Source organism: Rutidosis leptorrhynchoides, chromosome 11 (genome assembly GCF_046630445.1).
Source record: "Rutidosis leptorrhynchoides isolate AG116_Rl617_1_P2 chromosome 11, CSIRO_AGI_Rlap_v1, whole genome shotgun sequence".
NCBI classification, from domain to species: Eukaryota; Viridiplantae; Streptophyta; class Magnoliopsida; order Asterales; family Asteraceae; genus Rutidosis; species Rutidosis leptorrhynchoides.
This window is the reverse complement of record NC_092343.1, coordinates 155,413,731-155,485,819: the sequence shown is the minus strand read 5'-3', so window position 1 is coordinate 155,485,819 and position 72,089 is coordinate 155,413,731. Positions and strand designations below refer to the sequence as shown.

Below are 72,089 nucleotides of genomic sequence, written 5' to 3'. Positions count from 1 at the left end.
AGAAAGAGCTTTGTTATGACGAAGCTTGAGTAGTGTGATAATTTGGCTCCCCCTATATTGATCAATTCTCTTGCTCCCCCTCTATTATTGCGTTCTCTTGCTCCTCCTTGATTGGACTTTGGTTTGTTTCTTTGAATGTTATTGTCTTGATAAGATCTTCAAAGAGTTGGTGCGGAAGCTTGTTTGATTGGTGGCTCAATTGTTGTTGTTCATTAGTTTTAAAGATCTTGATTTGGTGTCAACCATTGGTTGTTGAGGAAAACTTTGTCATCTCGTGACCAATGTGAAGCTGCATGATTCAAATTATGATCATGGTAAACCAAAATCTCATTTCTTACCAATAATTGACTTTACCAAAACATTATATACAAAGAACTAGAATTCTGCATCAACCAACTTTCCAATTTTATGTATTAATTGACATGTCCCACAACATACAAAACATGGAAAATGAAAATGACATATAATTATAAAATAAATATAATTTAGATATAAATAAATGAAGTGCAATGCAACTAAAATTATTAATGAATTATGGTTACGGATCCAAGAAAAGAAGCTCTACTTTTATGGAAGCTCGTGGGAACCGCATAACATCCTTAGCGAAGTTGTACTTTTCATTAGCATCAGCAGTTGCATGGGGTCGGATTGATATGTTTTCAAGAGTGGGAGAATGATAAAGTAAAAGCTTTATAAAGAGCAACAACGGTCATGATCTTTCTACATAAAAGATATTTATAGTTTTTGACCGGTTCAATGTCTGGTCCAAATAGTTAGACGTTTCCAAATAAGTTAAAGCTGGGTTGACATCCAAATGCACGTTCCGAAGACCCTGAAAATACATTAAAAGGGAGACCGTGCATTGAAAGTACCTACCTTAAATAGAAGCACACCCAACAGAGAAACAGAGGAAAAAGATAGTTTACCTGACTAGTCACATTGATTCGTTCTAAGTAAGGTGAGTTCCGAAGAATGCATAAAACACCTTGAAGTTGAAACAAGTCACCAAATTTGAAGTATTGTAAATTGAGAAACTTTAAACTATTAGCAGGGTGTGGAAGCCATTTGGGCATATTTTCTGTAATACAAAACTGTGAGAGTGAAAGTAAGATTTTAAGCTATCAAAGAAAGATATGGAAGACGATATAAAAGAATATATGAGAACTAACTATACACTGGAGAGGAATAGTAAGGTTCTCTTGCTCAAACACTATATGATGAAGATTAAAAACTAAATATAAAAAATTGAGATTCGAATAATACTTGGAGAAAATATCCGTCGACAAGTAAATCCCCAAGACATGGCATATTACTTAACAAGCTAGCCAAATTAACTCTTTCAACTCCTTGAATAGGGTTTTTGAAAACTATAGCAACCACACTAAGACATTTAGTATGCAATAACGGAAGCAAAGTTGCATCAGGGCAATTTAAGACCAATAACCGAAACAACTTTGTAGACTTAATCTTGAAATTGTCAACATTGACGGATTTGCTTCTCGGCTAAACACCCTCAAAACGCGTCATACCAGAAGAGGTATCCACACCCTTATAAGGAGTGCTTTGTTTTCCTCTCCCACCGATGTGGGACGAGTCTGTTACAACTCTCCCCCCCTTCGGGACACTGCGTCCCCGCAGTGCACATCGATGCGGGCCCCAGCTCTGATACCATAAGTAACATCACCATCAGCCCGTAGTATGATATTGTCCGCTTTGGACACAAGCCGATCACCGACGGGCTACCCGCGCACGAGTACAACCCCGGATCGCACTTCTACCTCACGGATTTGCTTCTCGGGTAAACACCCTCAAAACGCGTCATACTAGAAGAGGTATCCACACCCTTATAAGGAGTGCTTTGTTTTCCTCTCCCACCGATGTGGGACGAGTCTGTTACAACTCTCCCCCCTTCGGGACACTGCGTCCCCGCAGTGCACATCGATGCGGGCCCATGCAACCAGTTTCAACATCTTAAACTGTGGTAAGTTGATGATCGTTCCATGCAAGTTAGCCCCAAATTCAATATTCCTAAGCAATAGTTTTTCAAGATAGAGAAATCCTTGAAAATCGATTGGTGGTTTAATGATACAATTTTCAAGTTCTAGCATTATCAATTCTTGACAACAGAAAAAATAACATGGGAGTTGATAACGTCAGTTTTTATTAATAAGGACGAGTTTTCTAACACCATCTCTTGACAAGGATAAAATCCATTGATCTACTTCTTGGAAGCTATCAAGAACCATGTTTGGTATGTGAAGATGTAACTTTAACAGAGGACCCTTGAGAAAGTTAAAGATTTGGTTTGTGATCCTAATTAATCCATTATGATGCAAAGCTCCATTTTTGGCAAACTTTTCTGAGAAATGTTTATCAAGAACCACCGAACTCAATGTGATCCATTTGTACCCCCATTTTTTTTTATAAAGCGTGTGTCCTCACAGCATCTTGAACGGGGAGCTTCTCTAAAATCAAGTCAATCAAATTCTCTGGCAAGCAACTGATTCTATCCACTTCAATGGTAGAAGTTACAAAACTCCTCTCAGTATTGTTATCTGTCATTACATTCAAGAAAACAGAGACTGGTTTATTCAAAAATAAAAACAACTTCATCATGATAGATAAAACAAGTTGACATAGCTAATACTCTTGAATTTTGTTATTGTATATTGTAAATGAACTTGTCAATAGCATGACACCTGACAAAAATAAATATTTTTTCTGCAATTTTTGATGGTTGAAAGCATTTTTCTTAACTTTCTTAATAGTATGGCCCTGACTATATAGTTCGGAGTAACATTTTCTATCAATCATCAGAATTGAACATTCTCCTTGCAACATACAATGGAATGATAGTCAAAATATAAGCAATGAAATATTAAAGAGAAAGGTAGAGATATCAACACACATCTCAAAGATAGAAAACGAGGAGGCGACTGCATAAATAAAAAAAGTAGTCATCAAAACTTATAAAGGTGAGTATTAGAGCAAGAAGGTTCAAAAGGTTGCTAAGGGTAAGAATGAGGGTAATGGAATCTTAAATGGATGTAATAATGTCCATCCTAAATTAATATTACCATCCAAAAGCAAGCTGCAGGCCAGGATACTTGAAACCAAGTACAGAATGGGGAATTAATGTTGACCAATAACAGGATCCTTTTACTTATACCTACAGACTTATAACTAGTGCCAACAATTAATTTTTATTGTTAATCAGTTCTTCAATTAGAAAAACTGGTTCTACCTCTACCTTTTATCAATTTTCAACTAATTACAGCTTCGCTTTCACTGTGTCACATCTTTTAATCCTAGACCAATTCAATTGATGCAACTATTATTATAGACAAAATGACTTGTAAACAATGTATAATTATGCGCAAACCTTAAGCAATCGATTCAAACCTGCTGCTTTATGTTTAGGGCTTCTAATAAATTGATAGTAATAATTTCAGTTACTTGAATATTTTTCGAATAAATCTCTAACTGAGGTGTAGCAACAATAAATAATCAAATTACTGAACCAGGATCTACGAATTCAACTGGAATACAGAATGTTTGAATTACAGATTACAGATTTAAATTAAAGAAGGTAAAAAGTCGAATAGAAATAACAACAGGAATCAATTTTTGTCAAACATTTTGTTTATATGAAAGAATCGAACCAAATTAAAAATTAACTTACCGATATTCGGAAATAAAGATGAATCCATCGGAGTACCGATTCAAGTTTAGCGACCAAATTGGAGTGCCTAGTTTTTCAGAGTTTAAGGTTTTTTGGGTTTAGGTCGATGAAGTTTTTAATAAGTTAAAGTAAACATCCCTCAACTTTTGTTATATGTGTATGCTTCAGAACCAAAAGTTTTATTTGCAGAATGGGTCCCTTGTTCAGTTAAAATTAATAAAATATTCTTTATTTAAATTAAAATTTTAGTTATTTTCTTTGATTGAAATCGATGAAGATTTCCACATGCAAGATGGTCAAAATGAGATAGAGTTCATAAGAAAGCTAGAAAAATCTACTGCACGCCTGAATGAACTAGTCTTGCTGGATATGACCAATTGTGTAAACGTACGAGAATTTCCACACTTGCGTCCCTTGTATATGTTGAAATATGTGCTTGCCGAAACCTTGAAGTTGTTGGAAGTTTATGATGCTTGAATTCACACTCCCATTTGTTTAACGATTCTTTCCCTAATGACTTGTCAGTAGAGTAATCTAGTTTCAACAGAGAGATTGATTCTAGAAGGAAACAATATAACAAGCTTACCAAAATGTATTCAAATTCTACCTACATTTATATATCTCAACGCTAACCACTTTTCAAAGATCCAGTCAATTCGAGGATCTCCAGCTATGCTTTTGGAAATAAACGAATGCCCGAATTTATGGGAGGTGGAGGGGTTTTTCAAGTGGAATTCAATAGAAAATGTGGAGAAGAAAATAATAGAAAAAATGGGGTTGGGATCATTAATAGAGCTGGGTAGTCTTGATTATTCTAAACCAATGGTGGTATGTTCGACTTTGTTCTGTTTTGTGCTATGCTTTTTAACTAGTTTAGTTTCGTTGGCTTATATATCATTAATAAATGTTACTGAGAATCAAAATGAAAATGAATGATAGAGGATGGTGTATATGCAGGTATTGTATGAATATGGTATATTCGGCACATGGGTTACAGGGAACCTAATCCCTTGTTGCAGCAGCTACATGCAATGTATCATAAAAAGGGACCACAAATATCATTTAGAGTTCCAGAGAATGATTCAACACCAATAACTAGCTTCAACTTGTGTCTAGTATATTCGGGCATATAAGATTTGAAGATTCAAGTATATAACAAGACTAAGGATTTGTTATTGAATTACACATGTGAAAAAACGGATGAAAATGGTATGACAAAAAAGAAAGGGTGGGTAAGCCTTTGAAGGTGTGGCAACCTATTAGAACATGGAGATGAAGTTTTTGTACGTATCATTTTAGTAGATGATTCTAGAGTGTTGTTCAATGATATAGAAGAATGTGGTATAAACATTATATACAAAGAAGAATATGATGGCGATGATACAGAAAGAAAGGAGGGCAACAATAAACTAATGATGAGTGAAAGTGATGGAATTGCATGGAGCGATAGAATGGTTACAGAAATATCGTATTGTGTTCTTAACGGGATGACTTGTAATTTGGAAATTAATAATTTTATGGGATACTGTTTATTTTCTCGACTTTCAACATGTGTAGAACAAAGGGAGGGAGAACGTGTATTTTGGGTCGGTGATAGTGAGGTATAGATGAACTATGTGATTGAATTGGCTAGGAGTCATCAATGAAGCTAGGTACACATAATTATTGTAAACTAAAGGTACGATCTTCTTTTTAATTATTACAATTTTGTAAACTAAAGTTACAAATGGTTTAATTATCAATACATGGAGTCCGTTATTACCGGATCTAATTGACTAATTGGTTTAACGTCTCTCTGTTTAAAGGTTGTGTTTTTTGGTAATAATGTGCCTAAAGAAAGAGCGATTGTAGCTATGGAAGTTGCTGTTGGGTGTGACGCTTTCCTTGTTCGTGTTCACCGGTTATGACAATGTCCGCTTTCTGGCTTGTCAAGTACAAATGTTCATTTGATATTTTATTGTGGTTTGTTTTTGATTAATTGAGAAATCGACATGAATTTTACAGAGCATCTTATGATGAGGCTGGTGCTGCTACAGCAATTATAAATATAGGCAAAACTGGAGCTGATGATGATATGGCAGATTTGAAAATTAACGCAAGACTAGGAGAGGTCTGTTGTACCCGAAAACCATTTGAATGCGAGTTCAACAATTACCTGAATCCTGGATCACTTGGTGTTCCTATTTTTTAAGACTTCAAACAAGACTAACTGTTTGTTGTGGGGTTAGAGCCTAAAATTAATCGATTCGCGTGATGTTGACTTCGCCAACTTCTTTTAATGGGTTACCGCAAATATTGAGATCCTACTGTTGGCATGATGTTATGGTACAAGCTTTTTGTTCACATGTTCATGTTTTTGCTCTTTTTTGTTGATACTGGTATATGTGTGTCGTCAAGTCATTTGGCATTCAAAAATAAATTTGTGTTTGTATAAGCATTATATAGAAATGTAATATGTATATTGTGGACAAGAGGATTTAGTGGATGTCAGAATTGGGGATCAGATTTTACCTCCACAAGAGTCCTTTAGATATTTAGGCTCGATGCTTCGCAAATCAGGAAGGATAGATGAGGACGTGACGCATCGTATACTAATAGGATGGTTGAAGTGGAGGGCAGCGAAAGGGGTGTTGTGCGACAAGAAGGTACCCCCTAAATTGAAAGGGAAATTTTTCAAGGTCGCAATCAGACCGGCCATGTTGTACGGCTCAGAGTGTTGGCCAATGACGAAAGCCCAAGAGAGGAGGATGGAGGTGGCAGAAATGAGGATGCTTAGGTGGACGTGTGGCAAGACCATGCTAGATATGATACCAAATGAAGTTTTTAGGGAGAACTTGGAAGTTGGGAACATAACCAACAAGTTGAGGGAAGGACGACTTAGATGGTTCGGGCATGTTATGAGGCGCCCACTTCTAGCCCCGGTTAGGAGAGTCAAGACTCTCGTTGTTGGGGGCATAAGGAGAAGGGGTAGACCCAAACGTAGGTTGGAGGATAGATTGAAGCTTGACATGAAGGAGCTCTTATTGACCGAGGACATGACTTCTGATAGGAATTTGTGGAGGAGTAGAATTAGAATAGATGACTAGGTTCTACATGGTGTTTATTTATCTTATATATTTATATTATATTTCTTGCCTACTTGCTTGTGTGCACTTCATATATATCTTTATTATGTATTTTTTTTTTCGTGGGACTTTACGTATTGGCTGGACATGTTTTATGGATATATAATATATCTATACTTATTGTAGCATATTCACATGCTTTATTGGACTATATGGTTACATGTTTGTATTACATTATATAGCAATTAATTTATACGTACTTACATATCACATGTTTTTATGCTAACATAGCATACTTATTTGTCTATGCCTACATAGTATACCATCTATTTTATACTGCATATTATACCTACATGCTTCTTACCAACATGTTTACGTATACTTATTGTACTTACATGACTTGTTATACTTGCATATTTGACACTCACATATTTTACTTATATGTTATATTACTCAATATTGTTATATGCTTTATTTACCTATATATATCGTATTGGAGTATACATTATTCATGGTAAAGCTTCTATTTTGTCAACTTTACTTGTATATTTTTACTTCACATATCGGATTTCATGGTTCTTTCTAGTTGGAGGTCCCTAGGAAGCAGCCTCTCTGCTCTACAGAATAGGGAGGGACGACTTTCTCTACCTGGGGACCGATAGGTATCCTGGGTAGAAGAATGACTTCCTTTTTACTTTAGGGTAGAGGAAAGGACTGCCTACATCTAACCTCCCCCATACTCTACTTTAGTGGAATTGGGTATTGTTGTTGTTGTTGTTGTTGTTGTTGTTGTTGTTGTTGTTGTAATATGTATATTGTATTCAACCAAATCAGTGTATGAAATATTTCCTTCATGGATGTTTGTTACTAAAGTATCATGCAGTGTTTGTTTGATATCATTCTCTTGATCTTAAATTCACCAGCCATTTATTTTGAGGACTTGTCTCCATAATAAGAACATATTAAGTATGTGTTTCAAACATTCTTGCAAGTAGTTTGATTAGTTCGAATCAACCAGTAGTTACGCACAGCTCTCAAAATATAAAAAAAGAAAAAGCTATTAAAGAACTATATCATGCAAGGAGTGTTTGAGCTCATTTTGTATCAAATCAAACTGACTAGCAAGCTGTTCAAACGCTTAAAGCATAAACCAATCAGGTTTAACATTATATAGTATATACAGAGAACATAACATAAGCGATGGTCAACGATAACTAGTATGCATATAAAATGCAATGTAATATAAACTTAACAGATTGTGGTTAAGGATCCAAGTAGAAAAGCTCTGCTTTTGCGGAAGCTCGTGGGAACTGCATAACATCCTTAGTGAAGTTGTACTTTTCAAGAGCATCAACGGTTACACTGGGTCGAATTGATACTTTTTCAAGAATGGGCGAATGATGAAGTAAAAGCTTTATAAAGACCAACACAGGACTTGATCTTTCTACATGCATAATATTTATAGTTTTCAATCGGTTCAAATTCTGGTCCAAACAGTCAGAAGCTTCCAAATAAGTCGATGCTGGATTCACATCCAGTTGCTCGTTTTGAAGACTCTATGAAATACAATAAAAGTGAGATTGTATATTAAAACACCTATCTTAAATTACTATATAAGCACACACAACACAAAAATACAAGAGAAAACGTTTGGCACTCTTTACCTGATTATCGAAATCAAGTCGTTCTAAGTTAGGCGAGTTACGAAGCATACATGAAACACCTTGAAGTTGATTTAAATCACCAAATTTAAAGTTGTGTAAGCTGAGATACTCTAAACAATTAGCCGGGTGTGGAAGCCACTTGGGAATGTTTTCTGCAATACAAAACTGTGAGGGTGAAAGTGAGATTTTAAGTTACCAAAGAAGATATGGAAGACGATATGAAAAAACATATGAGAACTAACTATACGCCGGAGTGGAATGGTAAAGTTCACTTGCTCAAAGGCAATATGATGAAGAACAAAAATTAAATAATAGAATTAAAAATTCAAATCATACCTGTAGAAAATACCCGTCGATAATTAAATCCCCAAGACATGGCATATTACTTAACAAGCTAGCCAAATTAACTCTTTCAACTCCTTGAATGGGTTTACCTATAGCTATACAAAGCGCACCAAGACATTTACTATGCACTAACTGATGCAAAGTTGCATCAGGGCAATTTAAGACCACTAACCAAAACAACTTTGTAGACTTGATCTTGAAATTGTAAACATTGGTGCATGCAACCAGTTTCAACATCTTAAGTTGTGGTAAGTTCATGATAGCTCCATGAAAGTTAGTCCCAAATTCAATATTCCTAAGACATAGATTTTTGAGATAGAGAAATCCTTGAAAATCGAGTGGTGGCTTAATGATACAGTTTTCAAGTTCTAGCATTCTCAATTCTAGACAACAACAAAAATAACATGGAAGTTGATAACGTTGGTTTAAAACAGTAAGGACGAGTTCCCTAATAACACCGGCTTTTGACAAGGATAAAATCCACTGATCGACTTCTTGGAAGCTATCAAGAGCCATGTTTGGTATGTGGAGATGTAACTTTAAGATAGGACCCTTGATAAAGTTAAAGATTTGGTTTGAGATGGTAAAAAACCCATAATGACCAAAAGCTTCATTTTTGGCAAACTTTTCTGAGAAATGTTTATCAAGAACCACCGAGCTCATTTTGGTCCATTTGTACCTCCAACTTTTTGATAAAACGTGTGTCCTCACAGCATCTTCAACCGGGAGCTTCTCGAAAATCAAGTCAATCAAATTCTCTGGCAAGCAACTGATTTTATCCACTTCAGTATTGTTATAACGTGTGTCCTCAATATTGTTACCTGTCATTACATTCAAGAAAACGCAGAATGAGTTATTCAAAAGGAAAACAAGTTGACATATAGCTAATACTCTTAATTTATGTGTTATTGTAAATGAACTTTTCAATAACACGACACCTGACAAAAACAATATTTTTTCTGCTATAATTATTATTGATGGTTAAAAGCATTTTTCTTAACTTTCTTATTAGTATGGCCCATTTTGCATCAATCATCAAAATTGAACATTCTCCTTGCAACATACAATGGAATGTTAGTCAAAATATAAGCAATCAAAATTATGGAAGGAAAATGTAGAGATATCAACACACATCTCAAAGATAGAAAACGTGGCAACTGCAGAAATAAACAGAGGGCATCAAGACTTATAAAGTTGAGTATTTGAGCAAGAAGGTTTCTAAGGTTGTTAAGGGTAAGAAATAAACAAAGTGCACATCTTAAATGGTTGTAATAATGTCCATCGTAAAGCAACATTACTATCGAAAAGCAAGCTGCGGGCCAAACAAACTTAAAACTAAGTAGAGAGTGAAAATGGGGAATTAATAACAACAACATCTACTTATACCTACAGAGTTATAACTTATAACTAGCGCCAACGATTAATTTTTACTGTCTTATCAGTTCTTCAATAAAAAATTAAGAAAAAAAAAACTGGTTCTATCTCTATCTTTTATCATTTTTCAACGCATTACATTTTCGCTTTCACTATTTCACATCTTTTATTCCTGGACCAGTTTAATTGATGCAAATATCATTATATACAAACCTGCTGCTTTACTTTAAGGCTTGTAACAATTTCGGTTACTTGAATATTTTTTGAATAAATCTCTAGCTAAGGTATAGCAAAAATAATTAATCGAATTGTTAAACCAGGATTTACGAATTCAACTGGAATAAAGAATGTGTGAATTACATAATAAAATTAAAGAAGATAAAAAGTCGATTAAAAAATTACAACATGAATCAATTCATTTCAAACATAAGTACGTTTATATGAAAGAATCATACCAAATTATGAGGTAGAAATTAACTCACAGGTATTCGGAATTACAAATGAATCCATCGGAGTACCAATTATAGTTTAGCGCCCAAATTGCAGTGCCTTCGAGTTTAAGTTCTTCAGAGTTTTTAGGGTTTAGGTCGCTGTAGTTTCTGATAAGTTAAAGTAAACACCCCTCAACTTCTCAACTTTTTTTTTCTTCTTTTGTATGCTTCAAAACCAAAAGTTTTTATTGCAGAATAGGTCCCTTGTTCAATTTCAATTAGATTTTTTTTTTAACGGCGGTCCCTTGTTCAATTTCAATTAGATTAATAAAATATTCTTTATTTAAATTTGAGTTTTAGGTATTCCTTCTATTGAAATCGATGAAAGATGCTCAAAAAGTTAAAATGTAATAAAGTTCAGGAAGCTTGATAAATCTATTGCATGCCTGAATGAACTAGTATGGCTGGATATGACCATTTGTGTAAACGTAGGAGAATTTTCACACTTACATGTGTCCCTAGTATATCTTAGAGGGTGTTTGGGGTTACATTTTGTTAGTGATTTTTTGATTATCACGATTACAAAACGCAAATAATTTATTTTCAGTGTTTGGCAGTTAACATTTGAAAATTGATTAATTGCGATTTAATGGGTTAAAAACGCGATATTGAAATAGTGACATGGGAGGTACTGCACCAAAAACATGATTCTTATCTCGAGTAAAAATTACCGAATAGTCCTCTAAATATTTATGAAGCTTCCGTGGTATTTCACTAAAATTTACCTACTCCACCTCCATCTCACTCAGAGGCGGATCTAAAGTGTTAAGGAGGGGGGCGGCCGCCCCCGATGGATTTCGAAATTTTAGTGCAAATTTTTTCAGTTTTTCGATTTTGCCCCGGTGAAATTTTTTTTTTTGCCCCAAACCCTTCATATTTTGCTCCAAAACCTCCATATTTTGCCCCAAAACCTTCGTATTTTGCCCAAAAACCTTCAAATTTTGCTCAAAAAACTCTATATTTTTGCCAAAAAAAATTCCCTACGTTTTAAAAAAAAATTCGCCTCCGGTGAAAATTTTTCCTGAATCCACCACTGATCTCACTATTTAATTTATTTTCCATTTTACGTTTTTTTATATCTTAATGTGGATAACACGTATATCTCTTATACTTAATAAGAAATCTTTTATGATGATATCTTTTTTCAAAAAAACCCACTTGTCAAAATACTAGCCTTTAGATGGGAATATTATCTTTTAATCCAAGCCATTAAAAATGCTTATGACATCATTTAGGGAAACCAACAGCAGTTATAGTTTTTAATTCCCTTCATGCCCATTGTTTAAATAATTATTTACTTAGTTTACTTAAATTTAGTAAAAAAGCTGGATAAACTGATACTAAGAGAGGTATGTTGTACCCGAATCACCTACAGAGCTCAAACACTATCTAGACTAAGAGAGGTCTGTTCGCTATTATTGCAGATATTACCACGGCTGCTCAACACTGGATCGCTCAGTATTCCTGTATTTTAAGACGTCAAAAAACAAGACTATACGTGCTAATTGGTTATTGTGCAGTTGGAACCTAAAATTTATCAATCTGTACTGCCTGACTTCATCAACTTCTTTTAATGGGTTACTGCTGTTGGAGTGTGGAGACATTTAAACAAAACTGGAAAAAGTGTCACTAAAAACTGAGAAAAACAGAGAAAAACAGAGCAAATTGATTTTGCAGATTTCGGTAAGCGTGAAACAGAGAAAAACAGATCAAAAACAGAGCAAATTGATTGTGCGCGGTGATGGTGCGCGGCGCGCTCCCTGCGCGCACTAGAGAAGTTTTGATCAGAAGGCTTGCTCGAAGTTTGGGAGTGTGCATGGCGCGCACGTTTAAGTGTGCACGGCGCGCACGATGTCTGGCAGCAAGTGGGCAACTTGCACACATGGGATTCGATCTTGATTGATTCTCCTTTCACTTTAGGTGCTTAGTGGGTTGCTTTACACCACTAATTGTGGCTGTGATCATGTCATTAGTGAGTATAAAGCATGGCTAGTTGGTTTATCTTTCATGATTACTAGCACACTTGAAGATCAAGTTGTAGTTTGGTTGGTTTCTTGTTTGCTCTATATATAGAGCTCATTCATAGTCATTGTAACACACCACTCTCAAGTATTCAGTAATATAACAATCTCTAGTTGGTCCGTGGACTAAAGCAATCACAACGATTGCATATAACCACGTTATATCTTGTGTCGTTCTTACATTTTCGCATTTATTATCTTTCGTTCATTAAGTGGGTTGAGTGATCTTGATAGTATCACTACTCGGCTAGTAATCTTGTAGAATTACTAGCGTTGTTTGGGTCCTAATATCCTAACAACTGGTATCAGAGCACAAGGTTTCGTTAAGGGAACGATGGCGGAAGATGGGAAGTTTAGAATCGACCGATTCGATGGAAGAGAGACTTTGGCTTTTGGAAGATGCAAATTGAAGATTACTTGTATCAAAAGAAGCTACACCAACCCTTGTTAGAGACCAAGCCCTAAAGCATGGACGATGCCGATTGGACGCTTTTGGATCGTCAAGCTTTGGGTGCTATTCGTCTTTCACTTGCTAAGAACGTTGCATACAATGTTGTGAATGAGAAGACGACGTTTGCTTGCTTGAAAGCACTCTCTAACATGTATGAGAAACCTACAGCTGCAAATAAGGTATTTCTCATGCGTCAATTGTTTAATACTAAGATGAAGGAAGGTACGAGTGCAACGGATCATATCAATGAATTTAATAATATCGTTTCAAGACTTGAATCGGTAGAGATTAAGTTTGATGATGAACTAAAAGCACTTATCTTGCTTTCATCATTACCGGAAAGTTGGTCGAGTACGGTTACCGCGGTTAGTAGCTCTACGGGAACTACTAAGCTAGCGTTTGAAGCTATAAGGGATTTGATTCTTGGTGAAGATACTCGTAGAAGAAACTCGGGAGAATCGACATCCGGTACTTTGTTAAGTACCGACAACCGTGGTAGAAAATTTGAACGCGGTGAGAAGAAGGGTAGGAAGAAGTCTAAGAAGAGGCATCCATCAAAAGATAGAAGTGAAGTTACTTGTTGGGGTTGCAATCAAAAAGGGCACTTTCAAAGGAATTGCAAAAATGGTTCCACGAAAGGTGTAAACTTGGCCGAAGGGGAAAGTGATGATGCACTTTTGTGTAGTGTTGAAAATTCTATGGAGTCTTGGATCTTGGATTCGGGAGCTTCGTTTCATGCTACTCATATCAAAAGCATGATGAAGAATTTTCTTTCATATCAAGGCAAGGTGAGATTGGCGGACAACAAGCAACTCAACATAGAGGGCATTGGAGATGTTGTTTTGAAGACTACTCTTGGTTCTAATTGGACTTTGAAGAACGTAAGGTACATTCCTAAATTGAAAAGGAAACTTATTTCGGTTGGTCAATTAGATGATGAAGGTAACACGATTACTTTTGAAAACCGCCAATGGAAGGTGGTTAAGGGTAGTAGTATTGTGGCTCGTGGACATAAAAGGGGAACACTTTATATGGTTGAAGCGTTTGATGAAGACACGGTGGTTGCTACGGTTAATGTTGAGTTCGAATCAACTCTATGGCACCGAAGACTCGGGCATATGAGTGAGAAGGGTATGAAGATGCTTGTTTCGAGTGGGAGAATTCCGGATTTGAAGAAGGTAGAACTTGGGTTTTGCGAACCATGTGTTTATGGGAAGCAAAAGAAGGTGACTTTTGGGAAATCAGGGAATGCACCTAAGTTGGAGAAATTGGAGCTCGTTCATACGGATGTGTTTGGTCCAACTAATGTAGAATCACATGGAGGTTCTCGTTATTATGTCACCTTCATTGACGACTCCACTCGAAAGGTATGGGTTTATTTTCTTAAAGCTAAATCCGATGTATTTAATACTTTTGTGAAGTGGAAAGCTATGGTAGAAAATGAGACTAACTTGAAGGTTAAGTGCTTAAAGTCGGATAATGGAGGAGAATATGGTAGTCTTGAGTTTAAAGACCATTGTGCAAAGCTCGGTATTAGAATGTTGAAAACGGTACCGGAGACACCGCAACACAATGGGGTCACCGAACGTATGAATCGTACGTTAAATGAAAGGGCTAAGAGTATGAGACTACATGCCAGTTTGCCTAAAATGTTTTGGGCGTATGCGGTTAACACGGCAGCTTATTTGATAAATAGGGGACCCTCAACACCGTTGGGTTTCCGAATTCCCGAGGAAGAATGGCAAGGCAAGAAGGTGAGTTATGGTCACCTTAGGATCTTTGGGTGTAATGCATATGTGAAGACCAAAGATGCGGATAAAGACAAGCTTGAAGCTAAGTCAAAGAAGTGTATTTTCATAGGCTACGGGTTGGATGAAATGGGTTATCGTTGTTGGGACAATGAAGCTAGAAAAGTAATTCGTTCGCGAGATGTTACTTTTTATGAAGATTCGGTCTATGGCAAACCGGAAACGGGGAGTCCTAAACCGAGTCAAGTTACTTTTGACGATGTTTCTATTGATGATCTTGCAGGTTCTAGTGGGAGTTTGGGAAACAATGAATTGCCGAATGACGGTGAGGTGTCGGGAAATGCTAATGATGGGGATGATTCGGAAAGCGGTGATGATTCCGAACATAGTGCGAATTCTAGTGATGAGGAGGTTACAAATGAAACCGGTCCAACCATTTCGGTTAATCCTACACTAAGACGCTCGACTAGAGTGCCCAAACCTAATCCTAGGTATTCTCCATCAGCAAACTATTTGCTCTATACTGAGAATGGTAAACCCGAAAGTTACTTTGAGGCAAGAAAAACAAAAGAATCCATACAATGGGAACTTGCCATGAAAGAAGAGATGGGATCACTTGAGAAGAACAAGACTTGGTCACTAGTGAAGTTACCTCATGATAAAAGGGCATTGCAAAGCAAATGGGTATATAGAATCAAGAATGAGATGGATGGCAAGAAAAGGTACAAGGCTCGTTTGGTAGTCAAAGGCTTTCAACAAAAGGAAGGGGTTGAGTACAAAGAGATATTTTCACCGGTAGTTAAAATGACTACTATCCGTTTGGTACTTTCTATGGTTGCATCCGAAGGCTTACATCTTGAGCAACTAGATGTAAAAACTGCATTCTTACATGGTGATCTTGTTGAAGAGATCTACATGAGGCAACCCGAGGGCTTTGAGGTAAAGGGTAAAGAGAAGTGGGTTTGTAAGCTAAAGAAAAGTTTGTATGGGTTGAAGCAAGCACCTCGGCAATGGTACTTGAAGTTTGACGAGTTTATGAAGAAGATTGGTTTCTTAAGATGTGAAGCGGATCACTGTTGCTACTTGAAGAAATTCAAGTCTTCTTACATAATCTTATTGTTGTATGTTGATGACATGTTACTTGCAGGTTCAAACATGTCCGAAATTAACAAGTTGAAGGGATTACTTTCCCGAGAATTCGAGATGTAAGATCTTGGCGGTGCTAAGCAAATACTTGGCATGAGTATTGTGCGTGATCGTGTGAAGGGTACTCTATACTTGTCTCAATCCAAATATATTGAGAAAGTAATAGAGAGGTTCAACATGGAAGATTCAAAGGCTCGTTCTATGCCTTTGGGAAGCACCTTAAAGTTATCGAAAAGTCAATCACCAAAGACGGAAATAGACAAGAAGGATATGGAAAAGGTTCCATATGCATCAGCCGTGGGTAGTATTATGTATGCCATGGTTTGTACAAGACCCGATATTGCTCAAGCAGTGGGAGTTGTAAGTCGTTATATGTCTAATCCAGGAAAAGAGCATTGGGAAGCGGTCAAATGGTTGCTTCGTTATTTGAAAGGTACTTCTAATATGGGATTGTGTTTCTCTAAAAACAATCTCATACTTAGAGGTTATGCGGATGCTAATTTGGGTGGATGTGATGATTCGGGGAAAAGCACTACGGGTTATGTTTTCACAATGGGGAAGACGGCGATTAGTTGGTTATCTCGATTGCAAAAGAGTGTTGCTTTGTCAACCACCGAAGCCGAATACATGGCTATTGCGGAAGCTTCTAAAGAGCTAGTGTGGTTGAAGAACTTCTTAGGCGAGTTGGGTAAAAGACAAGACTATTGCATCTTGTATTGTGATAATCAAAGTACGGTTCATCTTGGGAAGAATCCGGTGTTTCATAGTCGAACGAAACACATCAAGATAAGGTATCATTTTATTCGACAACATATAAATGATGGCACTTTATTCTTGGAGAAAATCCTTGGTACAAAGAATCCTGCCGATATGTTTACTAAGGTGGTTACGACGGAAAAATTGAGGTTTTGCATTACCTCAATTGGTCTTCTCATGAATTGATGAGAGAAGACCCCAGCTAGAGATGTGAATGGTGTTACAAGTGGAAGACCTTTTATCGAAAGTCTACTCATCCGAAGAATGTGTTGAGCGTGCGTGTCCCAAATGATATTTGGCGGTAATCGAAGGTGGTTTAATGTTCTTGGTAAATTCATTGATATGAATGGAGCTTGTTCAAAGTCTCCAAGTGGGAGATTGTTGGAGTGTGGAGACATTTAAACAAAACTGGAAAAAGTGTCACTAAAAACTGTTTCAACGCTTGCACGGATTTTGCAGATTTCGGTAAGCGTGAAACAGAGAAAAACAGATCAAAAATAGAGCAAATTGATTGTGCGCGGTGATGGTGCGCGGCGCGCTCCCTGTTCGCACTAGAGAAGTTTTGATCAGAAGGCTTGCTCGAAGTTTGGGAGTGTGCACGGCGCGCACGATGTCTGGCAGCAAGTGGGCAACTTGCACACATGGGATCCGATCTTGATTGATTCTCCTTTCACTTTAGGTGCTTAGTGGATTGCTTTACACCACTAATTGTGGCTGTGATCATGTCATTAGTGGGTGTAAAGCATGGCTAGTTGGTTTATCATTCATGATTTCTAGCACACTTGAAGATCAAGTTGTAGTTTGGTTGGTTTCTTGTTTGCTCTATATATAGAGCTCATTCATAGTCATTGTAACACACCACTCTCAAGTATTCAGTAATATAACAATCTTTAGTTGGTCCGTGGACTAAAGCAATCACAACGATTGCATATAACCACGTTATATCTTGTGTCGTTCTTACATTTTCGCATTTATTATCTTTCGTTCATTAAGTGGGTTGAGTGATCTTGATAGTATCACTACTCGGCTAGTAATCTTGTAGAATTACTAGCATTGTTTGGGTCCTAATATCCTAACAACTGCATGACGTTATGGTACTTAATTCACATTCTCTTGTGTTTGACCTTTAGTCATTTTGTGATCCGAAACCGATCGTTTTGGTTCTTGTTTGTTGAAACTGATATATGAACGTGGTGAAGTTATTTTCCATTAACGGTAAATATGCAGAGATAGATTTGTGTTTGTCTCAGCACTATCTGGAAATGTAATATGTATATTCTATTCAAACAAATCAATGTATGAAATAGTAGTTTCATAGATACTATTCACTAAAGTATCATATCATGCAATGTTTGTTTCATATCATTCTCGTGATCTTAAATTCGCCATCCATTTATTTTTGAGGACCTGTCTCCATAAGTATTTGCAAGTAGGTTAATTAGTTACATACAGCTTTCAAAATATAAAAAGAGAAAGAGCTATTGATGAGCTATCATGCAAGGAGCTTTTGATCTCATTTTGTATCAAATCAAACTGAGTACCAAGATGTTCGAACGCTTAGAGCATAAACCAATCATGTTACTGGTTTCATCAAACATTATTTACAGATCAGTAGAGTTGTGCATAGGTCCCACAGCATACATAGCATGGAAGATAGCTAACGGTAACTAGTATGCATATAAATTGCAATGTAATTTAAAGTCATTAATAGATAGATTGTAGTTACGGATCCAAGTAGTGAAGCTCTGCTTTCGAGGAAGCTCGTGGAAGCCGCATAACATCCTTAGCGAAGTTGTACTTTTCCTGAGCATCAGCAGTTACACGGGGTTGAATTGATATCTTTTCAAGAGTGGGAGAATGTTCAAGTAAAAGCTTTATAAAGAGTAACAAGGGACTTGAACTTTCTACATGGATTATTTCTATAGTTTTCAATCGGTTCATTGTCTGGTCCAAACAGTCAGACGCTTCCAAATAAGTTAATGCTGGTTTCACATCCAAATCCAAATGCACGTTCCAAAGACCCTAGAAATACATTAAAAGTGAGACTAGCAGTGCATTAAAAAAAACTACCTTAAGTTACTATATAAGCACACACAACACAGAAAACACAAGAGAAAACATTTTACACTCTTTACCTGATTATTCACATTGAGTTGTCCCAAGTTAGGTGAGTTCCGAAGCAAACATAAAACACCTTGAAGTGGATACAAATCACCAAATTTGAAGTTACGTAAGCTGAGAGTCTTTAAACTATTAGCCGGGTGGGGAAGCCACTTAGGAATATTTTCAGCAATAGAAAACTGTGAAGGTGAAAGTGAGATTTTAAGTTACCAAAGATGATATGAAAGAAATGTTCTGTTGATCAAACGCAGATACGATAAAGAACAAAGATCAAATATTAGAATTTAAAATTCAAATCATACCTCGAGAAAATACCCGTTGATAAGAAACAACACAAGACATGGCATATTACTTAACAAGGTGGCCAAATTAATTCTTTCAACTCCTTGAATGGGTAGTATGAACCCTATACCAACCGCACTAAGACATTTACTATGTAATAACTGAAGCAAAGTTGCATCAGGACAATATAGGACCGTTAACTTATATAAACTTGTAGACTTGATCTTGAAATTGTAAACATTGGTGCATGCAGACAGTTTCAACACCTTAAGTTGTGGTAAGTTGAGGATAGTTCCATGCAAGTTAGCCCCAAATTGAATATTTCTAAGCACAAGATCTTTGAGATAGAGAAATCCTTGAAAATCGAGTGGTGGCTTAATAATACAGTTTTCAAGTTCTAGCTTTCTCAATTCTAAACAACGAAATAAATAACATGGAAGTTGATAACGTTGGTTTAAATTAGTAAGGATGAGTTCCCTAATAACACCGTCTCTTGACAAGGATAAAATCCACTGATCGACTTCTTGGAAACTATCAAGAGAAATGTTTGGTATGTGGAGATGTAACTTTAAGAGAGGACCCTTGAGAAAGTTAAAGATTTGGTTTGAGATCGTAATAAACCCATTATGACCAAAAGCTTCATTTTTGGCAAACTTTTCAGAGAAATGTTTATCAAGAACCAGCGAACTCAGTGTGGTCCATTTGTACCTCCAACTTTTTGATAAAACGTGTGTCCTTACATCATCTTGAACGGGGAGCTTCTCTAAAATCGAGTCTATCAAGTTCTCTGGAAAGTAACTGATTCTATCCAGTTCAGTACAAGTTACAAACCTCCTCTTAGTATTAAAATTATTACCTGTCATTTAATTTAAGAAAACCAAGACTAGGTTATTTAATAGAAAACAAAATACATGAAACTAGGAAAACTTATATATAGGGTTGTATAGTGATGCAACAGACATTGGAATGATGCCGAATGACATACTAAGTGGTAGAACTTAGTAGCTACCATTACAAGTGTACTTAACCATCTGATGGTCACAATAAAAGCATGAAATATTGAAAGGGAAAATAGAGATAGCAACACACATCTCAAAGATAGAAACCAAGGCGACTGCAGAAATAAACAACGTGGGCATCAAAATTAAAAAAAGCTGAGTAGTAAGACAAGAAGGTTCAAAAGGTTATTAAGGGTATGAATGAGAGATACGAGATCTTAAAATTAAAAAAAGTTGAGTAGTCAGAGTGAACATGTGAAATTTAAGCTGATCAATAAAATGAACATTTTACTTATACCTACAGAGTTATAAGTAGGGCCAACATTTAATTTTCAAGGTATTATCAGTTCTTCCTTTAAAAAGGCTGGTTCTACCTCTCTTAATCTTTTATAAATTTTCAACAAATCAGGGTTTTGCTTTCACTATCTTGCATCTTTTAATCAGTATAGAAAAAAAAAAAACTTGTAAACATTGTATAATTATGCGAAAACTTAAAGTAATCCATTCATACTTGCTGCTTTATTTTTAGGGCTTCTAACATATATCTAGGTTAAATTCCGGTCACTTGAATATGTTTCGAATAAACCGCTAACTAAGTTATAACACTGATAATCAATCGAATTGTAAACCGGAATCTACGAGTTCAACTGGATAAATAATGTATGTATTATTATAGAATTAAATTAAATAATGTAAAAAGTCGAATAAGAAATTACAACAGGAATCAAGTTTTTTCAAACATAAGTACGTCTATATGAAAGAATCAAACAAATTATGAGATAGAAATTATATTACCGATATTAAGAATTACAGATGAATCCATAGGAGTACCGATTGGAGTTTATCATCCAAATTGTAGTGCTTTTTCGTTGTAAGTTTTTCAGAGTTCAAGGTTTTAAGGGTTTATGTCAAGGTAGTTTAATAAGTTAATCATCCCTCAACTTTTGTTTTATGTGTATTTTCCAAAACCAACTTTCTTTGCAGAATAGGTCCCTTGTTCAATTAAAATTTTAAAAATTACTAAAATACTCTACTTAAATTTTATTTAATACTACCTCCGTCTCATTCCAATAGGGCATTATTCCATTTTGGGCTGTCCCATTCTGATAGTCCACTTCCATAAATAGAAAGGAAAAATGATATTTCATTGGTGGATCTGGAGAGAGAAGATATTTCATTGGTGGAGAAATAAAGTTAGTGGGATTTCCTAAAACTGCGTGTTTTCTGTCTGTGGACTATTGGAATGAGACGGAGGGAGTATTTTTTTTCCTTCAGTTGAAAAAAATCAAGATCGCATACCAAGATGCTCAAATGTGATGGAGTTTTTTTACCTTGTGCGGATTTTATGTTAGGGTCTTTGTTGTAATTAAGTCAAATTTTTAATCAATACGTGGTTACTACTATCCTTTTTACGAAACTTTGTAATTGAAAGGTTTGTTTTCAACCCTATGGGCGACGAATTCATCACTACTCTATGCATAACGTTTGTAAGCAATGTTACATGGTCAACCAAGATGCGCAGCTAGAGTTTTGAGTTTTGAACCTGAGAGTTCTTGTGGGGATATCAAGACACGTATTATTATGTCATCTTAGATCCATGTGATGTGAGTCATTATGTGATTTTGAGGATTCAAATTCTGGAACACTACTAAAGATTTTTAGAGCGGTTATGTTCAATCACTAATGTGTTTTTAATTAAATATTGCTTTCTAGTTTAAATGTTTATTGTAATTTTATAGGTTTAAGGCTCTAGCAACATCAGTTCAAACACACCATTAACATCACCATTAACATTATTTAAACTATTCAAGAAATTGTTCACCAGTAATATGGAAGAAGACTTTTGAAGTAGTCTTTGTAATTGAACATTCGAATAACTCCACATAATAGTTTAGTCCAACTGCACTATATTAAATGAAATGTATCTACTGTCAAATTTTTCACCACAAGATTTATTATTAGATTCATTAAAAGACAGAAAAGTGATCCCCGATGCAGATCCACCAACCGCTAAAGATGTCAATCTTTTGTATCAATTTTTCGATAGAAGGTATGTCCTGATGCAGTCATATTTGGTGGTGTTATTGAATGTTTATGCTGATCTACATTGTATGAAATGGTTTGTTCGTTACATTGTGCAGTAATAAGGTCGTGGTTTTGACTGGAGCTGGGATAAGCACAGAATGTTGTATTCCCGATTATAGAAGGTATTCATGATTGTTATGTTTTCCGTTCTGCGTTCTGTAGATGTGACAGTTTAGATCAATTTATTTGTAACTGAATCAATTTAGGTTACATTATATCTCTCAACGGGGGCAGAAGGTTACATAGCAAGTACTATCTTAATAGAGAATGGGTCAAATGAGTTGAAAGACACCCAACGTATATATTCGGTCCATAAAAACCACCTAAATCACTTTAATCAAAAAATATTACTAGTTTATTATCAAAGTCATATATTTTGGATATGATATCCTGGTTATTTACATGAAAATTTGGACATAAAGTCTTTCAGGTCAACGCAACCTCACACGTACGCGTACCTAAGTTACCCACCATTTACCTACCCTGCCCATTTTACCACCTAATAGTGTGGTTTCATAAAGGGAGTAAGGGGCATATCCTGTTTAGTAGTTGTCACCTGCTGATAATCTGCATGTCTAATTATATATTCCGTAATCATATTTGATGAGCTAGTTATTCACTTATTTGTACTAAAGTTTGGACAAAAAAGTGTTCCAGGGTAGTGCAACCTTGTACATACTTGATCAGCAACCCACCAACTACCTAACCTTCCCATTTTAACCACCTGATATTCTGGTTTATAAAGGGACATATTCTGTTTAGTGGTTATTACCTGCTGGTAATCTGTTTGTGTTTACTCATTATATGTATCCCTGTTAGTAACATCATTCATCTTTACTGTCTAATATCATAATTGGTGCAAAAGCCCGGATGGAGCTTACAGTACTGGTTTCAAGCCAATCACTCATCAGGTAAATTCAATACATTACATTCAGTTGATACTATCTGCATTTTTCTATTTGAGGAATCCTGATTTGTACTTCTTTTTTATATTTTTTATGGGTGTAGCAATTTAGTTGTTCAAGCCGTGCACAAAGGCAGTAGGGATAGGAGTTATGCAGGATGGAGAAAATTTATCGAAGCTAACCCTAGTCCACCTCATACTGCATTAGCTTCTTTATAAAAAGCCAACCGTATTAGCTTTATGAATGCACAAAACTTTGACAGGACATCCTTTTCTTCCATTTGTACGCCCATTTTTTTGATAAAACGTGTGTCCTCACAGCATCTTGAAGGGGGAGCGTCTCTAAAATCGAGTCAATTAAATTCGTTTGCAAGCAACTGATTCTATCCACTTCACACCTCTCAGTATTGTTATTATGATAGACATTACAAGTATTAAGTATACATGTTGACTGCAGTGGGCGGCACCAATCGAAGGTCTGGGTTGTGATGTTATGGATTTTACTTAATGGGCACATGCTCTGCACATGATGCAAAAAATTACTCCCTCTAAATATTCGGTCAAGACTACTACGTGCTTTTCTGAATGTAAATGTGCACATGCATACTTAAAACAACTTCTTAAAACCCACGACCCACGTGCATGAATCTAAATCAACTGCTAACAATTTTGGAGTACTTGCAATAATTTTTTATCCTTCTTGGACTTTCAATTGGGCCGCACAAGCTTTTGGGCCTAACCAGACTCGGGTTCAAGATTACCCAACAATTACTTCTATTGCTATTTTGATCCAACACTTTATTCTTAATCTTGGGCGTTCCTCACTTTAGCTTGTGATCTTCTCCAATTAGTATTAATTCGGAAGATCTATATCATATGACGACAATTCAGACAAGAGTTTTAGAATGACGATGTCTGCTTTCCGACTTGTCAGGTACAAACGTTCATGCAAATTCATTTGACGCGAACTGATGATACGCATAATGATCCGTCTCAAAATAGGCAAGCATCTCGGCAAAAATCACACCCGGCACTACGAGTCCCGGGTTTCCAACTCCTTTTCTCGTCATCCGTCTGACGTCTTCCCGGATACTCCTCCATGACGGACAAATGGCAAGGCTAAGAACCTGGATGACAAACACGTAACCGACACCTTACAACCGGTCAAGATAATCGTAACTAGGCATCGCAAGACCAGTCATCATAATTGTGACAGTCAAGAAACACTTAGAACGTGTCTAGGCGAAACCTACCCGACTGGACTGAGAACATCGTAATGCTATAACCGGAACCAACTCACCGACACCATCGTCTCGGTCCACTAAACTGACATAAGGACAGTCCCGGGACAAGCACGTTGTCCCGAAACAAGAGTGCGTCACCACGGAGTAGGCACCTCGTCCCGGAATGACCACTTGATCACGGAACAAGCACGCGGGCAAGTCGCGTGACACGTCAGCCCGCAAATTTAGGGAAGTTCGTTAGAATATGTTATTCCCCACGAAAGGGACAGGTGCCACGTCAGCCCTCGGGATTGACAAAGTTTGTTACAACCATGAAAGGGACATGTGCCACGTCACCCCTCAAAATGAGACTGAATTCTTAAACCCGATGTAACTCAATTCTAGTAACTAGTATTAATACATGGAATCCGTTTTTACTACCACTAATTGACTAATTGGCTTAAGAGACATCGTTGCAGGCATAAAAGCGAGATTAGGAAAACATCGGCAAGGATGGGTGGATGAACTCCAACATGTACTATGGGCACATCGGACAACGCCGAAAGATAGTACGAACGAAACACCCTTCAGTCTGGTATAAGGAACCGAGGCGGTCATACCGGCTGAAGTGCTAGTTCCAACTGATCGAATCACAGAATTCGATGAACAGCAAAACGACGACGCATTGTGAGAAAATTTGGATGCCCTGGAAGAGCGGCGAACAATAGCGTACATCCGGCAAGCTGCAAAGAAACAACAAATCGCAAACCACTATGACAAAAAAGTCAAACCATTGGACTTTCAATTAAACGATTTGGTATTACGCAGCAACGAAGCCAGCCGACAGCAAGATGTCGGCAAGTTAGGCCCCAGATGGGAAGGACCCTACAGGGTTGTCGGGATAACTGAGTATGGTGCATACCACCTGGAAACACCGGATGGAGTTCCGATACAACGCCCTTGGCACGCCTTTTATTTAAAGAAATATCATGTGTAGCTTATCTGCACCCGTGAGGACTGATCACCCACTCGGACGGCAGAAACACTTATGTATTCAAGTAATTTCTATGTATAAGTCATCAATAAAGCTTCACTTTATATACTTATTGTAACGACCCTGGAATTTCCAACATTTATTTATTAATAATTACTATTATTAATACGCGTGTTTAAACGAATGTACGTTATTACATTTACATGTTGCCATGATTGCCCGTACTTGACTTTTAAGGGCCCGAAACGTCTTTGTGACACCCGGAACTTTCACGAATAATATTTTTAGATATTATTTACATTCATGATTAAATTTATTAATCATTTTAATTAATTAAGGCTATTAGTTAGTTACTTGGGCTTTAATTGGTTTAACTTGTGATTTATTTGAACTTGGGCTTTGTTAGTATAATGGACTCATGTTAGTGGACTTCCAAGCCCACCCTACATTGTTAATGGACCCTTTAGCCAACTCTTTCAAAGTGTAAGTATTACTTGAACCTTAACTAGTTAGTTTGGAAGACATGAAGAATCTAGTTGCACACCTTCCCCATGCATGACCATTCATTAACCACCTTTATGAACTTTACATGCTAATAACCATTAAACTTAGCCTTCCCCCTTCCTTTTCTGCTGCAGAATGCCGAAGCCAAGACTCCCTTTAGGGGTGTTTTTGTGTTCATTATTCATTACTAGTTAACTTGTATTCACTTCACAATTCAAACACACATTCATCTCTCATTTTCTCTCAACCATTCTCTCTCACTTTTCTCTACTTCCTTGTAAGTTTTATGAACTAATCCTCTTCCTTTTCTCTTGAATAAAACCAAATTCAAGAACACATTCATCATCATCTTTTGTTCATTATTTGTTGTTTGATACTTACTAATTGTTGTTTACTTACTTACTTGTTATTCTTTATTAACTTTCAAGAATCTAACTTTCTAGTTTTAATTCTTCTTTTATCTTGAACCTTCAAGAACATACAAGACATAAACTCTCTAGTTTATGATCTTCACTTAATACTTGTTCTAAGTTTATAAAGTTCATGGATGAAAGACATACTTGTAGTTCTTGAAGTAAACTTAAAGTTTACTTTCTAAAGATCAAACTTTGGTTTGAATCTTTAAAGTATGAACAACCATGAACCTTTTCTTGTTTATTTAAGTTTACTTCTTCAATTTATGCACTTTAATTTCATGTAGTTAGTTTATATGGTCAAGTACTACAAGTTAGTCTTGATCTCATATCTCTTGAACAAATTAAGTTAACCTTGGAAGTTCAAGAACACACAAATAAGTTTTCTTTAAACATAACTTTGGATCTAGACTTTTGAGTCTTGGATCTTCAAGATCAAACTAAGAACAATGTTCTACTACTTATGATCTTGATTAGTTAGTTTACTTTCAAGTTTGTAACTTATTATTAGTCTTATAGTTCATGTATGTGTTAGATCTAAGACTTTGATGTAACTTTAGTTCATCAAACTTCATACAACTCTTAAGTGAGTTGTGCTTCATGTCTTAGACTTGCACTAGGGTTATGATGGTCAAGACTTGGTTAAGATGATGTAGGTACATCAATGAGTTGTACACTTGAAGCTATATGCAACAAGGATGAGAACCATGATGAACATCAAGCACCAAGACCACCGGAACCCTTTTAAACTCACTGTTCTGTCCAAAACCTACTGACCTGATGCTTTTGGAACAGACCAGTAGACCTGGGCTGTTCTAACCTTTATTTTTAGATATAACTTTTCGAGTAGATAACTTTTCATATAGGACTCGTCTTAATCCGAGTTACGGTTTAGGATTTATGGCCCTCCGATCGTTACTATGTCCTTTAACGTTGTGCAGAAATTTCTGACCTACTCGCACTTAGACCGTCGCCACGGTCAAACCAAGACAAGTTTGCTTCTGTAAATTTTACCACACTTAAGGGACTCATAGACGGAGCCATGGCCACTGGTCTCACCTTAATTCAGTACGGGTAGAGGCCGTGGTGACTGACTGAAGTCAGACTTTGTTTTAAACTACTTTCATAAACGAAACCTACTTTATGCCTTTTGTTTAATGATGAATGATGATGACCCTTAAGACCTTAATTACATACTTTTAAACCTATTAAGACGATTTACTGACTTAGTACTATTTGACTTAGGTTGAGGACTTCGGACCATTTACTTGCACACCTTTCCCGACTACTACTTTACCGCTACATATCATTGTGAGTTATAGCATTCCCTTTTTACTTTAACTTATTTTGGGAACTGAGAATACATGCGGATTTTATGTTTTACATACTAGGCACGAGTACTTAAACTTATATATGTGTGGGTTATATAACGGCAGAAATATTCCCTTTAGCTCGGTAACGTTTAGTCATTGGTTTTTGAACCGGTGAACGCGAATCTTAGATATGGATCCATAGGGTTTGACATCCCCACTCGGGCTAGTCGCGCTAGCATTTAACGAGTGTTTAATACTTCGTAGACATACGCACTTGCCAAGTGTACTTTCAGGGGGTATAAACGTTAAGTTAGTTACCAAGTGCCCACGGTTAACATATACTTTATCATACTGTTTTGAAACGCTCTTTGTAGCACTGAAATCTCGTGGCCTATCTTACATACTGTTATACTTAAACTATAGCTCACCAACCTTTGTGTTGACGTTTTTAAGCATGTATTTCTCAGGTGCTTGAGGTTGCTTCCGCTGTGTACTAGTCGTGCTGTAGAACCCGCTGCTTAGAGTTGTCCACGCATGAACTACTTTACTTTGCATTCAAATATTCGTACTTTTGAACTATGACTTGTAACGACCATTGTGGTCACGTACACTTATTATTTGCTTCTACTTAGTGAAGCATGCTTTTGAAATGTAAAACATTGGATGTCGGTTATGACATCACTTTTTTATCGCGAATGCAATTTCTTTAATTACAGCATATAGTACTTAACCTTGTAATGATCCTGTTGTTGATGGTCCGTACACGACGGTTTTGTACGGGGCATCACATTTGGTATCAGAGCATTGGTTGTAGGGAATTAGGTTGCATTAGTGAGTCTAAGACCGACCTGAGTAGGATTCACTAATAGGACTAATCTACAACTTGCTAGTTTACTTGTTTCCGCTGAGCTTACTACATGCTAATGCTTACTGTTACTGCTATATGCCGTATGCCGTTTCATCTTCTTCCATTTCATCTTGCTTTCGATTGCATGCTAGTTTCGTACAATTACTGATATTGCCATGCTACTTATTGTTATACATGATTTAAACTGTTGGCCTATTATTTGCTTGCATTATGACATACTGACATGGAAAATTTATTTTTCCTTGTTCAGAAGTCGGATGTTCCACCTGCTGGCATTTCGGGCAGTACAGACTCAGACCCCGTCGCCCTACCTACTGCTACACCTGCTGCTACTACTACCGATACACCGGCCCCGACACCCACTAGTGATCGCGGCGCTTCCACTTCCGGAGATGGTACTAGTGCACCTGCCCCAGTTTCTGCTCCCGGACCCTCGAGGTCACAGCCCCGCATTGGTGGTATTGAGATCCCCGCAGAGTTCGGGGAAGGGCCTTTTCGTAACCACATGCGCACGCCTTGCCGACGCACTCCCGACGGACGTTTAGTCGTGATTCCGCCAGGCAGACACAGACAGATGTTGGCCGCCTTCGGCCGCTTCGGATTACCAGCTCAGCCACCAGTGTCACCACCACATGATTCGGATGACTCATCATCCGCCGATTCTTCATCATCAGACGACTCCAGCGATGATGAGGATCCTGCTGATAGACCTATTCAGGCACCCTCCACCCCGCCGAAGAAGCGGTACCGTTCCAACGGCACCGTCATTCCAGGGGTGAATGGAGGTCGTGCTTTTACTGACGCATTTGGCCATCGTCGTAGGGTTACTGCTCGTAAACGAGTTGTGCCATACCCTGCCGACCCACAGATACGTAAGGTTCCCCATTACGTATTGACTATTCCTGGAACCGTACCACCTAGATTTAGATACGGACCACTTACATCTAGAGACGTACCGTCTACATCCGGAGCCGAACCATCTACATCCGCACTACCGGCACCACCGGCACCACCCGTCCCACCTGCACCGCCTGCCCCACCAGCTTCCTCTAACGAGGAACTGATGAGGGAGGTTGAGACTCTCCGAGCTAGAGGAGCAGTTGGCTCGAGGAGCAGTTCACCCGCCTTCACCGTAGGACCTTGTATTTAGATTTTATGATGTAATCTAGATATAGTTTCATGTATTTCATATGTATTGTACGAACTTATTCAGATGTATGAAACTTATTATTATTAATGAATGGAACTTTGCGTTATTTAATTCTTGCACGATGTTCTATTTACATTGCTGTACGATGATTCTGTGGTATTTGTACCTAGATGTATTATTTAATAACATGTGATGTTTTGATTCCATGTTGGTCACTATATACTGTACTATTACTACTTGCATACTGGATTTTGACTTGAGTCAAAATTTTTGTTTAGAATATCATGGCTAACGGAAGATCCACACCTACCGCCGCCCAGATTGAGGACATGATCAACGAACGGGTCGCTGCAGCCCTAGCAGAAAGAAATCTCGAAGCTCCACCGCCACCACCACCGGTTATTCCACCCGTTCGAAATGGGTGTACATACAAGGAATTCCAGAGCTGCAAACCGCATAACTTTAGCGGCACCGAGGGACCAGTTGGTCTCACCAGATGGTTCGAAAAACTTGAATCAGTATTCCGAGTTAGCAACTGTTCGGAGGAGAATAAGACCAAGTTTGCATCTTGCACGCTATCAGACGGCGCGCTAACGTGGTGGAACACGTTAGCTCAAGCGAAAGGTATCGATGAGGCGTATGCTACGCCATGGGAGGAATTCAAGGCGGCTATGATTGATGAGTATTGTCCGAGAACCGAAATTCAGAAGATGGAAATTGAATTCATGCAATTGAAGGCCGTAGGGAACGACCTTAACAGTTACAATCGTAGGTTTTTGGAGTTAGCATTAATGTGTCCGACCATGGTCACCCCCGAATTCAAGCGCATGGAGAAATACTTCTCGGGACTCCCTAAGTCCATCAAAGGAAATGTCACCTCATCCAAACCACCGACTGTTCCCGAAGCAATGCGCATGGCGCATACTCTCCTGAATCAAATCATCCTTGACGAGCTGGAGAAGGCTAAGTTTGAAGCCGGTAGTAGTGAAAAGAGGAAATGGGACAACAACCATAACAACCACAACAACCACAACAACAGGGGTAGAAACTATGATCAAAACCCGGCGAAGCGACATGAAGGGTTCAGGCAAAACAACAACAACCCCAACCCCAACAACAACAACTCCAACCCGAACTACAAGGGCACGCTACCACAATGCAAGAGGTGCTACAAGCACCACACCGGGTATTGTAATGCTGTTTGTGAGAAGTGCAAGAAGAGCGGGCACATCGGTAGAGACTGCAAGACTACCACGATGACAGGGAGGCCGAACACCAATGGGCCGAAGAAGTGCTACGAATATGGACAGACGGGCCATTTCAGAAACGCATGCCCCAACACACGAAAGGATGGCGGACCACCGCGTGCTAGAGCTTTTAATGTTAATGTAAGGGATGCACGCGATAACCCCGACTTGGTGACAGGTATATTCACAATCAACAATCTTTTAGCTTCTGTCTTGTTTAATACTGGTGCGGATAGAAGTTATGTATGTAGACATTTTTGCGATAAGATTAATTGGTCATTAGTTCCGTTAAAAGAGAGTATGCTTGTCGAGGTCGCCAATGGAAAACTTGAAAAGCTTGACCATATTAGTCGTGGAGCTATTATCAACATAGCTAGTGCAGATTTCGAAATTGATTCGATACCCATCAAACTGGGAAGTTTTGACGTGATCGTTGGTATGGATTGGTTGAGCAAGATAAAGGCCGATGTTATCTGTGGAGATAAAGCACTTCGCATACCACAAGGAGATGGCAAACCACTGGTTATCTATGGAGAGAGATGTACCTCAAAGTTGAACCTCATTAGTTGCGTGAAAGCGCAAAAGATTATGAAGAAGGGACACTTTGCTATCCTAGCACATGTGAAAGCAGTAGAAACTGAGGTGAAGAGCGTGAACGACGTTCGAATTGTGAACAAATTTTCTGATGTCTTCCCAGAGGAATTGCCTGGATTACCACCGCCGAGAGCCGTAGAATTTCTGATTGATCTAGTGCCAGGAGCTGCACCTGTAGCTCGCGCACCTTATAGACTCGCACCTTCCGAGATGCAAGAATTACAGAGTCAACTACAAGAGCTGTTAGACCGTGGGTTTATCCAACCAAGTTTCTCGCCTTGGGGCGCACCTGTGTTGTTTGTGAAGAAGAAGGATGGATCCTTCCGTATGTGTATTGACTACCGTGAACTCAACAAACTGACTATCAAGAATTGGTTTCCTCTTCCACGAATTGACGATCTCTTTGATCAACTACAAGGATCGAGTGTCTACTCAAAGATCGATTTGCGATCCGGCTATCACCAGTTGAGGGTGAAGGAAAGTGACGTGATGAAGACTGCATTCAGAACCCGTTATGGTCAATATGACTTCCTCGTGATGCCATTCGGTTTGACAAATGCACCTGCCGTGTTCATGGACCTCATGAATCGTGTCTGCAAGCCTTACTTGGACAAGTTTGTTATCGTCTTCATAGATGATATCCTCATCTACTCTAAGAGCGAAGAAGAACATGAGCAACACCTCCGACTAGTACTTGAACTCTTGAGACAAGAACAACTTTATGCTAAATTCTCCAAGTGTGAATTTTGGTTGAAGGAAGTACAGTTTCTGGGTCATGTTGTGAGCGACCAGGGTATCAAAGTTGATCCCGCCAAGATTGAAGCCATCAGCAAGTGGGAGACCCCCACTACTCCGACGCATATTCGCCAATTCCTAGGTCTCGCCGGTTATTACCGAAGATTCATCGAAGGATTTTCTCTGATTTCGCGTCCTTTGACCGTGCTGACTCACAAGGGCAAGAAGTTCATTTGGGAACCCGCACACGAATCAGCATTCCAAACTTTGAAGAAGAAGTTAACCTCCGCACCTATCCTATCGCTTCCCGAAGGCAGTGACGATTTCGTTGTTTATTGTGATGCATCGAAGAGTGGTTTTGGTTGTGTACTGATGCAACGATCAAAGGTTATTGCCTATGCCTCCCGCCAATTGAAGATTCACGAGCGGAACTACACTACACATGATCTTGAACTTGGAGCCGTTGTCTTTGCGCTCAAATTGTGGAGACATTATTTGTATGGAACTAAGAGCACTATATTCACCGATCATAAGAGTCTCCAGCACATCTTCGATCAGAAGCAACTGAATATGAGACAGCGTCGATGGATCGAGACGCTCAACGACTACGATTGTGAACTCCGTTATCACCCTGGAAAGGCCAATGTTGTAGCTGACGCTTTAATCCGAAAGGAGAGGACGGCACCTCTTCGTGTTAGGGCTCTGAACATCACCATTCATTCGAACCTCAACAACCAGATCAGAGTAGCCCAAGTTGAGGCTCTCAAGGAGGAGAACATATCTCACGAACATTTGAACATACTTGTCTCTCGATCCGAGGTTAGGGAGTCTGGACTCCGATGTTATGCCGGAAGGATTTGGGTACCTTATTATGGAGATCTACGGAACCTGATACTTGATGAAGCACACAAATCGAGATATTCGATTCATCCTGGAGCGGGAAAAATGTACCACGACCTTAAAGAACAGTATTGGTGGCCGAATCTTAAGAAGGACGTTGCAACTTATGTTGGGAAGTGTTTGACTTGTTCGAAAGTTAAGGCCGAACATCAGAGACCTTCTGGGTTACTTCAACAGCCGGAAATCCCACAATAGAAGTGGGAAAGGATCACAATGGATTTCATTACTAAGCTGCCGAAGACGGTGGGCGGATGCGATACTATTTGGGTTATTGTTGACCGCCTTACCAAATCTGCACACTTCCTAGCGATGAAGGAAACTGATACAATGGAAAGACTTGCTCAGCTGTACATCAAGGAGGTTGTATCTCGTCATGGTGTCCCTTTATCGATCAACTCCGATCGCGATCCCCGTTTTGATTCTAGATTTTGGCGTTCCTTTCAAGAAGCCATGGGAACTCGTCTTGACATGAGTACTGCTTATCATCCTCAGACTGACGGGCAAAGTGAACGAACGATTCAGACCTTGGAGGACATACTGCGTGCATGTGTCATTGATTTTGGAAAGGCCTGGGAAAGGCATTTGCCACTCGCCGAATTCTCGTACAACAACAGTTATCACTCTAGCATTAATGTTGCACCTTTTGAAGCATTGTATGGCCGTAAGTGCCGATCTCCTATTTGTTGGGCCGAAGTAGGCGAAAAGCAAATCACCGGACCCGAGGTAGTCCACGAAACCACGGAGAAGATTGCTCAGATTCAAGCTAGACTTAAGACTGCCCGTGATCGTCAAAAGAGTTATGCCGATCTTAAACGTAAAGACTTTGAATTCAACGTTGGTGATCATGTAATGTTGAAGGTTGCACCTTGGAAAGGTGTGATCCGCTTTGGAAAACGTGGAAAGTTGAACCCACGATACATTGGTCCTTTTGAAATCTTGGAACGTGTTGGACCCATTGCATACCGTTTGGATCTACCAGCACAATTGAGCTCAGTTCATCCTACCTTCCATGTGTCAAACTTGAAGAAGTGTCTTGCTGCACCAGAACTTATCATACCATTGGAAGAACTTACAATTGATGACAAACTCCACTTTGTAGAGGAACCTGTTGAAATTATGGATCGTGAGATCAAAACTTTGAAACACAACAAGATTCCGATCGTCCGAGTACGATGGAATGCCAAACGAGGACCTGAGTTTACTTGGGAGCGAGAGGATCAAATGATGCGGAAGTATCCTCACCTTTTCCCGACTCCTCCATCTACCTCAGCTTAAATTTCGGGACGAAATTTTCTTTAACAGGTGGGTAATGTAACGACCCTGGAATTTCCTGAAGGTATTTCGTATGCCCGAGAGACATATTAAATTAATGTGGCTAATATGTTTTGATCCAAGTCGGGTCATACCCAATAACAAGCTTACCGACACCTTATTCGTATTTGATTTTAACGATTGGATCATTGATTAAATACGCAACACTTGAACTTTAAGAAAAATGGTTTTCTGAAATATTACTTGATGTGTACATATATATATAAATTATGGAATAATTTATATAATATGGAATTAATTATTTATAGGTTAAATAATTAATTTATTTATGTTACATTTTATATAAATGGGTTTTATATAATAAAATGTATATGTATAAATAAAATGGAAGGTTTTATAAAATAGTTTATAAAATTTAATTTTATAAAACTTATTTAAAAGCCTACAAGTAAGTGGCATTGGAGCATGCACTTTGACTTGCCATGTGTATGGTTACTTCAAGTATCAAGAGGCATAAGTACCAATACTTGTAGTAGACCAAAATACACATGCATACACATCAAAATAGCACAAAAAAACTGCAAAAATCTGCTCTCTTTGAGCTGTAAAAACTGTGGGGTTTCAAGGGGGTAGAGGGGTTCTTAATTTGATTTTTGCAAGCCATATTCAAGTGTTAACAAACCCTAACCAAAGCACAAGGTGTTGGTGATAAGCTTGGGGTATAACAACTTGAGGTTTCATACATTTAGAGCTCCATTCATCCTCATCTTCTTCATCATATTGTTGTAACCCTCAACTAGCTTGAGGAGGTAAATTACTAAACCCACTTGTTGTATGTAAGCATATTATTTCAAGACTTGATATATTTATGGAATTTGTCTTTTAAAATGGTTGATATATAACATGATACTTGCATGCTTCCGCTCACTTTATCTTCATAAAATGGGTTTATGAACTTGTTAAAATGTAGAACGTGTTTCTCAAAAAGTTTGTCAAATTCCATCAATGGTATCTAGAGCCAAGGTCTTTGAAATATGCTTCTTGTTTATGACTTTTAAATCCACTAATCTTACAATCTAGTAACATGCATGAAACTAGAATGTAAAAATTTTTGGATTTTGGGTTGGTTCTTATTTTGGCCGAATTATAGGGAGTTCCAAAGTGGGTTTGGAACTTATTTTTTGGTCAAATTTTGTTGTTTAATGTGGTTCACAATCAAGCCTAGACCTTGTGTTTGAATGGTTGTATGTTGTGGTTGATTTATTCATTCTTATGGTTTGTAATATTAATCATTCATTTGGTTTGTAATAATTTGTAATATTCATTCATTTGTAATTTATTTTATATTTGGTATGTAAAATAGATTAGGTTGTAATTTCATTTTCTAGAAAAAAAAAATGTATTAGGATATATTTTTTGTAAAGAGAATGAAGAATGAAGATGATGAAGATGAACACAAGTTGGAAGCATTTGGATGCAAGATTAAGTGGGAGATTATAAATCTCCTACTTTGTCATAACCCATAGAAGGTGACATTTGTTTTGGCTAAACAAATGTCTACCAAATTGGCTTGATTGTGAACTTGGTTGTTTTGCATGTTTATTGTGTTTGTATGTTTGGTTCCTACAATTTATCACACATTTACAACTTGCAAAATGACATTATAATTGGTTATAATTAAAACAACAAAAGGACACTAATAAATGGTTATTAAGGACATAAATAACAATGCATATAAAATGGTTTATATCAAAGTAATTGGCTTTACTAATATGACATTAAAATAGGTTTTTCATAAAACACTACACACCAAATGCATGTTGGTGTATAGCATTTTGTTTTCTAAAACTAGAATGTAGAAAACATAAAATCCCTTTAACTAAAACAAGGTAAACAAGTTAAACGCCATCCTTTTGTGGAAACACTTAGACATATTAGGAATCTCTTGATGGGATAAAGGTCACCTAACCGTCATGAGTGAACTAATATGAATAAGGTACACTTCGCATACATGTGGGATAAAGGTCACCTAACCACTTGTATGTTAAGTCTACATGTTTACACAAGTAGGACGACTTGATTTGGGAATCATGAACTTAGGGTCACCGAAGCATGAGGAACAAATAGGCGTTGATGGGAATAATATGCCATGCAAAAGGATTGCATGATCCCATAACTTAGAAGTTACAAAAGGATTGCAATTGTCATTATGACTACCTAGCTAAATCAAATGACGGGATAAAGGTCACCTAACCGAAATTTGATTTACCGTTGGATTCTAATATTTAATAAAACAAATTAAAAGGGTATTGTTTATTAAATTTAAAATCGATACTTAAAAGGACTTTGTTGAATTTCGTAGATGGCCGCTAATAACAATAACAACAACATGCAAAACGCACCACTTAACATGAACAACCTATCGTTACGGTCTCTCCTCGAGAAAGACAAACTCAATCATACCAACTTTATGGATTGGTTCCGCAATCTTCGGATTGTCCTCAAACAAGAGAATAAAGCGTATGTACTTGAGGACCCCATTCCCGATCAACCGGATGAGAATGATATGGAGGCAATGGCCTCTTACAATAAGTATTGCCACGACTCCCTTCAAGTCTCATGCTTAATGCTTGGGACTATGATACCCGAACTCCAAAAGGATTTCGAGCATCATAGTGCATACGACATGATAACGCAATTGAAGGAGATGTTCCTCCAACAAGCGCGTGTCGAGCGTTTCGAAACGGTTCGGGCGCTACATGCTTGTCGTATGGACGATACCCAATCGGTTTCATCTTATGTACTTAAGATGAAAAGCCTTATTGATCGTGCTAACCGCCTTAACCTAAACATATCTAATGAGTTAGCCACCGATCTTATCCTTAACTCCCTATCAAAAAGGTTTGATCAATTTGTAATTAATTACAATATGAATGGGATGGATAAGAGCATAGGTGAGCTTCACGGTATGCTTAGAACGGCGGAAACTAGCATGGGCAAAAGGGCTTTACCCGTGTTAGCAATCGATCAAGGTGGGTCAAAAGGTAACACCTCTAAGCCAAAGGTGGCCAAGAGAAAAGGACCCGCCCATCAAGGCAAAGGGAAAGGGAAGATGGTTACCCCAACCATCAACAAGGCTAAGAAGCAAAAGGTAGCCGAGAAGGCAAACCCCAAAGAAGACCCATGTTTCAGTTGCGGTGAGATGGGTCATTGGAAACGAAACTGTCCGGTCTATCTTAAGGAGTTGAAGGACAAGAGGGATGCAGGGCAAACCTCAGGTAATATATATATGGTATATATAGAGCTTAGTATTACTTCTTCTAATACATGGGTATTAGACACGGGATGTGGAACTCATATTTGCAATTCTTTGCAGGGGTTCAAAAGAAGTGATCATAAGGCGGGAACATCAAGTCTCTGTATGGGCAATGGTGCAAAGGTGCATGTTAAAGCTCAAGGAGATTTTATTTTGAAGCTTCCAAGCGGATGGGAACTTATTTTAGAAAATGTTTTGTATGCTCCGGATTTGTGTAGAAACATTATTTCTATTTCTCGCTTAAAACAATGTGGTTACGTTGTTAATTTTATTGATGATGATATTCATGTTTCTAAAGACAATGTATTCTATTTCAAGGCTTCGCCTTCAAATGGAATTTATGAATTGGTTCATGATGACGCATCATCGAGCTCTATATACCATACAAGCACCAAGAAACTCAAAAGGGATTTGAGTGATTCCTATTTATGGCATTGTCGCCTTGGACATATAAACAAGAACCGAATGCATACACTTCAAAAGAATGGACTTTTGAAATCAAATGAACTAGACTCATTTGATGTATGTGAATCTTGTTTACAAGGCAAAATGACAAAAGCACCTTTCCAAGGGACCTATGAAAGGGCTAAAGACTTATTGGGATTAATACATTCGGATGTATGTGGACCCTTTAAGCCCATAACTAGGAATGGTGAAAGATACTTCGTTACTTTCATTGATGACTTCAGTCGTTTCGGATATGTCTACTTGTTAAGACACAAGGACGAAACATTTGAAGCATTCAAAGAATATCAAAACAAAGTACAAAATCAACTCAATAGGACAATTAAGGTACTTCGTACCGATAGAGGAGGTGAATACCTAAGCGATGCCTTCCAAGATCATCTTAGGAGTTGTGGAATTATCTCACAACTTACTCCACCCGGAACACCCCAACTTAATGGAGTTTCCGAAAGGAGGAACCGAACCCTAATGGATATGGTTCGATCTATGATGGCAAGAAGCTCGTTACCTCTATCATTTTGGGGTTATTGTCTAAGCTCCGCGGCTCGTATTTTAAATATGGCCCCAACCAAGAAAGTGGAACGAACTCCTCATGAGATGTGGTTTGGAAAACCTCCTTCTCTTTCATACTTGAAAGTATGGGGATGTGAAGCTTATCCTAAGCGTTACGTCCCTAATAAGTTGAATGCTCGATCCACGAAGTGTATCTTCATAGGATATCCCAAGGATGATATGGGATACTATTTCTATGATCCTTCCGAGCAGAATGTATTTGTTGCTCGGAAGGCTGAATTCCTTGAAACTAAGTTCCTAATGGAAGGTAATAGTGAAAGGAAGATAGATCTTGAAGAGGTTCAAGATCAAGTAGATGATACACAATTGGTTGACACTAGCACTCAACATGAAAATGTTGAGAATGATCAAATGGATGATCAAAGTATACAAGACGTTCGCAAATCTGGTAGGATTAGTAATCCTCTAGAGAGATATGGGTTTCTCATGGATGATTGCTATGTGGTTGATTTGGATGAACCAACTAACTACCAAGATGCTTTCTCAAGGATTGATAAAGATAAATGGCAGGAAGCCATGAACGCTGAGATGCAATCCATGTATGACAACCAAGTTTGGGAACTTGTTGCGCAACCTCCTGGCTCTAGGCTAGTTGATTGTAAATGGCTGTTCAAAATGAAAACAGACATACATGGGAACTTGAATACATATAAAGCTAGACTTGTAGCAAAAGGTTTCACTCAAACTCAAGGGGTTGACTATGATGAAACTTTTTCGCCTGTGGCGATGCTAAAGTCTATTAGGATATTACTTGCCATTGCTGCTCATTATGATTATGAAATATGGCAGATGGATGTCAAGACCGCTTTCCTAAACGGACATCTTGAGGAAGATGTCTATATGGTTCAGCCTGAGGGTTTTGTTGATCCGAAATATCCTAAAAAGGTATGCAAGTTAAAGAAGTCAATCTACGGATTGAAACAAGCATCTAGAATGTGGAATCATCGTTTTAATGAGGAGGCCAAGAAATTTGGCTTCATTAAAAATGGTGATGAAGCTTGTGTATACAAGAAAGCTAGTGGGAGCACTATCATGTTCCTTGTACTATATGTGGATGATATATTGTTATTTGAAAATGATATTCCGGCAATGCAAGGTGTTAAAACTTGGTTAAGCAAATGCTTCTCCATTAAGGATCTTGGAGAAGCACAATACGTTTTGGGGATTGGGATCTACAGGGATAGATCCAAGAAATTGATAGGTTTGAATCAAAGTGCATACATTGAAAAGATCTTGAAAAGGTTCAAGATGGAGAACTCTAAGAAAGGTTTGGTACCTATTCAAAGAGGAACGCTCCTTAGTTCATCTCAGTGTCCCACCACAAAAGATGAACAGGAAAGAATGAAGAAAGTCCCATATGCATCTGCTATTGGGTCAATCATGTATGCAATGATATGCACTAGACCGGATGTGTCATGCGCTCTTAGCCTGACAAGTAGATACCAGAATAACCCAGGAAACAGTCATTGGATTGCTGTTAAAAGTATATTGAAATACCTTAGGAGGACTAAGGATATGTTTCTGATATATGGGTCTGGTGAGGAGGAACTCGCTGTAAAAGGTTACGTGGACGCGAGTTTCCAAACTGATCGTGATGATTCTCGATCACAATCCGGTTATGTCTTCACATTAAATGGAGGTGCGGTCTCTTGGAAGAGTTCAAAACAGGATGTTGTTGCTCTATCCACTACAGAGTCGGAGTACATCGCCGCATCATTGGCAGCTCAGGAAGCTGCATGGATGAAGAAATTCATCGACGACTTAGGAGTAGTCCCTTCCATTCAGGACCCTCTTGAGATCTTTTGTGACAACGAGGGTGCGATTGCTCAAATCAAGGAACCTCGTGCTCATCAAAAGACCCGTCACATTGAGCGGAGATTCAACTACATAAGGGATGAAGTTGAAAAGGGAAAGATATGTATTCGCAAAGTTCACACAGATCTTAATATAGCGGATCCTCTCACGAAGCTCTTACATGGATCAAAATATGCTGGACATGTTTGTGCATTAGAGCTTCGATATTCTAGTGATTGGTTATGATCTGCTTTAAGTATTGTAACGGAACGAAGTAGTTCAAACTCATTTATACATTTATGGCATTAATTTATCTTGAGTTATGTTCCTATTTTTCATATTTTATCCATGAATAAGTAATTATTCTAAAATTCCGTAGTCGATCACATTCGTGGGAACAAGTGTGAGGTTTAGACTATTATGAACTTGGATTGGTATACATTCACGGGATGAATGTGGGGCAAGGTTGCAACCAAGGTTCATAGATATTTGTGGGACACAAATATTGGAAGACCCGCTCTCAAGACTTACTAAATAGAGCCTTTGTGGTCGATCACATGTAGTCTTGATTAAAGGCGAATATCATTGTATCCTCTGACCTGAGATACATATTGGGTTCGGATATTTACCAAGTATTGTGCCTTGATTCTTTCCTTCGCTAGTCTGAAATATGGTAGTTCATAAGGAAGAGCTCAGGTATAATGCAAGGTGTATATTTAGGACGTATGTAGTCAAGATGGAATTTGTCCCTCTTATTCGTTGAGAGTCAGATGTCTAAGGCCTGATAAAGTTAAATCTAAAAGAGAGTGATCACTCTGTATCTCTTGGAATTAACATGACATCTAGGACGAAAGGATGTAATGAAAAGATTCACCTATTCATATTCGAGATGTGAACTCGAAAGGGATGATGTTATTGAATGGCACAAAGTCATAACATATTGGGGGTGATGGACGGTCGTTAGGTGGTATCCATCACTTGCATTAATTTCTTATGTTTCTCGTGCAAGTGGGAGATTGAAGGTATTTCGTATGCCCGAGAGACATATTAAATTAATGTGGCTAATATGTTTTGATCCAAGTCGGGTCATACCCAATAACAAGCTTACCGACACCTTATTCGTATTTGATCTTAACGATTGGATCATTGATTAAATACGCAACACTTGAACTTTAAGAAAAATGGTTTTCTGAAATATTACTTGATGTGTACATATATATATAAATTATGGAATAATTTATATAATATGGAATTAATTATTTATAGGTTAAATAATTAATTTATTTATGTTACATTTTATATAAATGGGTTTTATATAATAAAATGTATAAGTATAAATAAAATGGAAGGTTTTATAAAATAGTTTATAAAATTTAATTTTATAAAACTTATTTAAAAGCCTACAAGTAAGTGGCATTGGAGCATGCACTTTGACTTGCCATGTGTATGGTTACTTCAAGTATCAAGAGGCATAAGTACCAATACTTGTAGTAGACCAAAATACACATGCATACACATCAAAATAGCACAAAATAACTGCAAAAATCTGCTCTCTTTGAGCTGTAAAAACCGTGCGGTTTCAAGGGGGTAGAGGGGTTCTTAATTTGATTTTTGCAAGCCATATTCAAGTGTTAACAAACCCTAACCAAAGTACAAGGTGTTGGTGATAAGCTTGGGGTATAACAACTTGAGGTTTCATACATTTGGAGCTCCATTCATCCTCATCTTCTTCATCATATTGTTGTAACCCTCAACTAGCTTCAGGAGGTAAATTACTAAACCCACTTGTTGTATGTAAGCATATTATTTCAAGACTTGATATATTTATGGAATTTGTCTTTTAAAATGGTTGATATATAACATGATACTTGCATGCTTCCGCTCACTTTATCTTCATAAAATGGGTTTATGAACTTGTTAAAATGTAGAACGTGTTTCTCAAAAAGTTTGTCAAATTCCATCATTTCCAACATTTATTTATTAATAATTACTATTATTAATACGCGTGTTTAAACGAATGTACGTTATTACATTTACATGTTGCCATGATTGCCAGTACTTGACTTTTAAGGGCCCGAAACGTCTTTGTGACACCCGGAACTTTCACGAATAATATTTTTAGATATTATTTACATTCATGATTAAATTTATTAATCATTTTAATTAACTAAGGCTATTAGTTAGTTACTTGGGCTTTAATTGGTTTAACTTGTGATTTATTTGAACTTGGGCTTTGTTAGTGTAATGGACTCATGTTAGTCGACTTCCAAGCCCACCCTACATTGTTAATGGACCCTTTAGCCCACTCTTTCAAAGTGTAAGTATTACTTGAACCTTAACTAGTTAGTTTGGAAGACATGAAGAATCTAGTTGCACACCTTCCCCATGCATGACCATTCATTAACCACCTTTATGAACTTTACATGCTAATAACCATTAAACTTAGCCTTCCCCCTTCCTTTTCTGCTGCAGAATGCCGAAGCCAAGACTCCCTTTAGGGGTGTTTTTGTGTTCATTATTCATTACTAGTTAACTTGTATTCACTTCACAATTCAAAGACACATTCATCTCTCATTTTCTCTCAACCATTCTCTCTCACTTTTCTCTACTTCCTTGTAAGTTTTATGAACTAATCCTCTTCCTTTTCTCTTGAATAAAACCGAATTCAAGAACACATTCATCATCATCTTTTGTTCATTATTTGTTGTTTGATACTTACTAATTGTTGTTTACTTACTTACTTGTTATTCTTTATTGACTTTCAAGAATCTAACTTTCTAGTTTTAATTCTTCTTTTATCTTGAACCTTCAAGAACATACAAGACAAAAACTCTCTAGTTTATGATCTTCACTTAATACTTGTTCTAAGTTTATAAAGTTCATGGTTGAAAGACATACTTGTAGTTCTTGAAGTAAACTTAAAGTTTACTTTCTAAAGATCAAACTTTGGTTTGAATCTTTAAAGTATGAACAACCATGAACCTTTTCTTGTTTATTTAAGTTTACTTCTTCAATTTATGCACTTTAATTTCATGTAGTTAGTTTATATGGTCAAGTACTACAAGTTAGTCTTGATCTCATATCTCTTGAACAAATTAAGTTAACCTTGGAAGTTCAAGAACACACAAATAAGTTTTCTTTAAATATAACTTTGGATCTAGACTTTTGAGTCTTGGATCTTCAAGATCAAACTAAGAACTATGTTCTACTACTTATGATCTTGATTAGTTAGTTTACTTTCAAGTTTGTAACTTATTATTAGTCTTATAGTTCATGTATGTGTTAGATCTAAGACTTTGATGTAACTTTGGTTCATCAAACTTCATACAACTCTTAAGTGAGTTGTGCTTCATGTCTTAGACTTGCACTAGGGTTATGATGGTCAAGACTTGGTTAAGATGATGTAGATACATCAATGAGTTGTACACTTGAAGCTATATGCAACAAGGATGAGAACCATGATGAACATCAAGCACCAAGACCACCGGAACCCTTTTAAACTCACTGTTCTGTACAAAACCTACTGACCTGATGCTTCTGGAACATACCAGTAGACCTGGGCTGTTCTAACCTTGATTTTTAGATATAACTTTTCGAGTAGATAACTTTTCATATAGGACTCGTCTTAATCCGAGTTACGGTTTAGGATTTATGGCCCTCCGATCGTTACTATGTCCTTTAACGTTGTGCAGAAATTTCTGACCTACTCGCACTTAGACCGTCGCCACGGTCAAACCAAGACGAGTTTGCTTCTGTAAATTTTACCACACTTAAGGGACTCATATACGGAGCCATGGCCACTGGTCTCACCTTAATTCAGTAAGGGTAGAGGCCGTGGTGACTGACTGAATTCAGACTTTGTTTTAAACTACTTTCATAAACTAAACCTACTTTACGCCTTTTGTTTAATGATGAATGATGATGACCCTTAAGACCTTAATTACATACTTTTAAACCTATTAAGATGATTTACGGACTTAGTACTATTTGACTTAGGTTGAGGACTTCAGACCATTTACTTGCACACCTTTCCCGACTACTACTTTACCGCTACATATCATTGTGAGTTATAGCATTCCCTTTTTACTTTAACTTATTTTGGGAACTGAGAATACATGCGGATTTTATGTTTTACATACTAGGCATGAGTACTTAAACTTATATATGTGTGGGTTATATAACGGCAGAAACATTCCCTTTAGCTCAGTAACGTTTAGTCATTGGTTTTTGAACCGGTGAACGCGAATCTTAGATATGGATCCATAGGGTTTGACATCCCCACTCGGGCTAGTCGCGCTAGCATTTAACGAGTGTTTAATACTTCATAGACATACGCACTTGCCAAGTGTACTTTCAGGGGGTATAAACGTTAAGTTAGTTACCAAGTGCCCACGGTTAACATATACTTTATCATACTGTTTTGAAACGCTCTTTGTAGCACTGAAATCTCGTGGCCTATCTTACATACTGTTATACTTAAACTATAGCTCACCAACCTTTGTGTTGACGTTTTTAAGCATGTATTTCTCAGGTGCTTGAGGTTGCTTCCGCTGTGTACTAGTCGTGCTGTAGAACCCGCTGCTTAGAGTTGTCCACGCATGAACTACTTAACTTTGCATTCAAACATTCGTACTTTTGAACTATGACTTGTAACGACCATTGTGGTCACGTACACTTATTATTTGCTTCTACTTAGTGAAGCATGCTTTTGAAATGTAAAATATTGGATGTCGGTTATGACATCACCTTTTTATCGTGAATGCAATTTCTTTAATTACAGCATATAGTACTTAACCTTGTAATGATCCTGTTGTTGATGGTCCGTACACGATGGTTTTGTACGGGGCATCACACTTATGCACTGTAGTGACTCTGAATATGACACAAGTAACACCAAATATCCTTTGGCATATTTCGGACATACCGCCAGAAGAAATGCTTTCTAGCTTTCATTGGTAGGAGGACACCCCTTGAAGAACCTTAACGGATAACAAGGACATCTGACCATATCATTGGTGGCCCTGTTTTACCGTATAAACAACTCGACCACACTCACGCGTAGTCTAGATATCTACGTTTTTGTCATGACAAACAAGTACAACTCAACGGAAAAGTAAACTAGTTTATAACACGGCATACAAAAAATTGTCTAAATTACATCAAATATACAAAAACCCAACCGAGTGCATATCTCTATGATTGGTAATTTACAATATCCTCAATGGATGAGTTCTCGTCCCTACAAATTCTATCTAGCTCCTCAAAACTAATCCGGCCGAGAGCTTCATGTGCCCGATGGCAGTCCTCCACACAGGTAGCACTCAAAAGAGTTTTCTTCTTCTGAGCCGCGCTGCCAGGTGGCAGAAAACACTACACCGCCTTCAAAACCTCAAAAGTAGTCAACTTATTAACGGCCTCAATAAAGGCACTAAATGGTTGACAAACAATAGACGACTTGAGAAGCCGGGCAAAAAGCACAGGAATACCATGCTGGAGACGGGTGAGTTCGCCTAGCGTGGCTGACACCTTCTCCGATAACTTTTTGTTGTCATCAGATAGCAAGGCAACTTTCTCCTGTTCTTGGGCAAGAGCAGCCCTCAACGACTCCTACGCTTCCCGGGAAACACGCAGTTCATTCTGAATAGGCTCCAACGCCTCCTTGGCCGACAACAACTCCCCTTCAAGACGGGCAATCGTCCCTGACAATTCCGCCACCCGACGGTTATCATTCTCAAACAGCACACAATGCTCGTGAATACGACGAGCATCAGCCTCGCTTCGATTCAGTTCATCTGTCGAAAGATGCTGAGAAAATACGGAGAATTGGGAACGCAAATGCTGTAAATGGGAAGCGGAAAGCGCGGCCAGCGCCTCTTTCAAAGCCGGAAAAGTGATAAAGTCAAGATACTCCTTATAATCCGGATAGTCTGAAGCTTCACAGCGGAACAGATCACGGAACGGCCCAATATTACAGTCGGGCAGCACGTAAACATTCTGCCCGACACTAGTCGTCAACCGAGGACGAGCATTCGAGATCTCTACCACGGGCTCTTTACCGGGACGATGCCCTTGAGCGCAAGATACAGTTAAATCAAAGAAAGAAAAAAAAAACAACGCATACCTTCGGCTGCCGGCTCAATCCGACGCCTGGTACGACGGATCAGTCCGCCCTCCAAAGAGCCACCATTCGAAGATTCCAAATATTCAGGAGGCGACATCCTGCGACGGCTGGAGGGTGCCGGTGTGGTCCCTTCGACCAGTTTATTGGTAAAGACCATGCCATCCAGGCTCGTCGCCCTCAGAACTTCTGACACGGTCAACTCTGCACAAAATATAAATTATCATCATATAAATCAAGGTAACCCTAAAAAGACGGGAAGAGTCAAACGGTAAGATACCTCTCCCACCTCTTCGGGCAACAGGAATTCTATCAGCATGAGTCCAATTGTTGCTAACATTAGCTATTACCAGCACCTGCTCCTCATAAGACCGTTGAGGAATCCTCAGGCCCCTCAATTGGTCTACCATCGATTCACCTAGCTCAGAAAGCTGCCTCGACGGTTGAACAGTCACGGACCTAAACAGATAGAACTGTTCGTTCTTTAACGGGAAGTCAATACATTTGGCAAAAACAAATGATTGCACCCAATTGTCTGCAATCGCTGGTGCCTCCTCAAGAAAATCAATTTCGTCGGTAAACGTATATCAACCTTTACGATAGGACGATAGCCGAAAAATGCTTCTAAAAATATTCAAGCTTAGGCTCATACCTAAACCATTGAAATACATCTCGAACAACACGGTCGCACGAACGCCATTCGGATGTAAACGAGCAACACTAAGGTTATAGAAATTTAAAACTTTCGTGAAAATGCGGGTGAAGGGGTACCTCAAATTTGAAACCTCGAACGGCCTCAAATAGATGGCACAATTTAAAGTACGTTGGTGTGATCTTGGAATGATCAACTCCAAACCTCGCAACTGAGGGCATATGTGGCAAATCCTATCGAGATACGCCTCGTCAACACTACTAGGTGCACGTAACACATCATGAAGAATGTTAGGTCTGGGCCCATACTGAAGAAAAAAGGACGAAAATGCAAACCACAGAAGACAAGAAAATCGCTTCTCTGTAATTTACAAAGCTAGTACTCTCGAAGGTGGGAAGAATAAAATGAAGAGAAACTCTCCTTTTTATAGGAAAAAGTCCCGCGTGGGACCAATCCAACTCAAAAAAGGTGCGTTGGAACACGAGAAGTACTATGATTAAGACAGCACGCAACGCGCATTTATTGCACATCAAATCACGTGAGAGGGTCACAATAATTTAAAGTTTGGCAACACAACTGTCCCAGCTGACCTTACCAAACTGGGGGGACTTGATGATACGCATAATGATCCGTCTCAAAATAGGCAAGCATCTGGGCAAAAATCACACCCGGCACTACGAGTCCCGGGTTGCCAACTCCTTTTCTCGTCATCCGTCTGACGTCTTCCCGGATACTCCTCCATGACGGACAAATGGCAAGGCTAAGAACCTGGATGACAAACACGTAATCGGCACCTTACAACTGATCAAGATAATCGTAACTAGGCATCGCAAGACCAGTCATCATAATCGTGACCGTCAAGAAACACTTAGAACGTGTCTAGGCGAAACCTACCCGGCTAGACCGAGAACATCGTAATGCTATAACCGGAACCAACTCACCGACACCATCATCTCGGTCTACTAAACTGACATAAAGACACTCCCGGGACAAGCACGTTGTCCCGAAACAAGAGTGCGTCACCACAGAGCAGGCACCTCATCCCGGAATGACCACTTGATCACGGAACAAGCACGCGGGCAAGTCGTGTGCCACGTCAGCCTACAAATTTAGGGAAGTTCGTTAGAATCTGTTATTCCCCACGAAAGGGACAGGTGCCACGTCACCCCTCGGGATTGAAAAAGTTTGTTACAACCATGAAAGGGACATGTGCCACGTCATCATTCCCTCCACAACATCTATAAATACACAAGTGAAATCATTCATTTAAAAAAGACACTGGATGCATAAACGTTACTCTGCCAAAATCAATTACGATAACGTCACTCCAGTCATTAGCTTAATTCTGATCGGTGCTCCGATCACCATCCGAGTTAACCCACATTAAGATATTAACTTATTCGATTCCGATCGAATAAGGTTAATCTACTTGATTGTTTTACGCCCTTGGAATCCAGATTCCAAATCAGGGTTCGCACAATAATTGGAGTTAAAACAATCAACTTACTCCTTTTCCCAAATTAAGCACTCAAACCCGAAATCTCATCACCCATTACGATTTTGGTTTGATCACGAACGTTACTATGTTTTGGTATTTTTATAATTTTTTTTTGTTTAATTGAGAAATGTACATGAATTGCACAGAGCAGCTCATGATGCTGGTGCTGCTACGAAAATTATAGATATTGGCAAAACACGAGTGGACGATTAACGCAAGACTAGGATCGGCCTGTTCTTAAAAGGATTAATTGGGGAGCTTTACAACAGTGCCTGCATGAGAATAACTATTATGGACGTTACAAATTAATAAGGGTGTATACGTTGACTGCAGTTGGCAGCAGCAATAGAAAGTCTGGGTTATGACAGCAGCAATTTAGATAAGATTTTTGGGATGAAGCAAAGACCCGATGGTGATATTGAAATCCATGAAATATTATGGGAAGGAGATTTCCACATACCGACATGCTCAAAATGTGACTGAATTCTTGAACCCGATGTAACTCAATTCTAGTAACTAGTATTAATACATGGAATCCGTTTTTACTACCACTAATTGACTAATTGGCTTAAGGTGTCTCTTTTTGAAGGTTGTGTTTTTTGGTGATAATGTACGTACCAAAAGATAGAGCGATTGTAGCTATGGAAGCTGCTGCAGGGTGTGATGCTTTCCTCGTTCTTGGTTCATCCGTTATGACAATGTCCGCTTTCCGACTTGTCGGGTACAAATGTGGTTGGAGCAATTATACAGAGCTGCTCATGATGCTGGTGCTGTTACAACAATTATAAATATTGGCAAAACTCGAGCTGATGATATTGAAGATTTTAAAACTAACGCGAGACTGGGAGAGATCCGTTGTGCCTGAAAACCATTTGAATGTAAGTTTAGAATTACCTGAATCATGATTCCAGTTGGGTGTTACTGCAGATATTACCACGGGTTCTAAACACCACATCGCTCATTGTTCCTGTTTTTTAAGACTATACACAAGACAATACGTACTAATTGTTTGTTGTGTGGTTGGAACCTAAAATTAATTAATCCGTGATTCTGACTTCATCGACTTCTCCTAATGGGTTAGTGCAAATATTGAGATCCTACTGTTGGCATGCTGTTATGGGACAAGGTATCTGTGCCACATGTTCTTGTTTGTTAAAACTGATATATGTGCGTGTAGTAAAGTTATTTTCCATTGACAATAAATATGCAAAGATAAATTAATGTTTGTATAAGCACTATTTGGAAATGGGTATATTGTATTCAATCAATCAATACCCAACCGTAAAATTGTTTTTGGACCATTTTTAACCCTTGGTAGTGATATCACGGTCAGTTGTGCACTTTTAAGCCAAAAAGTGCAATCTGATTTGGCAATGTCAATTTCTGACATTTTTTAACCCCATATGTCAGTTTTTTTTTTCAAATATTGGATAGAGTGATGTGGTAAAATCAGATTGAAAATGGGTGGGAAAAAATTAATTAATAATAAAAATATAATTAATGAAAATTTTTGATTGGTTGGGAGAAAACAAACGCACCTTCACATTTGTGCCACTTGGTGACGGATGGATACAAAACTAACTGACGCTCCATTAGGGGCCGTCAGTTTTCGTCAATTTTTAACACATCATCTGACGAGGGGGAAACTAACGGAGGGTTGGTAAAGGTCTTATAACACTATAGTTACAATAACAAGAATATCCAAACATTACACTATAGATGTGATATGTACATTTTAACCAGACAAATCAATCTGTGAATTTTCTTTTTCCAAAGATGCTTGTTACACAACTATTGTGTAAGGAACACTTGATCTAGTTTTTATTCTAGCTGCTCGCAAAGTATAAATAAATACCAGGAGGGTTACCGGTTTTATAGTACCACTCTGCGAGTTAATGAAAACCCATAACATATATGATGCATACAATCAGAATACAACTAAATTATAAAGTAACTTAAAGTTATTAGTGGATTGTAGTTACGGATCCAAGTAGTGAAGCTCTGCTTTCGAGGAAGCTCGTGGGAACCGCATAACATCCTTAGAGAAGTTGTACCTTTCCTGAACATCAACAGTTGCACGTGGTCGGATTGATATTTTTTCAAGAGTGGGAGAATGTTCAAGTAAAAGCTTTATAAATAGCAACAAGGATCTTGATCTTTCTACATCCATTATATTTATAATTTTCAAGCAGTTCAATGTCTGGTCCAAACAGTCAGAAGCTTCCAAATAAGCTATTGTTGGTTTCACATCTAAATACACGTTTGGAAGATCCTGGAAACACATTAAAAGTGAGACTGACTGTGTATAAAAGGAACCCACATTAAATTAATATATATGCACACACAACACAAAAACACAAGAGAAACGTTTAGCACTCTTTACCTGATTGTACACATCAAGTCGTCTCAAGTTTGGTGAGTTCCGAAGGATACATAAAACACCTTGAAGTTGGTACAAATCACCAAATTTGAAGTCTCGTAAGTAGAGAAGCTTTAAACTATTAGTTGGGTGTGGAAGCCACTTGGGAATATTTTCCGCAATGGAAAACTGTGAGGGTGAAAGTAAGATTATAAGTTAACAAAGAAGATATGGTTGGAAGATGATACGAAATAATATATGAGAACTAACTATACACAAGAGTTGAATGGTAAAGTTCACTTGCTCAAACGCAAAATGATGAAGAGCAAAATATAAATATTAGAATTTAGGGTTAAGGCTATTCAAGGGTCATATACTTTTTATTTTGTCCCGATGTAGTCCATATACCCAAAAAAAAATACTATTATAGGCCATAAACTTTAAAAAAATGTGTTAATGTAAACCGTTGACCTGATAAATAAGGTTGATCGATTTTGTAGGTTGATTTTCAAAAAAGTATAATTTTTTTTGTTCCAATGTAAGCTTTATACAAAAAAAAGTACTAATGTAGTTCACATACTTTCAAAAAGTGTATCGATGTAGGTCACATATTTTCCGTATCGATGTAAACAAAAGGTGACCTGTTTAGCCGGTAACAAGTTACCTTTTGTTTACATCGATACACTTTTTCAAAGTTTATGGCCTATAATAGTATTTTTTGGGTATATGGACTACATCGAAACAAAACAAAAAGTATATGGCCCTTGAGTAGCCTTAACCCTAGAATTTAAAATTCAACTCGTACCTGGAGAAAATACCCGTCGATAACAAAATACCCAACACATGGCATATTACTTAACAAGCTTGCCAAATTAACTCTCTCAACTCCCTGAATAGGTTTTTTGATAAATATACCAAACTCACTAAGACATTTACTATGCAACAAGTGGAGCAAAGTTGCATCGGGGCAACTCCTGATCAATAACTGAAACAACTTTGTAGACTTGATCTTGAAATTGTAAACATTGGTGCATTCAAACAATTGCAACATCTTGAGCTGTGGTAAGTTGATAATAGTTCCATGTAAGTTAGCCCCAAATTCAATATTCCTAAGCCTAAGTTTTTCGAGATATAGAAATCCTTGAAACTCAAGTGGTGGCTTAATGATACAGTTGTCAAGTTCTAGGATTCTCAATTCTAGACAATGAAATAAATAATATGGAAGTTGATAACGTTGGTTTGAATTTGTAAGGATGAGTTCTCTAACACCATCTCTTGACAATGATGAAATCCATTGATTGACTTCTTGGAAACTATCAAGAAACATGTATGGTATGTGAAGATGTAACTTTAAGCGAGGACCCTTGAGATAGTTAAAGATATAGTTTGTGATCCTAATAAATCCATTATGACCAAAACTTCCATTTTTTTCAAACTTTTCTGAGAAATGTTTATCAAGAACCAATGACCTAATTGAGGTCCATCTGTACCTCCATTTTTTTGACAGGACATGTGTCCTCACCGCATCTACAACAGGTAGCTTCTCTAAAATCGAGTCTATCAAATTCTCTGCCAAATTACTGATTCTATCCATTTCAGTACAAGTTACAAACCTCCTCTTAGCATTGTTATATGTCATTACATTCAAGAAAACAAAGACTGGTTTATTTAATTACTATGATACTCTTTATTTTTATTTTTATTAATTTGTTTTTTCTTCAATCAAAATCGATAAAGATTTCCACAACCAAGATGCGCAAAATGTGATGTAGTTCTTAGGCCGATGTTATATCAATTTACTTATGAATGGAAGTAAGATCAATTTTCTTATAAATGGGTCGATTTGGGCTATGATATATCTCTCAATGGGTCAAAAGGTAAAATAGAAAAACTGCTTGATAAACAACCGATCTAATGAACTGAAAGTTTCCCAATGTGTATCTTCGATCCATAAAACCTCCCAAATCATTTCTATCAAAGTTTTAGTTTATTATCAAAGTAGTATATATATGTATTTGATAATCTTATTTGATACACTAGTTATTTGTATAAAAGTTTGGACGAGAAGTGTTTCAGGTCAACGCAACCTCACATGTATCTAGTTAACAAACCAATCATTAACTAACCTGCCCATTTTACCACCTATGGTTTCATAAAGGGACTTATCTTTTTTAGTAGTTGTCAAATATTTTTCTGTTGTGCTTATGTAACTTTCATGTCATCTCCCAATAAGTAACATCATTAATGTTTCCTGTTTAATATTAAGATTTGTGCAGCCCATATGGAGCTTACAGTACTGGTTTCAAGCCAATTACTCATCAGGTAATCTGAATACACTTAGTTGATACTATATGCATTTTTCTATTTGTTGATTAGTCGTCTTTATAAAGCAATCTATTCATACTTGCTGCTTTATTCTTTAGGGATTCTAATAAGTATCTAAGTTAATATTCGGTCTCTTGAATATGTTTAGAGTAAATCGCTAACTAGGTTATAACAATCTCAAATAACTCGAATTTCTAAACCAGAATGAACTAATTCAACTGGAATAAACAATGAATGTGTGACAGCATTAAATTGAAGAAAATAAAAAGTCGAATAGAAATTACAACATGAATCATGTTTTTCACACATAAGTACGTTTATTTGAATATCATTAAATCGTATTATGAGGGAGAAATAAACTTACCGATATTCAAAATAAAAGATGAATCCATTGGAGTACCGATTAGAGTTTAGCGCCGAAACTTGCAGTCCCTCTCGTTTTAAGTTTTGTCAGACTTTCAGGTTTATAGGGTTTAGGTCACTGTGGCATAAGTAAACATACCTCGAATTTTAACAAAAACTTTTTATTTGGAGAATAGGTCCTTGTTCAATTAAAATTAGTACGGAGTTCAATACTCTTATAGTTAAACTTTAATTAACTAATAATTTAATTAAGTAAATAATTTGTCTTTCTTTCAATTGAAGTCGATGATCTTTCCACGTACCAAGATGCTCAAGTGTGATAGACTTCTTAAACCGATGTAAACCTATCATTTAGCATTGCGCTATCTAAGAATTTAAACAACATAATGAAAACTAACTAAGTGTGAGTGGTTGGTATCTCGATGATGTTGACATCAACAACGACGACGCCTTTAAGGTAGTACAATGTGTGTTGCCATATAAGGAATTACAATACCAATTTTTATCGAGTAGTAGTTTGTTTGTGGAAGTTGATCTTTTTTTGCCAAAAATAACGAAAACTTCTATAAAATCGAAAATGTTTTCTAAAAGAAAACGTCTTTAACCAAATATACAAAAGATGACCTGATGAGGCTCGTACCTAAAAAGCAGCATAGAATCTAACTATCTATACCGAGTCTCATCTACATTAAGGCAAACCAAACTACCCCAGAAGGAGAATCGAAACAAAAAACATAAAAAAAAAAACATCAAACTAACATCCAACAGTAGACCTTACGGAAAAATGACAAAACGTAACAAGCATCGAATCTTCGACCTTTTTAAACTTGCCATGTAAAATCTCTCGACCGATATTTTCCGGAAGAGTTCTCGATCTTAAAGGAGAGAGCATAAGAAGATCAATCACCAATCAAAGTATCGGAAGAAGGAGGGGAAAAACCACAGTTAGCCAAGTTTTGGAAGGCATCTATATTCGAAGTTCATAAAATTCGCACCCGACGATCCAACCTGGTTACAATCTTGAGGAACCATAACAAATTTTAGATTGGTTCTCCGTAAACCAAATCTTCGTTATAATCCTTGAGTTTTAAAGATCGCAAGGTATGTATCTCTTTCGCCTACTTTCATGTCTTCAAATTAGCGCTACTAATTTGAACTTTTGATAAATGCCTATTAAAGACATGCCAAAATTTATAAAATCATTCACACGAGGGCACCTCACAGTCGCAATATATTCTCCCGCTTCGCCCAATCAAAATCAGGGTAGGCTTTTCTTCGTTCTTGTCTTCATTGTGTAAACCCAAAGATACTTCCTTCTCCATCTTCTTCTCCGTTCTTTTTTTTAATGATTTGACGAAAGTGGAATTTGCAGCAAAAGAGCTCGAACCAACATCAAACAATATACGTTGATTGCAGTGGGCAGCAGCAATAGAAAGTCTGGGTTATGACAGCAGCAATTCAGATAAGAGTTTTGGGATGAAGCAAAGACCCGATGGTGATATTGAAATCCATGAAAATTTCTGAAAAGAAGATTTCCACATACCGACGTGCTCAAAATGTGACTGAATTCTTAAACCCGATGTAACTCAATTCTAGTAACTAGTATAAATGTTGGCAAAACTCGAGCTGTTCATATTGCAGATTTTAAAATTAACGCGAGACTGTGAGAGGTCTGTTGTGCCTGAAAACCATTTGAATGTAAGTTTAGATTTACCTGAATCTCATGCTGTTACTGCAGATATTACCACGGGTTCAAAACACCACATCGCTCAGTGTTCCTGTTTTTTAAGACTACAAACAAGACAATACATACTAATTGTTTGTTGTGTGGTTGGAACCTAAAATTAATTAATCCATGATGCTGACTTCATCGACTTCTCCTAATGGGTTACTGAAAATATTGAGATCCTACTATTGGCATGCTGTATGGTACAATGTATCTGTGCCACATGTTCTTGTTTGTTAAAACTGATATATGTGCGTTTAGTAAAGTTATTTTTCGTTCACAGTAAATATGCAAAGATAAATTAATGTTTGTATAAGCACTATTTTGAAATGGGTATATTGTATTCAATCAAATCAATACCCAATCGTAAAATTGTTGTGGGATTATCACTTTTTTCCCCATTTTTTCACCCTTTTTTCCTCAGAGCCCAAAAAAAAAAAAAAAAATTGCCAGAATGCCCGTGCAAGTCGCAAGAAACCTTGCCACTAGACCCGCGCAAGGCGCAAGTTTGCGACCTTGTGGCCTTGCGACTTTATCTGATCAGAACTGGATTTTCTGGATAAGATTTCGTCAGATTTCCTAGATTTTTTCGGATAAGATTATATCAGTAAATAAAGAATGGCCGTGGAAGAGTTCATACACACTCTCATATTCCATTATTTCAAATTCATTTCAGAGATTATTGGCATCAAAAGGTACACATTTAAGCATTTTTGCAATTATTTTAATGTTAATGAATTGTCGTAATGATGGTAAATTTGTTGTTCATCTATGTTGTGGGGGTTCTTTCCAGTTTATTAACAACATTCCCATATATTTTCCCCTAGATTGTTTTAGAATTCAGTTAAAACTCCCAATTGCACCCGAAAAACCCATGAATCGAAGAATATTGTTGAAAAATGTTCTTAATAAGCTTAATATGCCACTCAATGCACCTGTTTCAATGAGATATGATAATGCTAAAAACGAACATATATTTCATAGCATTATTCCTCAAGAAAGACAAGATTTTAGTTGCAATTGTTCTATTTACAAGTGATATTCGTTTAAATAATAAAAGGTGAAGACAAAAGACAGATTCGACGAATTGAAGACGCAAATGACCAAAAAGCTCAAAAGTACAAAATACAATCAAAGAGGTTCCAATTATTGATAAGAAACGTCTCAGAATTACAAGAGTACAAGATTCAAAACGCAAAGTACAAGATATTAAATTGTACGCAAGGACGTTCAAAAATCCGGAACAGGGACCAGAGTCAACTCTCAACGCTCGACGCAACGGACTAAAAATTACAAGTTAACTATGTATATAAATATAATATAATATATAATTAATTATATAAATTATATATATATATATATATATATATATATATATATATATATATATATATATATATATATATATATATATATATATATATATATATATATATATATATATATATATATATATATATTATATAATAAAACCGTCGGCAGACTAGGATCCAAACTTGTGTGAGCTGGATTTACGAACTCCGCGACTTGCGGAGTTTGTAGTACAAAAATACCGCGACTCGCGGAGATGTCCTGGACAAAAATGCCTATAAAAGCTCGCGCATTCTCAACGTTTTATATATCCATCCTTTAATCTCTCTATCTAAACGTATATATATATATATATATATATATATATATATATATATATATATATATATATATATATATATATATATATTATATTTATATTTATATTTTAATTTTAATTTTAATTTTAATTTCTAATAATAAGGGTATGTTAGCGAATGTTGTAAGGGTGTAAGTCTAAATTCTGTCCGTGTAACGCTACGCTATTTTTAATCATTGTAAGTTATGTTCAACCTTTTTACATTAATGTCTCGTAGCTAAGTTATTATTATGCTTATTTAATACCGAAGTAATCATGATGTTGGGCTAATTACTAAAATTGGGTAATTGGGCTTTGTACCATAATTGGGGTTTGGACATAAGAACGACACTTGTGGAAATTAGACTATGGGCTATTAATGGGCTTTATATTTGTTTAACTAAATGATAGTTTGTTAATTTTAATATAAAGATTTACAATTGGACGTACCTATAAATAACCATATACACTCGATCGGACACGATGGGCGGGGAATTTATATGTACGAATAATCGTTCATTTAACCGGACACGGGAATGGATTAATAGTCACTAGAATTATTAAAACAGGGGTGAAATTATGTATAAAGACACTTGGCATAATTGATAACAAAGTATTAAAACCTTGGGTTACACTCAGTCGATATCCTGGTGTAATTATTAAACAAAGTATTAAAACCTTATTATAGTTTAAGTCCCCAATTAGTTGGAATATTTAACTTCGGGTATAAGGATAATCTGACGAGGATACTCGCACTTTATATTTATGACTGATGGACTGTTATGGACAAAAACCAGACGGACATATTAAATAATCCAGGACAAAGGACAATTAACCCATGGGCATAAAACTAAAATCAATACGTCAAACATCATGATTACGGAAGTTTAAATAAGCATAATTCTTTTATTTCATATTTAATTTCCTTTATTTTATATTTAATTGCACTTCTAATTATCGCACTTTTATTTATTGTTATTTAATTGCACTTTTAATTATCACAATTTTATTTTATCGCACTTTTATTTATCGCAATTTTATTATCGTTATTTACTTTACGCTTTAAATTAAGTCTTGTATTTATTTTTAATATTTTACATTAGGTTTTAACTGCGACTAAAGTTTTAAAAATCGACAAACCGATCATTAAACGGTAAAAACCCCCTTTATAATAATAATATTACTTATTTATATATTTGTATTTTTATAAATTAAAACTAATATAGCGTTAAGCTTTGTTTAAAGATTTTCCCTGTGGAACGAACCGGACTTACTAAAAACTACACTACTGTATGATTAGGTACACTGTCTATAAGTGTTGTAGCAAGGTTTAAGTATATCCATTCTATAAATAAATAAATATCTTGTGTAAAATTGTATCGTATTTAATAGTTTTTCCTAGTAAAATATAAGCTATTTCATATACACCTCTGCGCACATCAAGTATTTTTGGCGCCGCTGCCGGGGAACAAAATCTAGCTTAAAAGCCGGAAGCGCAACGCTAAATATTAAAAAAAAAATTATTTTTAGTTTACTTTTATAAAAAAATACGCTTTTGTAAAAATACGTTTTAAAAATTCAAAAATATAAAAAGAAAAACAAAAAATTTATATATTTTTAAGAGTTTGTTAAATATTTAAGTTTTATAAAGTTTCTTTATTTTTATTTTATAAAAATATAAGTTTTATTTAAATATTTTGTTTTTATTTAAATCATAAAAAAAACACCGAAAAAAAATATATATATATATAAATCTATTTTTAAGATTTTTATAAAATTATAAAGTATTTCTATTTTTATTTTAGTTTTTAAAACATAAGTTTTTATTTAATTAATATAAATATTTTATATAAATATTAAAACAGAAATAAAAAATATAAATAAAAAAAATATATTAAAAACCGAACGATTTTGGCCTGCACCTCATTTGAAAATTCAATCACCGCGACTCGCGGAGTTTTCTGGTACGTGGCACCGCGATTCGCGAAGCCACCCTGACAAGCGTGTTTAGCAACCCTAATCAGCATTAATTACGGGGTATAATTTATTATAATTAAATTAAAACCCTAATTAGGTTTTTAATTTTTAATTAGTTAATTTAGTTTAGTTTTATATATTTAGTTTATTTAGTTTAATTAAATTTTAAAATTAATAGTTTTATAAAATAAATAATATAAAAATAATATTTTTATAAAAATTGTAATTTTTACAACTTTTAGTATATTTTTATATTTTGTCCCTTTTTAATTGTTTTAGCGTAATTTTTTGTATTTTTCGCTCGTATTTAGTTTTAAATATAGTTTTTGCCATAGTTATTTTTATTTCTAGATTTTTAGATTTTGCCGTAAAACTCCTTAAGTGCTTTTTCTTTAGACTAAGATTTATGTGCTCTAGAATTTTTTGACGCCTTTTACCTATGTATCAATTATCACTCCAATTAGTAATCTCAATTTGCAATTTTAATTTTAAGTTAGTGATAGTAATAAGGTTTTAAAGTTTTATAGGTCACTCTTTTTCTTTCTTATTTTTCGACGCCTTTTATTTTATTTTATTTTTTCCAACCCTTTTCTTTTTCGACCTTTTTCGACGCGCTCCTTTTCTTTCTTATTTCTCGACATTCTAGTTTTAGGACATAGATTTTTATTCTACTTCTTCTCTAAATTTCTTAAAATTACGAAAATTTATTTTAAGTGGTTAAATTGATAGACATCAAAATTTTCTGGTTCGTAGTAATAGTTGGATTTGTACGTGGACCGGGTTATTGGAGCCAAACAGTACTCAATTATATTGAGACCAAACGAATCCTGCCCCTCTGCTGCATCTTTTGGCTATTCGAAACGTGGGCAAAATCAAAAAAGTCTATTAATTGGATAACTTATATAATTTTTCTTTCCTTTTTAAAAACTAATAGGATATTCAGTGAATGCACCGAGCAAGACGTTCACCACCTTTTGTACGTTCACCACCTGTAACTCGATCAAGACATCTAGCTAATATTGTCGCCGTTGATTTTTCTTTAGAATCGTCATCCAGTCGACCAAGTACTCCAATTCAAATTTCCGATAATTCATTTTTTGAACCCCATCTCACAATTGAGAATCCGGAGAATATTCAGGGACAATTCATAGATCCTGAACCATTAATTTTTCCTCCGGAACCACCAATCATTCAAACAGAGATTGTTGAGGAACGAACCATTAAATCAGAATCCTCTAGTGATTCATATTCAACAAATTCAATTATGAAAAATCTGGAACCTCTAAGTATGGAAGACCGAATGCGAGCTAAACGCACTGGCCAAGGTCACGCAATTACTCATCCAGACATTAATGCGCCAGATTATGAAATCAAAGGACAAATTCTACACATGGTAACTAATCAATGCCAATTTAGTGGTGCGCCGAAGGAAGATCCAAATGAACATCTTCGTACCTTTAATAGAATCTGCACACTATTTAAAATAAGAGAAGTTGAAGATGAACAGATATATCTCATGTTATTTCCCTGGAATTTAAAGGGAGAAGCCAAAGATTGGTTGGAATCGTTACCTGAAGGGGCGATCGATACATGGGACGTTTTAGTTGAAAAATTTCTTAAACAATTCTTTCCGGCATCTAAAGCCGTGAGACTTCAAGGAGAAATTGTTACGTTCACACAGAAACCGAATGAAACTCTATATGAGGCGTGGACAAGATTTGGAAAGTTATTAAGAGGGTGTCCGCAACATGGTTTAGACACTTGTCAAATAGTACAAATATTCCATCAAGGATGCGACATCACTACAAGGAAAGACATCGATATAGCAGCTGGTGGTTCTATTATGAAGAAAACAGAAACTAATGCTTATAGATTTATTGATAACACTGCTTCCCACTCACATGAGTGGCACCAAGAAAAAGACATCGTTAGATCATCTAAAGCAGCTAGAGCCGATTCTAAACATGACTTAGATTCCATTTCCGCAAAGATAGATGCTGTCGAGAGACGAATGGAAAATATGACTAAAGATATTCACTCAATACGAAATAGTTGTGAGCAGTGTGGAGGACCACATTTGAAAAAAGATTGTCTCAGTATTGAACTAACAATGGAACAAAGAGAGAATATTTCATACATAAACCAAAGGCCTGGAAATAATTATCAGAATAATTATCAACCGCCAAGACCAATTTACAATCAAAACCAGAATTATAATCGAAATGTTCCATACAACAACCAACAAGGTCCTAGCAATCAACAAGTATCCAATAATACTTACAATCAGCAAAGACCTAATTTTCAAAACAAACCTCCACAAACCGATGATAAAAAGCCAAATTTAGAAGATATGATGACGAAGCTAGTTGAAACTCAAACACAGTTTTTCACATCTCAAAAACAAACTAATGAACAAAATGCTCAAGCATTTAGAAATCAACAAGCTTCTATTCAAAACTTGGAACAAGAAGTAAGTAACCTAGCAAGGTTAATAGGTGAAAGAAAACTGGGAAGTCTACCTAGTGATACAAATGCTAACCCCCAGAATGAAACAGCTAAAGCTATTACCACAAGAAGTGGTACAACACTTAAACCACCTGAAAAACCTAAAATTTCTGATGAAGCTATTCCTACTCCACAAGAACCACAACCTGATCAAGATAAGGAAAAAGAACCGGTAGTTGAAAAGATTAATGAAGATAACACAGTTAAGGCAAAACCTTATGTTAAACCATACCAACCACCACTTCCTTACCCAAGTAAATTGAGAAAAGAAAGACTTGAAGCCGAGCAATCCAAATTCTTGGATATGTTTAAACAAATAAATGTCAATCTTCCTTTCATTGATGTAATTTCAGGAATGCCTAGATATGCTAAATTTCTGAAAGATCTAATATCGAATAGAAAGAAAATGGAAGAACTCTCGGCCGTCACTATGAATGCTAATTGTTCAGCAGTGCTGTTGAATAAGATACCAGAAAACTATCTGATCCAGGAAGTTTCACAATTCCATGTTTTCTGGGTAGTCTTAGTTCAATAGAAGCATTGGCAGATTTAGGTGCTAGTATAAATTTAATGCCGTATTCACTATACACTAAACTAGACCTTGGAGAATTGAAACCAACAAGAATAAGCATACAACTAGCCGATCGATAAATAAAATATCCTAGAGGGATAATGGAGAACATGCTAGTTAAAGTTGGTACTTTAGTATTTCCAGTAGATTTTGTTGTTCTGGACATGGAAGAAGATTCTCAAGTTCCTCTCATATTAGGAAGACCATTCTTAAATACGGCTAAAGCAATGATAGACGTGTTTGGTAAGAAACTGACCCTAAGTATAGAGGATGAGAGTGTTAACTTTTTAGTTGATAAAGTAATGCAACAACCGCAATCTGCAGATGATACATGTTATTATATTCAAACTATAGATTCACATGCAGAATTATTAGAAGAATTTCCAGAATTACAACGAACAGGAGAATGTTCTTTAGGAGAAGGAACTGAACCAATTGATGAAACTGAAATGTTAGCTACACTAATGGCTAATGGATATGAACCAACAACAGAAGAAATTAAAATGCTAAAAGAAGAAGACATATATCGATATAAATCATCGATAGAAAAACCACCAACATTAGAGTTAAAGCCACTTCCAAACCATTTGGAATATGCTTATTTACATGGTGATTACCTGTAATAATATCGTCTTCTCTTACTGAAAATGAGAAATCACAACTCATTTCTGTGTTAAAAGCTCATAAACCAGCCATTGCATGGAAGATTCATGATATTAAAGGAATAAGTCCTTCGTATTGCACACATAAAATCCTTATGGAAGAAGGTCATAAAACGTATGTGCAACGCCAATGAAGACTAAATCCTAATATGCAAGATGTTGTTAAGAAAGAAATTATTAAACTGCTTGATGCAGGTTTAATTTATCCAATTTCTGATAGTCCATGGGTAAGCCCAGTTCAATGCGTACCTAAGAAGGGTGGCATGACTGTCATTACAAATGAAAAAAATGAGCTTATTCCTACTAGGACTGTAACAGGATGGCGTGTATGTATTGATTATAGAAAATTAAATGACGCCACCAGAAAAGATCACTTTCCCTTACCTTTTATTGATCAAATGTTGGAAAGATTAGCCGGAAACAGTTACTATTGTTTTCTTGATGGGTTTTTCGGATATTTTCAAATTCCAATAGCACCCGAAGATCAAGAGAAAACCACGTTCACGTGCCCTTATGGTATTTTTGCTTACAAACGCATGCCATTTGGACTTTGCAACGCCCCTGCAACCTTTCAAAGGTGCATGATGGCGATTTTTCACGACATGATAGAAGAATGCATGGAAGTTTTCATGGATGACTTTTCAGTCTTCGGTGATACATTTGAATCATGTTTAGTTAATCTGGAACGAATGCTTATTAGATGCGAACAATCAAATCTAGTACTTAATTGGGAGAAATGCCATTTCATGGTTAAAGAAGGCATCGTTCTTGGACATAAAATTTCAAAGGAAGGAATTGAAGTGGATAGAGCTAAAGTAGATGTAATTGCTAAACTTCCATATCCCACCAATGTTAGAGGAGTTAGGAGTTTTCTAGGGCATGCCGGTTTTTACCGACGTTTTATAAAATATTTTTCTAAAATTGCCACTCCTATGAATAAACTCCTAGAAAAGGATGCTCCATTCATCTTTTCAGATGAATGCATCAAATCTTTTAATTTTCTTAAAGAAAAACTCACTAATGCGCCGATCATGATAACACCAAATTGGAATCTACCGTTTGAACTAATGTGCGATACAAGTGATTTTGCAATGGGAGCCGTTTTAGGACAAAGGATTGAAAAACGATTTCAACCTATATATTATGCTAGTAAGACGTTACAAGGAGCACAAACGAACTACATAACTACTGAAAAAGAACTCCTTGCTATTGTCTTTGCTTTTGACAAATTTCGTTCATATCTCGTTCTAGTTAAAACGGTGGTCTATACCGACCATTCTGCTCTTAGGTACCTATTTTCGAAACAAGATGCCAAACCAAGATTAATCCGTTGGATCTTACTCTTACAAGAATACGATATTGAAATCCGAGATAAAAGAGGAGCAGAAAATCTCGCCGCTGATCATCTTTCTCGTCTTGAAAATCCCGATTTAGAAGTTCTAAATGAATCGGCCATACAAGACAACTTTCCTGATGAATATCTATTGAAGATAGATTATAATGAAATACCATGGTTTGCAGACTATGCAAACTACTTAGTATGTGGATTCCTTGAAAAAGGATTGTCGTACCAAAAATGAAAGAAATTCTTTAGTGATATAAAACACTATTTCTGGGAAGATCCACATTTGTTTAAAAGTTATCCCGATGGAATAATACGCCGATGTGTATTCGGAGATGAAGCTAGTAAAATTTTAAACCATTGTCACACAGGACCAACAGGAGGGAATTATGGGCCTCAACTAACAGCAAGAAAAGTTTATGATGCTGGATTCTATTGGCCTACAATTTACAAAGACGCACACCTTCTTTGCAAATCCTGTGATGCTTGTCAAAGGGCCGGAAAAATAAGTCAACGTGATGAAATGCCACAAAATGTCATTCAAGTATGTGAAGTATTTGACATTTGGGGTATTGACTTTATGGGTCCATTTCCAAAATCTCATAATAATCTCTACATTCTCGTAGCCATTGATTATGTATCTAAATGGGCGGAAGCACAAGCTCTCCCAACTAACGATGCACGAGTTGTAGTCAACTTTTTAAAACGTCTTTTTGCAAGGTTTGGAACACCGAAAGCTTTAATAAGTGATCGGGGAACTCATTTTTGTAATAATCAGCTTGAGAAAGTTCTTAAAAGATATGGAGTAACTCATAAAATCTCCACCGCTTATCATCCACAAACAAGTGGACAAGTTGAAAATACCAACCGAGCCTTAAAACGTATTCTAGAGAAAACCGTAGGATCAAATCCGAAGGAATGGTCCATAAAATTGGAGGATGCACTCTCGGCTTTTAGAACAGCCTACAAAACTCCAATTGAAACCACACCTTTTAAACTCGTTTACGGAAAAGCATGTCATCTTCCAGTAGAAATTGAACACAAAGCATTTTGGGCTTTGAAGACATGTAATCTTGATTTACATGAAGCTGGACATCTACGGTTAAGTCAACTAAACGAATTAGAAGAATTAAGACATGAAGCATACAAAAATTCATTAATCTATAAGGAAAGAACAAAGAAATGGCATGATAAAAGAATCAGAAGTTCAAAAGAATTTAAAGAAGGAGACAGAGTTCTTCTTTTCAATTCACGATTCAAGCTATTTCCTGAAAAATTGAAATCAAGATGGTCTGGACCATTTATAGTCAAAAGAGTTTTCCCATACGGAACAGTAGAGTTAATAAATTCAAATGGGATAGAATTTAAGGTTAATGGTCACAGAGTTAAACATTACATAGATAGTCCGATGGAAGTTGACAACGAAGTTAATCACAATTTTGATACCACAGCTAACTAAGTGTGGGGAGAATCAAGTCTTTAAAGGATAATATGTATTTCTGTTAGAGTTAGATTTTCTATTTTCGTGTAGTTCTCGAAAATGGAACCCGAATGGTCTTTCCCTAGCAGACCCTAAAGAACTAGTCTTCTCCCCCCATTCTGAATTTTTATTTTTTTAGGTTTTACGAAATGAAGACTTCCTGTGAACTAAACCATGGTCTAATGCTACACGCTTTGATTACTAAAAGTAATAATGACACACTTCCGAGTGAACTTGTATCCGTAATCAGAGAAAAATTGGACGAAGTAAGAAAAGAATCCAGATGCGAAGATAATAAGTTACAATTTGGTAAAGGAAAATTAAAATCCGCAGAGAAAAGAAGAGCACGACACCTTGAAAGATGTCACAAATGCGGAAAATGGTCACACGAAGGTAAATGTTCAAATAATCAAACCTATTCAAACACCGAATTTGTTACTTTATGCAGAGATGGACCGTTCATATGTTTAGAAGAAAAACATTAAATGCTCGAGGTTACGCCTATGTAGCCATGGAAAATCAATTAGTCCGACTATCTTATGAGTGGGCTAGAGCATATCACTAAGAAATCTATTTCACAGGTAAGTTTGTACAGTTTTTATTTTTATTTTTATTTTTATTTTTAACCTTTTGATAATAAACGCTAATTTGTTCGCTATAAAGTATTAAATTGGTATTCAATAAAATTAGGTCTTGCGACCGAAATTATTGATATCATACAAAAATTTATTACATCACTGCAAAATTTAACGTTTATTCTTAAGGTATAAATATCTTTAATCAATCAACCCAAAATATTTCAAAAATTCGTCATGAGTTAAATTAGGTCATGGAACCGAAATTACTTTACCGAAAAGAGGGGCGCATATTTTTGATAATATTTGATTGATTAAAGTGGGATAAAAGCCAAAAAGATTTTTAATTTTATTTTTACCATATTTTTAAAATTAATATTAAATTAATATTGTGCAATTTTTAAAATTAATATATTTAAAATTGTAAATATTTGAAAAATTAATATTTTTAATATAAGTTTGTATGTATAAAAACAAAAATATAATTTAAGTTTGGTGTGAATTTTTAAAATATGAATTTTTAATTTTATGCATTTTAAATTTAAGTTTGGTGTGAATTTAAAAAACAAAAATTTACTTTATTTCGCTAAGTTAAAAATATGATTTTTAAAATTCGTCGTGAGTTGAAGACTAGGTCTTTGAACTGAAATTGCTTTACCCGAGGGAGGGACGAGAACTTTTATTATCATTATTTTTAATCTTATTGAATTAAAGTATGCCAAAAACATTAAAAAAACCCATAAATCTTTGCTTTTAAAACCGCGCTTTAAATAGACAAATTTTAAAATTTTGTCGAGGGACGGACTAGGACATCGTTCCGAAACGACCTCGTCCTAAAAACCAAGGAAAACAAAATTTTAAATTTATTTTATATTTGTTTTATAAGTTAATGATTAAAAAAAAAGAGCCGCGACTCGCGGAGTTTGAAAGAGGAAAGTACCGCGACTCGCGGAGGTTGCGAAATCCAGAAAAAAATAAAAGGGATCGAACAGACCAGTTTCTTCCCAACCAAACTCAAATACTGCGAAAAACACACACGAAAACACACACAAATTCGCAATTTTTGGCCATTTTTCATCAAATCTTTCACAAAATCATGTTGAGAAGGATGCTATCAAGGAATTACTCAAGGAAAACGACTGAAAGGGGTGAATCTTCATCCCAAGCTCGCATTGATCCTCCTGAGAATGCGGAACAACAGGATGTTGATAACTATTACAAACAAGATATACCTCATCCAGTTATGACATTTTCAGATATGCACGTGGAAGATTTGCACCCGAACTTGAGATTAGACAGACGTTGGATAGATTATCCAAAATACCAAAGGAGCTTGCACACTCTTCATTCTAAAGCTGTTGAAGTACCTAGGGTAATAGAATGGGAACCGTTAGAAGCCGTAGGATTGGGCGAACGGATTAGAGAATTACTTACACAGAGGTATGGTAATTCTACTTTTAACGATTGGGTACGATTATTCAACATGCGTAGACCTGTATATAAAGTATGGTGTGAAGAATTATTGTGTAGTATAGAAATAAATGATTGGGTAGCTAGTTTAACCGATTGAACTTTTATTAGATTTTTGTTAGGAGGTTCGATGCGCCACATGTCTCTACTAGACATGGCTCAGGCCTTACGTATATATACGCCTGAGGAGCTAGCATCTGCCAATTGTCGAGGGTTGATATTAAATGGTAGGAAGATTGATGAAAATTTTGATACGCATGGTGTATGGAGTCAAATGACTAGCCATCACCGATTTAAAGGGGGAAATTACTCTTATTTGGATATAGATAGAGCTGAGTTAAGAGTAATTCACAGGTTTCTAGCGAACTCGATTACACAGCGAGGTAAAAATAAGGAAAAGGTAAATGAGCAAGATTTATTTTACCACATGTGTATTCGAGACCCACAAAGCGCTGTAAGTATACCTTATTGTGTGGGATATTATTAATCAGCTATGGTTAGGGGGATGAGACCGCACAGTATAATAGGAGGTGGTATATTTATTACATTAATTGCTGAGTATCTCGATGTGGATATAAGTCGGGGGGATTATTAATCAAAGAACCAGAACCCCACGATACAATTGGTTTAAATGTATATCATGGTGCTAAGGTTTTAAAGAGGCGAAATAACGCTGCAGTACAATATAATGGAAGACATCCACAGGTTGAAAGAGATCAACAGCCAGGTAATGTGGGAGGGGGAAATGAAATGACAGAAATGCAAAGGTTTATAGCTTCACAAGAGTATGAAAATGCTAGACATCGAGCATTTGAAGATTGGCAAGTTCATCAAAACCACATCATAGCTCATTTCCAACATATAGGTAGAAACTATATTCCTACTCCAAAACCCGTATTTCCTCCCTGGTCTATAGAGATCCAACCACTATATCCTACTTATAACCCAGCTGCAGCATTTTATAACACATACGGTTATGCATGGAACCCCTACTGGTATCAGTATCAACCCTAGTTTATTTAGTTTTATTTATTTTATTTTTGTAATGTTACTACATTTAACACTTATGTTCATATTGTAATAGTTTTTATAATTTTCTAACTTTTATTATTAGATTTTAATAATTTTTGAATGTGAGGTAATATACCAAACTTCAAAAATATGTATATATGTTTGCAGTTTATCTTATGTACACAACAGGGTAAAACAACGCATTTTCAAAGACTGGCATTAAGTTCAGCAAAAACAACTAATTTTGACGACAAGATGAAAAATAAATGTGATGTAACAACAAGACGGAATGAACAAATGATATGCACCATTTATCATTCAGCAAACAAACGCCAATATGTTTGGAAACTTTGATAAAATTTGATCATTTTTCTACGCTAATCGCCCTCAATAATTTAAATTGTTACTGATTTCTTGCAAATGAGGGCATTGCAAGATCTTAAGTGTGGGAAGGGGTTAAATTCTTTCGGATTTTAAAATTTTTACTTTATATACTTGGTTACCATTAAAAATACTAGTAACGTAGTAGTTGTATTAGAATCTAGTGCTCTCTGATAACAAAGAACAGCCCTAGTCTTATATACTGACTACCCAATTCTAGTAAAAAAATTTAAAATTTTCAATTAAATTAATTCAAAATCATGTTTATACATATTTATGAACGATAAAATTAGGTGTTAACACCGAAATTATTGTTACCTCGGAAAGGACGTAAATTGAGAAACAAACCAAAATGTTAGAATCCATTTAAAATGAAATAGAGGACAATAAAAAGACAAATAAAAGAAAATAAAAGTCAAGTGTGGGAAAATTTACCAAGTTATTCAAAATATATATCACATATTTTTGTACAAATAATTGAAATTAATTTTGTTTTGGACGATAATTAACTATTTTACCCGATGAAAGAAAAGAAGAGATGGATCTACACGATGAATCAATTCCATCATTAAAAGGAAGTAAAGTCTTCCGAAAGAGAAACGCGCTTCTTGATTTAGGTCATGAAGTTGTCGTCCAGACCAGCTGTAGGTTGACGAAAAACCTAGAAAAATCATCTCTAAAATCGGCAGAAAATCCACGGACCTCAACATAAAATAGGGTCGTCAAGTGGTCAGACTTATCCTAACCATGAGAGGATCTGTCTTGTAAAATGGGGAGGACGTCGTGCAAATTAGCTCGATAAGACTAATGAATTAGATCCCCAGAAAGGATAATCTCCTTAAAGATCAAAAATCAGCATTTAAGACTGATATTACTCAATCCTAGAGATTGACCTTAAAGATTGAGAATAACAAACTCATGGAATTCGATGATATCTAAACTCGAGCTTGAACGAGAAAATATTTTGATCAAAATTACAAACCGATTTGTTTTCTGAAAACCTATTTTCAATGCGTTCATTACCATTGAACGTAAAATCCTAGAAATTCACCTGGAATTCATTAGGTCACCTGAACCAAATCGGGTGTCAACCGTAAGAATGGTGGTTGCATAGCATGGTCAAAGACAGGACCTTGTACCAGACCAACAAATTATAAGGGTGAGCTTTACTATTGCTCCTACCAAGGATAGTAATTGCATCCGATAAGTTATAGACCATAATTAAAAGCATGTCACAGGACATTGCCTTAACAGTTGCTTGTTCAACGCTTTCCTTTACAACCGGACGGTAGTTTATCGAAAGGTAATATACGGAGGAAGTATACTAGACGTGTTGCTTTCCTAATACAAGGTTAGCAAGTGGGTGACACAAAACCATAAGTTTTGAGCTAAAATTTTCAAATCTGAAACCCACCAAACCCACAAAAACATTTTGCATACACCGGTGAAGGGTTATTCCAGAAAACTTATCTAGGGTAAAAACTAGATTTAATTATCAAAAGATCAAATGTTTTCATAAAGATCCAATTTCCTTAATGGATCTAAATTTTTATAGTCATGTGGGACTGTAAACCACATCGTTACTACCATTGTTTATACCGCCGTATAGAAATCACTGATGTACAAAGTGTGAAGAATAAAGAAGTGATTCTAGTATTTTAAGACTATATTGCTTGAGGACAAGCAACGCTCAAGTGTGGGAATATTTGATAATGCTAAAAACGAACATATATTTCATAGCATTATTCCTCAAGAAAGACAAGATTTTAGTTGCAATTGTTCTATTTACAAATGATATTCGTTTAAATAATAAAAGGTGAAGACAAAAGACAGATTCGACGAATTGAAGAAGCAAACGACCAAAAAGCTCAAAAGTACAAAATACAATCAAAGAGATTCCAATTATTGATAAGCAACGTCTTAGAATTACAAGAGTACAAGATTCAAAACGCAAAGTACAAGATATTAAATTGTACGCAAGGACGTTCAAAAATCCGGAACCGGGACCAGAGTCAACTCTCAACGCTCGACGCAACGGACTAAAAATTACAAGTTAACTATGTATATAAATATAATATAATATATAATTAATTATATAAATTATATATATATATATATATATATATTATATTTATATAATAAAACCGTCGGCAGACTAGGATCCAAACTTGTGTGAGCTGGATTTACGAACTCCGCGACTTGTGGAATTTGTAGTACAAAAATACCGCGAGTCGCGGAGATGTCCTGGACAAAAATGCCTATAAAAGCTCGCGCATTCTGAACGTTTTATATATCCATCCTTTAATCTCCCTATCTAAACGTGTATATATATATATATATATATATATATATATATATATATATATATATATATATATATATTTATATTTTAATTTTAATTTTAATTTTAATTTTAATTTTAATTTTAATTTCTAATAATAAGGGTATGTTAGCGAATGTTGTAAGGGTGTAAGTCGAAATTCTGTCCGTGTAACGGTACGCTATTTTTAATCATTGTAAGTTATGTTCAACCTTTTTACATTAATATCTCGTAGCTAAGTTATTATTATGCTTACTTAATACCGAAGTAATCATGATGTTGGGCTAATTACTAAAATTGGGTAATTGGGCTTTGTACCATAATTGAGGTTTGGACAAAAGAACGACACTTGTGGAAATTAGACTATGGGCTATTAATGGTCTTTATATTTGTTTAAATAAATGATAGTTTGTTAATTTTAATATAAAGATTTACAATTGGACGTACCTATAAATAACCATATACACTCGATCGGACACGATGGGCGGGGAATTTATATGTACGAATAATCGTTCATTTAACCAGACACGGGAATAGATTAATAGTCACTAGAATTATTAAAACAGGGGTGAAATTATGTATAAGGACACTTGGCATAATTGATAACAAAGT

General features: G+C 36.4%; 3 protein-coding genes and 1 pseudogene across 3 annotated transcripts; 1 reads left to right on the top strand and 3 right to left on the bottom strand.

Moving 5' to 3' along the window:
• Positions 1–8,009: 8,009 nt before the first annotated feature.
• On the bottom strand, positions 8,010–9,584 carry LOC139875093 (F-box/FBD/LRR-repeat protein At1g13570-like). Its single transcript, XM_071862459.1, has 3 exons — positions 8,748–9,584; positions 8,412–8,576; positions 8,010–8,303 (listed from the first exon to the last, which is right to left on the bottom strand). Exons 1-3 carry the CDS (start codon positions 9,582–9,584, stop codon positions 8,010–8,012), a joined length of 1,296 nt encoding a protein of 431 aa, XP_071718560.1.
• An 8,881-nt stretch (positions 9,585–18,465) lies between these two features.
• LOC139875092 (F-box/FBD/LRR-repeat protein At1g13570-like) lies at positions 18,466–20,009 on the bottom strand. Its single transcript, XM_071862458.1, has 3 exons — positions 19,167–20,009; positions 18,879–19,043; positions 18,466–18,765 (listed from the first exon to the last, which is right to left on the bottom strand). Exons 1-3 carry the CDS (start codon positions 20,007–20,009, stop codon positions 18,466–18,468), a joined length of 1,308 nt encoding a protein of 435 aa, XP_071718559.1.
• A 2,054-nt stretch (positions 20,010–22,063) lies between these two features.
• LOC139875091 (NAD-dependent protein deacylase SRT2-like) lies at positions 22,064–49,627 on the top strand (annotated as a pseudogene).
• Positions 49,628–50,740: 1,113 nt separating this feature from the next.
• LOC139875089 (F-box/FBD/LRR-repeat protein At1g13570-like) lies at positions 50,741–52,760 on the bottom strand. Its single transcript, XM_071862457.1, has 3 exons — positions 51,927–52,760; positions 51,146–51,310; positions 50,741–51,034 (listed from the first exon to the last, which is right to left on the bottom strand). The coding sequence occupies exons 1-3, from the start codon at positions 52,758–52,760 to the stop codon at positions 50,741–50,743; spliced, it is 1,293 nt and encodes a 430-aa protein (XP_071718558.1).
• Positions 52,761–72,089: the final 19,329 nt, after the last annotated feature.

Excerpts from the sequence above, each read along its gene's own strand:
- LOC139875093 (XM_071862459.1), bottom strand. The coding sequence starts at position 9,584 with ATGACAGGTAACAATATTGAGGACACACGTTATAACAATACTGAAGTG. Across the intron at positions 8,577-8,747 it reads TCGACGGGTATTTTCTACAG|TTTTGTATTGCAGAAAACAT; the intron begins GTATGATTTGAA and ends TCACCCTCACAG. Across the intron at positions 8,304-8,411 it reads GACTTGATTTCGATAATCAG|AGTCTTCAAAACGAGCAACT; the intron begins GTAAAGAGTGCC and ends TGTATTTCATAG.
- LOC139875092 (XM_071862458.1), bottom strand. The coding sequence starts at position 20,009 with ATGACAGGTAATAATTTTAATACTAAGAGGAGGTTTGTAACTTGTACT. Across the intron at positions 19,044-19,166 it reads TCAACGGGTATTTTCTCGAG|TTTTCTATTGCTGAAAATAT; the intron begins GTATGATTTGAA and ends TCACCTTCACAG. Across the intron at positions 18,766-18,878 it reads AACTCAATGTGAATAATCAG|GGTCTTTGGAACGTGCATTT; the intron begins GTAAAGAGTGTA and ends ATGTATTTCTAG.
- LOC139875089 (XM_071862457.1), bottom strand. The coding sequence starts at position 52,760 with ATGACATATAACAATGCTAAGAGGAGGTTTGTAACTTGTACTGAAATG. Across the intron at positions 51,311-51,926 it reads TCGACGGGTATTTTCTCCAG|TTTTCCATTGCGGAAAATAT; the intron begins GTACGAGTTGAA and ends TCACCCTCACAG. Across the intron at positions 51,035-51,145 it reads GACTTGATGTGTACAATCAG|GATCTTCCAAACGTGTATTT; the intron begins GTAAAGAGTGCT and ends ATGTGTTTCCAG.